The 72,089-nt window shown below is 25.7% G+C and overlaps 1 protein-coding gene across 1 annotated transcript; it reads left to right on the top strand.

The window, feature by feature from the left end:
• Nucleotides 1–27,611: 27,611 nt before the first annotated feature.
• Nucleotides 27,612–39,321, top strand: LOC145841185 (beta-2-glycoprotein 1-like). Its single transcript, XM_082948555.1, has 5 exons — nucleotides 27,612–27,627; nucleotides 36,682–36,816; nucleotides 37,030–37,203; nucleotides 38,810–39,002; nucleotides 39,243–39,321. Exons 1-5 carry the CDS (start codon nucleotides 27,612–27,614, stop codon nucleotides 39,319–39,321), a joined length of 597 nt encoding a protein of 198 aa, XP_082804681.1.
• Nucleotides 39,322–72,089: the final 32,768 nt, after the last annotated feature.

Consider the following 72,089-nt stretch of genomic DNA (forward strand, 5'->3'; position numbering starts at 1 on the left):
GTAGCCTAATACTTAATAAAATTTTGCTTTATTATAGGGTAAAATTCAATGCTATAAATTTACAATAGTGAATGAAAATATTTTAATAAGAATTAATGTGGAAAGTAAAAAAATTACACTATTTTTATATAAAGCTAACTGGTATAAGTTCTGTTCTAGTTTTGACTTAAAACGAGAGAAAAGTGAAGATGAGAGAACATTTTTGTCACTAGTAGGCGCTCTTATTTTCTTCTAGCCGAGGTTCGTAACTATAGAATATATTTTGACACATCTTCAAATTCTTATTCATAGACATTAGCAGCATCTAAGGGTAGCAAGAAAGTGGTAAAGGACGTCCCAGCTAAGGTAGCTAAATAAAGAGCAGGTTTCATTGTAAGGAAAGCTTCAGCATTAACGTGTACAAAGTGCTCATGCAAGTACACCCTGATACTGGATTTCCAGCAAAGCTTTGAGCATCATAGAGTATTTAGAAGTAGGAGCTGAAGGTTAAAAACATTTAGAGCAGCACTGTGTGTTAGATTAGCAAAGATCTATTTTATTTAGTGAGTTAATGAGTTTTTATTAAACATTTTTAAAACTGTTTTTCATCTATCTCAAATTTAGGTACTAAAATTTGTTGTCAAGATAGAAAAAAAATCATTTTCATCATTAGCTTTGTTTTATACAGTTTTTAATTTTAGAAAAAGTTGCCATTTTGTAATTAAACATATTACAATGAATATCAAAAAAAAGTTTAATTATAACTAAAGTAATTTAAGCCATTTTTTAACGAGATAACATATTTTATCACTTGTGGGCGCTCTTATTTTTATTAGCTGAGGTTCGTAAACATTGGATATAGTGAGACACATCTTGCAAAACTTATTCATTGACAATGGCAGCATCCAAAGGTATCAAGAAAGTAGTTAAGGACGTCCCAGCTTAAGGTAGCTAAAACAAAGTGTAGGTCTCATTGTAAGGAAAGCTTCAGTATCAACGTGTACAAGTTTTTCAAGCAAGTACACCTTAATTACTTGATTTTCAAGCGAGGCCTTGAACATCATGAAGTCTTTTGTCAACGATATGTTCGAGCGCATTGCCACCAAAGCTACACACTTGGCTCACTACAACAAGCGTTTAACCACCAGCAGTCGCAAAAATTAAATATGGTGTTCGTCTAAGAAAGCTGTGTGGTTTTTACCTAATTCAAAAATTCAAAACTTTAGGGTGTCAATTTTCCATTTAAAAATAGACTACTTTGATAAAATAGGATAAATGAATTTTAAGTTAAATAACCATTGATATTTGCTGTAGGCAGTTGGTAATATCAATTGTTTGTAGATGAGCTAGCAATAAGAACCTAGTTTTAATTAACTAGTAAGGGTAGATTTTTATTTATTTAAAGTCAAGCTAGACAGACTAAAATGTTTTAGCTCTTATGCATTTTCTTTTTTTTTATTCTTAAGTTATTGTCAAACGACTAAAATCCTATGTTTTAACTGCTATTTAATTAAATTTTCTTCTATATCTTGTTGTATTTAGTGTTTATTTGTATTGTAACTAGTTTAATATTTCAGATACTTAAACAAAACAAAATATGGAAAACGTTTTGAGACTAATCATTTGAAAGAATAACATTGATGAAGGTTTATTAAAGGCACTTCTAATAAGCATGTGGCCAAAAATCGAGAAAGTTCACATTACTCAAAAAGCCAGTTATGTGGTATTCTCAACTGTTGAAGAAGCAAAACAAATGCTGGATTCCAAATCAATGAATCTTGAAGGTTACTTGGTAAAAGTAGAGAAGCTAGATAGAAAGACAAGAAAAGATTTCAAAAGTTTAAGCAAGATTGCTTCAACTGAAAATAAATGTGACACGCTATCAAATGAAATTACCTGTTTACAAACGCAGATTGAAACAGAGACTGTTCCTGACAAAAGTCATCAACACAACAATAAGAAAAACGTGCCTACTCATCGGTAAGCATTTATATGATACATCAAAGTATAACAAAGTAAGATAAAACATCATAAAATTGTTTGTTTTCTTAATTATTTACAGTTTTTTAAGTCTATATAGTTTATGACTTTGGTTAAAATATTAGAAACAGACTAAAAATTTATAATATTATACTAGCATTTAGTAACGCTTAACACTGTCTTATATACAATAGAAATAGGAGTATAATTGATTTTTATTTGTCAAACTATTTATCTTTATAGATATTACGAAACAATACCAAAACAATGACAACACCCAAAGTTAAGAATAGACGTATTAGTAAAAACTATACTCAGTTGTTTTCAAAATTAAAAACAAGCAAGTATCTTGAAGAAATCGAAACATCAAAATGGTTGAAATTTTTAAACAACTCAATGAAACAACATACTTGGCACCAAAATGTTATGCAAAGTTTTGTTAAAAAAGACCAATTTGCTTCGATTCAAATGAGTTGCAGTGATCTTTGGTCAATAGCAAACGAACAACGCTACATAGAAGATCCAGTTTTAGACGCAGTCCTAAACGACAGTTTTAAGGATCACAAACAAATAGGGTTTATTGAAACAAGTGTTTTTAATGCAATTGAAAACCCTTACTTCAGTGAAAAGACTGTGAATCCTTTCAAAAATGATAAAGACGCGTACGTTGCCGTCAAGAACATAAACAACAATCACTGGATATTTGTTTTCCTCAACTTTTTAAACAAAACACTTTATGTTGTGGATCCAAGGCGGAGTGATGAGCAGATAGAAACAGCAAGAAAAGTTATGAAAGCTTTTAAACAAGTGCACCATAACGAAATCAATGCAAGTGAAACATCGAAATGGAACTTTATGAGCGATGAATGGAACTTTGATTGTATTCAGCACAATATTCAGAGAGATTGTGTCAACTGCGGTATTTATTGCATAGAATACGCTTTGAAAGTTAAAAATGATTTTCCTATTAAACCTTCGTACTTACTCGTTGAAAGTAACTTTAATGATAAAAGGCAGTTTTATACCGCAATGTTACTAAACGTTTCAAAACCAAAGCTTAAAGTCGATAATGAAACAATAAAAGAAGAAGAAAAAGAATTTATTGAACATCCTTATTATGTGAGTAAAATTTTAGATGAAGACGGATCAGGATTGGTTATAACATTAAGAAGAAAAAAACTTGAAAAACAAAAGTAGAATCTGAAAGAGATAATTTTTAACTGGTTTATTTTATTATGTTTTATGAAACTTAATTTTTACTCATTTTCGCTACAATAAACAAAACAATTTACTAAAATAAACAATACTTGTTTTTTTATACTTGTATAGTTTTTTACAGTAAGACAAAGAGTTGCACGACATAAAGTATTTTGTTTGGGTTTATTAAACGGGTAGTCAAATGTTTTAGAAAAAAATAAGATTAAACTTTATTCTAGAGCTATAGCTATACTTAAACTAGCTAACTTTTAAATGTACTAGATACCTGTAGCGACGCGGGGTAGTTTTGATAGGGTCGAGGAAATACTATCAAAGAAAAGTTATAACAAGAGCTAGAAGTTCAACAGCTTTTAAAATGATTGGCCCTCAGAATTGTCTAGTATACTTAAAACTTCCTTACCTTGGAAATATTTCTGAGAGGTTTTCTAAAAAAATTTCAGATGAAATAAGCCAAGTTTTCAGCTTTGTTCATTTAAGAACAGTTTTGTATACTCATCGACCTCTAAATGGAATTTACAAAGATGTTTCTCCTACCCATGAAAAAAGTAACATCATCTTTAAATTTAGTTGTCACTGTGGTAGTGACTAAGTGGGAAAAAAATCTCAAAGGTTTCATGTAAGAATCGATCAACATGTTCCGAAAGTCTTGAAAAAGTGGTTTGATGGCCGTCTGAGAAACCAACTAAAAACTACTTCTCGGCGATTGGGCAAAATTTGTTGGACAATCCTGAGTGTGTTAAAAATTATAAAAAGGACAATTTTTCAGTCTTAGTGAGAGCGGAGAACTCTTTGCAATTGCATTTTCTGGAAGCCTTATGTATTCAATCTTTAAGGCCCAGTTTATGTAAGCAGAAAAAGTTCGTTTACCAAACTAGACTTTTTAAATCCTTATATTAGTAATTTTAAAGTAATTAGTCTCTTGTTAAACTTTATATTTAAGCATAGTTTTAATCTAAAACTTTTATCGCTTCTTTATTTAGATTGTTTTAATTCTACTGAGTTTTATTAGTATACTAAATTTGTTTAGCATTATCACTTATTTAATTTTTAACATTTAATTATTACGTCATTCTATATCTTAAAACTTTAAACTGCATTATAATTTATTTCAATTTTTATTCATTCCAATTTAGTAGGAAACTATTTCTGACGAGTCCTACTTGAAAGTACTTAAATAAATTTAAAGAAAATGAAATGTATTTTGTTATATATTTTTAGTAAGTTACTGAACAAAAAATAATGTTTTAAACTTATGCAAAAAATTGTTTTCTAAAAATTCCTACGTATTGCTTGTAAGATACTGCTGGCTCCTGTTGTATTATTTTTTATTAATTTTTGAAACCTAATATTTAGTCCAAATAATTCGACGTATTTAAAAGTTTAGATTTTAAATTCATCAGCAGACAATATCTTAGAAAAGTTTATTTTATTATTTATTTGTTAGTAAAATTTGAAGTCAGAAAGCCATATCTAAAAAAATAAACAATAAAATAAACTTTAAAAAAGTATAGAAGTAATAGTTTTTTAAGAAAATAAAGTTAAGTAGTAGCTTTTAAAAAGCTTATAGTGTTTCAATATCTTTAGTGTATAAAAATTCGTCAAAATAAAAAACTCTAGTTGTATTTGATATTAAAATTAAATATAAAAGTCAAAGAAACAAAAGCACTCAATAGCTTTAAAATAACTAAGTAACTTACATAGTAATTAATGACTAACTAAAATATTTACAGTTTTGTTTTCAAGTTGACTCATATAATTTCTAAAAATTTCTAAAACAAAACAAAAACTAAATTATCACGGTATTGCGTTTTATAATGGTAAAGAAAAAAAAGTTTTGCAAAATGGTTTAAATTTCAGTTATTTTACAATAAACAACTCAAAGTCAAATAAGAAGAAGTTATTAGTTCAAATTTTAATTATAAAATTTAAGGAATCTTATTAAATAACATAATCTGTTATAAATTTTAAAAAAGTTTTGGTTTAAAAAAATTTAAGCTAGTAGAATATATTCAAGTATACATTTAGGCAACTGTCTGTCATTACTATTTAGTATTGCTTATTGAAGTGATTTTTCAAGGACAAAGTTAGTGAAGAAGTAAATACTACCTAGTCTATTTAGTGTAATCTAACAAAATTATAATTTTTTATAATAATATTTTAAACCTCCGGACCTATAATTTTGAGTGTTTTTTTTTTTGTCGTTTAGTAAATCAATATAATATTAATGCATTGTTTAATAGCTTGTATAAATTGTTTAAAGCTCATACATAGAGTTATTCTCTTATTGTTACTACCGGTTGCTTATTTTCAAACTCATTATTAGTGTTTATTTAATGGGATTTCAAAACTATATTAAATTTTTGGTAAGTTTTTAGTATAACCTTGTAAATATATAAGTTAAAGTAACTAAATATTCTAAACTAAGTAAGTGAACAAATAAGTTTTTCTTTAAAATAAGAATTACGATACTATCCAACTAAGTCTTTTTACATTAGCCAGTATAAAGGAAGCTTAATGTGATTAATACGAATATAAATATATTTGACGGAACTATCGACAATTAAATTATTTAATAGAAAATATTTGGTCAATGGGAGTTTTAAATTAAGTAGAGCCTACAAATAAAAAAGATAAAACTAACCTACAAACGTTATTTTTTCAACAGTTAAACAAATGTAAACACTATAATGTATTATTTTTAGATTTTTTGTCTAAAATATAATCTTAAGCGTACAATCAAGTTAGATTTCTATTTCAATTGAATGAATTTTCGGTTAAATACAAATATAAAGTTTTAATAAATCAATCTAAATAAAAATTTAGAAAAAGATGCTAAGTTCTATATATTCTTTGCTAATTTTATTCACGAACAAAAGTAAGTACAGTAGTACAAAGACCGATTTATAATAGATTTCAACAAATTCACATCTCAACAAAGCAGATTGAAACAGAACAAAAGAAAGCGCTTAAACAAAACTTCATACTAGTTACCAAAAACGCGTTCACAGACTTAACACCAGTTTAATTCAGATCAAAAGTTTCAAGCAGCATCTTCAGCACGACGTCCCAGCTCAGCTCCCCGTCATGCGCCTTGAACTTGCTGTGAAACAAATTCTGTTTGAAACAGAAGTGGGTGCAAACTTTTTTCGCGTACTCCGTCAGCAGTGAGTCCAGTTCTGCGGTCCGCTTTTCCGTGCCTGGCCATCCCAGCACGTCACCGTACTCTCCTGAGTAGCCGACCGCGTCAGCGAACCTTCCGAAGTCCGAATCGAAGAGCGCCAGAGCGTGTTGGCGGGCTTCGTCGAACTCTGACTTCACGTTGGCCCAGGTCGGTTGCTTTTGTTCGGAGGCCTTGGTCAAGCGGTTGAAGACACGCTTTTCAAACTCGTCGCAGGCCTCTTTGAGCTTACCAGCGAGATATGCATCCATTTTCATCAACTTGTTCATTGGAAGCGTTTAACAACAGTAAAATGCTTGTTAAAAATTGTTTGTTAAATATCATTTGAAATTTGTACCAAAATAAAAACTAACAATTATTGTAAGCATGAGACTAAAAATGAAATGATTCAGTATTTGTGTATTAATATATAGTATACTGTTTAAGTCAATATAAAGTTACTACATATTTTAACTCACATTTTAAAGATACAATTTAAACTAATATCAAACATTAATTAACCTAAAAATAATAATTTAATCACACTAAAAACACACAACAAAAACTAAGTTTAAAAAGTTGCCAGTCTACACAATTAGCTAGTTTTTATTTTGTTATTCGATGAAAAGACTACATTTAGTATTTTTTTTTTGTTTTATTAAACGTGCATATAACTTTCGCCCAACCAGTATTTTAAAAACTGATAAAAATTTCTTGCCATTATACTTTAAAGAAACTTTTTTTCACAAACTTGATATTTAAAAAATATAAATAAAACTGATGCGAATAATTTTTAATCAACAAGAATAAATTTTTAAAAACTAAATAATCTTTTAAAAGAGATAAGACTAATGCAAACTAAGAAACAGCATACAATGGTATTTAGACTGTTGTTTTAGAGACTAAGGTGATTCGGTACTAATAATATTTCAGAATACAACTACATTTAACCTTAAATTATTGAATATAATGTTGTAGTAACAAAAAATTTCCTGACAGTTAAAGTTTAGAAGCCGTCATTTTACTTCACTCTAGCTTTTGTTTTTAGCAGGGCTTTTCAAGTTCGTCTAATTAGTCGATGAAATCGCCCATTTAAAAAACTTCATTTTTAATCGAATGTATACTTAACTATATATTTCAAAATCTTTATATAAATATTTAGCATTATCTTTTTTTTTTATTACTTTAAAAACACACAATCAAAATTAAGTTTACTGAATTTCGTTCGTGATTTAAAAAAAGACAAAATCTGATGTTTTACTATATATATATAAATATATATATATATAAACACGGGTAATACCCGTTTACTTAGAAAAACCGTTGATCTAGTGACCAGGACTTCATAAATAAACTGCCAACAATACAGTTTAAAATATAAAGCATTCACCCATAATGATCGAACTTAAATTTAACTTATGTTTTAAATGTAACATGCTTCTTACACTTGTCTAGTTGAAATGTTATAAACGTTAGTAGTAACATTTAATTACAATGCTCAATTCTACGGCTAGTTGAAAGTTTTTGAAAATATAAGACTGAAAGCTTAATGAAATTTAGAATAAAAAATATAAGTAAACATCAATTATTTTCTTTGAAAAAATAAAAGTTTTCTATGCAGAATACTGAATTAGAGTAAGTAATTTTATTTACAAGAATGTGTGGATAGATAAAAGTACCTTATAAGGATTAAATTATTTAAAATAAGCTTGCAAACTTCTTTTACTAAAGTAAATTGTACGTCATTTATAGGTTAAGCTTAAAATGATAAAAATGTAAATATTTTATATAACGTCTATAAAAGTATACAAGTGTTTCTTTTAAGCTCCATACATTTTCAAACTAAATTATATAATTTAAGCGTTTATTTTTCTACAGTAATGCCTATTCATGGCTAAGTAAAAAACAGTTGTTTATTTTTAGTTTAAAAACAGCACTATCCGCTAAGTAGAGCATGCAAATAAAAAAATACTGTTTAAATTTCTTACTTTTCAAAGTGTAAAAGTTGTTATAATTCAAATATTTTGTTGTCCATTTTAAATGATAATGTATTTAATTTTTAAAACCCTTAACACCAGCAAAAAAATTCATAGCAAAATCATTAAACAAAAGCAATTTTACTTATTTAACTAAAACTTAACCATTTTATAGGAAACTTTAAATTGTTATTTCCTAATATCCTACTATTTGATATTCAGTTTTTTAAAACGTTACATACTTATATGATATATAATATCTTTTTTATATCTTACACAAACTATCAGCTGAACACTACATGATTAAGCCTAATTTAATTTAACTTTAATATAGTTATACAATGATGTTTTATAGATCAAGTAATAGTTTTATAATGGTTTATATCAGGTGTTGGCAGTGCTTCATAATTGGTAGGTCAATTTTTATAGAAAAAATTCTCGCAGGCTGCAGTACATAGAAAAAATTCTTTTTTGGGCAAAAGTAATTCAAAACAACTGTATTATTCAATACAAAAATAGAATTTAAAAGCATAATATGTTAAAACAAGCAATTATGATGCTAGTAATTATCGATTATTGGAAGTTTAGCCTAATTGTCAGTTTTTACTTTGTTTTTAATATTTAAAAAGTGTGTTTTAGTTTTACAGTAACATGCTGATACAGTCTGATGATTCTTGATTTATATTACAAAAAAAAAATGTTTTTAAAATTTCATTAAAAAACCGTAGTAATAGTTTTGACATGACGTATAGAGAAATAAATTTAATGATAATTAGAAACAAATATTTAAAAAATTGTTTTGTTATTTTTGACTTAATACAGTATAGTGAACTAATAATTATAACTGTACAGAGTATACACAAAACAAATACAATTTGTGCAAATTTGTAGTACTGACAAATGAAAGTAAAAACAAAATTGTAATACTGAAAAAATTGGTACAATTCAAAAAAATTAAAGTATTGACAATTAAAGTACTAAACAAAGATGTAATACTGAAAAAAAATACTAAAAAGTTGTAGTATGTAATGACAAACAAAGTACTGAAAATTTAGTTGCAATTTAAAAAGTATACTAATTACAAAAAGCTCAAAATTAAAGTTATGAATTTTTTATGTTTAACAACTTCAACGTTTTAGTGGTAATAAAATGCGCATTTTCGGTAAATATGGCTATAAATGTACACACAAAACAAGTATTAAGCAAGTTTGTAGTACTGACAGATGAAGTAGGCTGACTTCTTGTAATCGTACACTGTTCCGTACTGCCAACAGTTCTTCTTGCAGCTCATCTGCATCCACAGGTAGCTCTTAGGGTATCCCTTGTACCAATCATAAATGAAGTTCTTGGACATTGGCAGGTTGTCCGCCCTGGTCCACGCGGATTGTGGGTTGTCACGTGAGAACCCGATCCACACGTAAGAGTTGGATATTCCCACGAGTCCGCACAATATCCTGTTTTTATCAGTTTGCAGAAATTTTAGTTTATTTAGTACTTTATAGAACTTTACATCTACAAATGTACTGCGATTATTTTTTATATTTTTAGAATCAGTACTTAGTTATGCACAGTACAGTAGATTCAGAAGAAAGCAAAACATTTAAAAATATTTTAATGCTACTTCAAATTAATAGAAAATTGTAAATTAGTTGAAAAAGTTCTTCAAGTATTTTGACCTTACTAATTTCTTTTTTGCATAAGTATGTTTGAAATATCTTAAACCAATTATACAAATTGAAATTTAGATCAGTTTACGAAGTAATTTTTACAAACGTTTTTTATAGTTTTTATAAAAGCTTGGCTAAGACAGAGTTTCTAGAGACATTTATTTAAGAAGATACAAAATCTACATTAGTATAATGTCTACATTTTTAACAAAAGAAATCTAAAAACAAGAACAAACACGGCAAAACAAAACATAAGTTAACTTACAGAAGTTGTTTTAAAGGTTAGCTAACTAAAAATGTTTAAATTTATTCTTCACGTCATGGCGTATTTTTTGTGATTATTTAATGTTATTTTGCTGTTTGCTTTATGTTGTTCTGATGAAACACGTAATGCATAGAAACTATAGTAAACAATACGAATAGTTGTTGTTTTTTTGTATAATTATTACAATGTTTTTGTATTTTTTCCTTTAAAAGTTTTTTTATTTTTGAAAACCCGTTTTGCGTTGAAATCGATTGACTAACAATACATTTGTATATAGTATTTATAGTTTTAAATAATACGTATATTTAATTTTTTCTACTAACTTTCTATCAATCCTGGTACTTATTCCGTCCATGACCAGGTTTCCATTATACGTGGACACACAATAGGCCTGGGCTGCGTTCCAATTCGTCCATTTCTTAACAAACACGTAACTTAACTGTTCTGAAAATGATAGTTTGTACGTTTTATAATGCAGAAATAAACATAAAACTGAAAGTAAGCGTTGTAAAATGTTTTTTAAAATGTAACTAAAAAAAAATTGTTTTTTTTTTGTCCAATAATTTTTAAACGCATGATGTTTGTTAACTTACTGTAAAGTAAAGAAAACTTAAAATATTTGAGCGTCTAACATGAAGGTTTTAATTATACTAGTTTTATCATCAAACCGCAAGCTTTTAACAGACTGATTTCGTTCCTATTGAAACTCGTCAGTCGGCAGCAAGTTTCAATGAGAACGAAACCCGAGTCTACGTTTACCGAAAGTTTGTGGGCTGTTGATTGAATTGGAATGGTCAAACCTTTATGTAAGCCTAAGCTTGTCTCACGGAATACGAAAGTTCAGGCTTGGGCTGTTTAGACTTTCGCCAATGTTATCTTTGAAAAAGATGTAGTTAAAAACTTTAGTTTATTTAATTACTTGAATTATTTAAGTAAACAGTTTTATAGACAATTTCAATACTAAAACAAAAGCTTACAACAATTTTAAATAGTATTGTATGTTGTGTTTTAAAAAGTTTGAATTGCAAAACTAACTTGTTTGTTTAAATGAGATTTATGAGAAAACGAAACATTTTAAAGTAGAAATTATTAAATTTCTAAAGATTTTTATTTTTTCGGTGTAAAACTATATATCAACTAAATATTATAAATGTATAAGTGTAAGGTTTTGTTGTATACAATCAAAATGTATTTTAAATTCAAGTGTTTTTATCTAGTAAACTTTATATTATACCAATAAAGAAAAAACAGCCCCCGAAAAAACTAAACTTGTTTTGTTGCTCAATCACCAACAAACTATTCTTTTGTTAAATAAGTTTAATTATAAAACCAATTAAAACCAATTATAAAGCAAACTAACGGCTTCTACACACAAAAGGACTTGCAATCAAACTGGGTGTTAATTGTCCAAGTAAACATTGTCTTACAGCGACACCTTGTGGTTGAAGTAAATTGTCACAAGTAAACATTACAACCTCATTGTTACGTAATAATAAGCTGGTGTTTGTACTCACATTTTCGATCACTGGTATTCTACAACCTTGAATAAAAAAACATAACATTTTTGAACAAAAAGTAGTTAAAAAACCTTACAACTAAACACCTCTTAATTTTTAATACAATTATAACAGCTCTAGTTTTAGAACGATTTTATCAGTAATTAACTTAAATATCTTTAAAAATAGACAATTCAAATAATTAATATAAATAAAGATTTTGCATTAAAAAAACAAAGATAATTATTTGATAAAATACACAAAAAAAATTGTTGTGCTTATCTGCTTGTACAAGACGTTGCAAAATTTAAACTAGTTCTTTAAGTAAAGTAGCTTTACCGCAAATAAGCTTAAATTAAAATTTTGAAACGTTTCACTAATTTTTTACAGACATTAAAGTCTAAGCGACACATCCGTCTATCAAAGTAAATTATTTTGTTTAGCTTATTTTTTTTTTACTTTACACAAGTCAAGTAGTTGATTTTTAATGTTAAAATTACCGTAACAACTTTTGTGTCTACTTTAACTAAAACAATATATTCAAGAATTTATAACTTCTAAATTAATGAGAACTTTTCAAAATTTGTTGAAATTGTTCCTACCTGTTAGAAGCGCAATGATTCTTTCAAGTTGCTCGATTCTGGCTACCAGTTGAGCTGTAGTAACTGTCGATGTACCAGGTATGATGTTATTGCTTATAACTACATCCTGACCATTTATCTGTACCGGACGTGTCAGAACGCACATCAGTAGAATGAACAAAACTGCAAACTTTGTCATAATGACTTTCTATTTGTTAAATTTTAAACAAGGCTGTCAAAAAAAAATGTTTGATTAGCTTTATATTTTTGTCGGTATTTTAAATTTTGGGTCAAAGCTATAATATTGTAAAACACATGTAAATCCAAAAAAAAAAAGAAATGAACAATGTTTTAAAATATCTCGAAAAATAAAGCTTTTGTAAGAACTTTCTATGATAGTTAAGTATTTATAACAATAAGGTAAACCTAACAGCATAAAAAAATTAAAAAAGAAAGTAAAAAAATGCTTTTGATTAATCAAAATTGAAATACTTTACAAAAAACAAATTAAACCGTAAATTCTTTACGTTTATATAATATGTTTTACTTTTATTTGATAAATTAGCTAACTAATCTTTAAAAATATAACTTTTAGGTACTTTTTACAAAAATACACAATACTTTTTACTAAAATCTTTAGAAAAAAGTAATTAATGGAAAACTTATCGAATTTAATGAATCTATAAAAGTAAATTTTTACTTTAGAAACGCTTTATATTGAATTTGATTTAATGCATTGTAAACAACAGACAAAAAAAAGTTTGTATGTATAAGTTTTGCGATTCACGATAAAATTTATTAAGTTACATATTTTGATTACGAAATGAAAACTACTGATAATGTTTATTGTACTATTTTACTCTAAGCGTCGACAGCAGCAATCTTTTTGTTTTATATGTAAATGAGTACTTTTTTAAAACTAGTTGCACTCAACGATAGCCATTAATACCGAATGCCATTAATATTAAAAAAGACAAGAAAAATATATAGCTGTCAATTCAAAAAAAGGAAAACAATTAGTTACAATTTATAAGTTCACAACAAAGATTATAAACAAAAAAAAAACTTTAAAGTTTTATTTGTGAAAAGTGTCATAAACTATAAGCACTTAAATCTATTCAAATGTAGTGATAAATCAGTCAACATAAAGCATAAATGTGGTATTGACAGATTAAGTATTCAACTTTCTAATATTTATAAACAGTGCCGTTTTAAATTTACAAGTTAACAGTACAGCAAAGATTAAACCACACACTAGTACCTACCATACTATACAATACATACACATTATCTTACAATAAATCAACATTATTCATAGTCCTGATATTGGCAGATAAAATATTTAGCTTTCTCGTAATCGTAAACAGTCCCATACGAGTCCCACTTCTTGCAACTCAACTGCAGGTACTTGTAGTTTTTAGGGTAGTTTTCGTACCAGTCAAATTCGAAATTGCTCATGTCCCCATTGTCGATTCTCTTCCACTCGAATGATGGGTTGTCTCTTGATATTCCGATGTGAACGTACGACCTCGATATTCCAACTTGTTTGCATACTTTCCTGGTAGATAAAGTATTTTCATTGTAAAAAAATTAGATAAAGCTTGCTTTTTTTAACATTTTTACTTGCTGTGTTCTCGCAAAAACATACAATAGAAGTTATACATAAAACTGTGGATAAAATAAACTAATGAAATTATAAATCAGAATAATTTTTTGTACTCTAATGCTTATTTTCTCAAAATTGAAATCAAAACAACGTTTATAAGTTTTATTCCATGTCCTTCTATGTGACGAAGCGATTAAACTGCTACAGATTAAAATAAAAGTATTAACTTTTTTGTAGTCAATATCGTTTGTAATGCAACTAGAAAAGTATAAACTTAAGATAAAAAAAACTCTTCTTAAAGTATCTTTTAACTTGTCTGCATTGATGATAGTTTAAAATTAAGCTTTATGTGTTATAAAACAAGATCAAAACGTATGTTTGGCACATTTTTTGTGTTTTTAGTTAAGATACGAAAATATCAGATTTAAAAATAAATCTGTTAAGTCCTGGAAAATAACTGTATCCAAGTGATGTACGACTCGAAAACCGATACGTTATTCGTACACCAGATCCTTAGACCAAGTTTTTTGAGCGCTTTTTTGTTATTCAAAAACAAAAAAGTAGGTTTTAAATTTTAAAACTTAGTTTTTACATTGTAGTCAGCTGAGTTTATTTAGTAATTTTTTGTTTCCTGTTAAGGTGTCTACTGTTAACGTGTTGTTTTAAAAAGTGATTAATTATTTTTCTTTCAGTTTATATAAAAACAAGATATTCGTGACCATACTAATAAAAACGTATGAAACTAAACTACTAAAGACTAAGAATGTTTAGTGTCTATAAAGGCTTTAAGCTGCTTGTGGTTCAGACTAATGTCTGTAAAATTTGATTGTTAAAAAGTCTTTAACTTTAATTTATATACACAAAGTTGTATAAAGCTACTAAATATTTTTTTAAAGCAAAAAAAAAAGGAACTAACATTTTCAAAAAAAGTATTGTAAAGTCCGTCATAAAGTTTTTTTCAGTTTTTAAAAAACTCGTCTGGTTTAATACATACAATTTTAATGAAAAAGTATTATCTTAAAAAAAACTTTATTCTTGTTAATGAAAAACTAAAATTATAACATACCATTTTACATTAAATTTCGAGGCAAAAAAATTCAACTTTTTCATTTTTGATAAATTAAAAATATATTAATACAATGTCACTTACTTTCTGCCTTCTTTCGTGTCTATTCCGTCCATGAGTAAATTTCCATTATATTCAGAAACACAGTAGGCCTGAGCGTCATTCCAATTCAACCATTTTTTGACAAACACATAGTTCAGTTGTTCTGAAAAAAAATATTGTATAACAAGACTTCAATATAAAAATTTATACAAATAGAAAGTTAAAAAAATTGCTCGACTAATGTAATATAAAATACTAATTAATTTTAAACTAAAATTTTGATAAGCTCTATTAATTGTAATTCGTTATACGTATAGTAACAAAAATAATATAATATTTTCTAATAATTACAATAAGTCTTACATATGTTTAAAAGGAGTATCAAAATTAATTTTCCTTGATTCAAGTTATTAATGTTTACAAGTTTATTTTTGCTAGAAAAATTTGAATCGTTTAAAAATTTTTGTAAAAACACTTTGTGACCTACGAAAACACTACAAAAAACAAGAAAAAAATTAAGTAAAATGTTTTAATAACTATAAGTTTATATCTTAGCCTTGACCTTAAAACAATCTACAATTTTATTTTATTGGTTATAATTGTAAATAATTTTTGAGGTTTTTTAAGAATTTAATATTTTTTTTTTGTGTAATATCGCGATGCCTCCTTGAAAAACAAAGTAGAATATTTACTTTTAATCAACATGAAAACCACGAAGACTAAATTCATAATAACAAGTGCTAAATTATTCTATTTTTAAAAATAATTTCACAACAAAAAGTCGTAACATCAATTTTTCTTGAAGGGCCTTTTACATTTTTTAAGAAAAACTATACAAGTTGATATCAAAATTTTAAAACAATATTAATTAACAAACTAACGGCTTCTACACACAAAAGGACTTGCAATCAAACTGGCTGTCAATTGTCCAAGTAAACATTGTCTTACAGCGATGCCTTGTGGTTGAAGTAAACGGTCACAAGTGAACATCACGAACTCATTATTACGTAATAATAAGCTGGTGTTCGTACTCACACTTTCGATCACTGGTATTCTACAACCTTGAATTAAAAAAATATTTTTATGACTAATTCTGAATGAATAATGATAATGAATTTTATATAAAGATGAAATATTACAGTAGACTTAATCAAAAGTTGATTTATCACAATACTCGAATTTAACAAAACTAAAAAAAGTCCTGAGTGTAATTATAATTAACGTTTTTAAGTATTTCCGTATGGTATAGGTCAAAAACCTTAACTGAATAATTAAGTTTTGTTTGTTTTCTAACTAACCACAAAATATTTTACTTTAATATGTTAAAAACTCAAATAAAATTTAAAATATTGCTTGTTTTTTAACTTACTTGTAAGTAGCCCAACAATTCTTTCCATCTCTTCGACCCTAGCAACTAAAATGTTACTTACAAACTGACCATAACTCGGTACTATACTTATTTGAAAGCAAACAGTAAAAATAAACAGTATAGAATGCTTTGTCATTTAAATTCTTCTGGTTATTAAATATGGAAATGTTGACAAAATAATCTAGCTGTTGTTGTTAAACTAAAATTTTATTAAACTAAAAAGTTTAAACATTTTTTTTTAATTTAAAAACTCTACTTTATAACTAGTAGTCAGAAAAAAGAAGTTAATTTTTAAGTCTTATCATTTGTCTAATTGAAACAAAGCTGCAATAAACAAAATAAAACTTTAAGTGTACGGTAGCTTAAAAGTTAAAAGTACTTATAATATTAAGTTATTTATTTTAATTCCTAATTTAAAAGCTCTAATTCGTATTTTAAATCTTTACTGTATAGTTTTTACACAGTGACTCCATACAAAATCAAAAAATTATATTATAAAATTTGTTTTGGTTACTTAAGCAATGTTAAATAATTAAAAAAAAAACTATATTTTAGTCAATACTCTTCGAGACACTAGCTACAAATTACTGAACTAAGTGCTTATACTTTGCAGACCTACTAGACCGCCAAGGGCTATATCAAAGTGCTGTTGTGCTGATTGATTCGTAAACCTAAGTTATTTAAGTTGTTAAACATATTGCAGTTAAAACTTTAATCACTAGATTTAAACTATAAACTGTCAACGGGTTTTTGATATCTTTTCAAAATAAAAATACCAAATGAGCTCACTGTAAAAATTTTATTTAGGATAACCTTTTGTTTATTTAAAGTTATTTTTAATTAATCATACTAATTCATAAGAGTAATATTTTGTATTATAATCTTTTTAAATTAAACATAACTAACTTTATGCCAGAATTTGATAGTGTAAAGCTATGTCAACATTTATATAGCAAAACGGTTTGTGGCTATTCAAATTCCGTTTTCTTCGGAAATAAAAATAAATTTCTGAAAGGCATAAATTATATCACTTAATGTTTAAGCTACTTTCAAAACAGCTACCAGTTACCGTTTGAGTATACCATCTACATTTAAACGTTAATCCGTATTGATTAAACGCAAACCCAAATTAAAGCTTATTTATATTTGCAAGCCAGCGTACTAAGTGGCACAGCTACCTTAAACATCATTAGTGTATGTTATGCGGTATAAAAATATTATGTAAAATATTTTCTAATGTTGATTAACGAGAGGATTGTTTGCGTTTTATGTAAACTCGAAAACATTATCTTCATATACTATTTTTCACATAAGTTTATTATGAGTTTTTTGATTTCCATGTTAGTTTTTGATAAACGTTAGTTTAAATTATTTTAGAGTACTACTAGTTTATTACATTTTTGTACATAGTTAAGTTAAACTAGCAATGTTCTATTCAAAGGTATTATTTACCCAACATATTTTTTTCATTTCTGTTAAACTTTTTTTTGTATACATATTGGTACTTACACTTGTTTATAGATTTATAGTTTATTATCTTTAACAATTATATTAACTATACACTTTGTAACACTTCAACAGTGTTTTTCTTTCTTTCTTTTCTCTAAGTATTCAAACCACTTAAATTTAGTAACGTGCTTGTTTTGGTGAGTTAGTTTTTAGTATCTTAGTGATAAAGCCTTATTGCTTGCAAGTGTTGTGTTCGCATCGTACTGTTTTTTATATGAACTTTTGAATTAAAGTAGTTTATTTGTACAGTTTGTTTTATTGTGATTTCGCGTTTTCTATTCATCGTAATACAGCTTTTTGTTTCTAAGACTCGATTTCTTTATATACTATTAGTTTAAGCATTCTAACTACGTTATTACTTTATTAGGCTAAGCTTAAATGACAGTCTAAGTTTGAATTTGCGTTTTATTAATCGACTTAGCTAAGTCAACTCTAAACATTTAAATAACCGTCACCGATATTGTTATAACGCGTTAAGTCAGTTAATATCCAGTTTCGTGTAACTAAGTAACAACTAAGCATCGTGTGATCGGCAAATGGTGACCCGGACGTGATTCAAACTTCAAAGCTTTAATCGTAAAGCGGTATTTTGATAACAGATACAATGATGTAAAAATTTTTTTGCAAAATGCTAAACATAACAAAAATATTAATTGAGTTAAGCAAAATTTTGAAATATCTGTGAAAATAATAATTTTGAAATTGTTACTTCATAAGATAATGACAACAACTATTTATTATTTTTGAAATTAATTCCATATTTTTTTGTCTCATTCACAAAAGTTTACTCATAAAACTTAACGTGTAAACCTTGTATTTGTTCAAGATTTTTTTTGCGTTAAAAATGTCTTATATAACTTTTGAAAATTAAGTTTAGAAACTAAAATAATAATTTAAAAAAATTTAGTCAAAAATTTTTAATCCTTAACATAAGGAAACTTTAATAGTTGCTCTACGATTAGAACTTAATAAAGTAATACTAAAGTAAGTATATTATTGTATTATAACAAGATTACTGTATAAATGTATTAAAATTATTATAAAAATGTTATTTAACTCAAATTTCAAAACCCTTTTTACCTAATTTTACTACACTTTTTAAAACAAGAGATTCTATATAATATTCTACAGTCTATGAGTTTTTTATCTTTTTTATTCATTAACATTGTTATAAACTTAATTCTAACTAGTTAGGTGAAATAACTACTTTAACCTTCAATATTAACAACACATAAAGTTTATTTTAAAATGACATAAACAAAAAGAGACAAAAAGAACTAGTTAATGTATTATAATTCCTCAACACATTTTGGCATTGCAGACCACTTTCCATCAGATTGACATTTAATCACCTGAGGGCCGGCTCTGTTTGAAATAGATGTTATTGCTTTTTTGTAAAATAAAAAAATAAATCTTTGATTTCTAAAGAATTTACGTTTTAGTTGATACTTTGTAAAGTTTGAAAGTATTCGAAAACCCTTTAAACCAAACTTTCTTTTAACCAAACAAGATAGGTAGATGTAATTGCGCACAATAAACGCGTAACTAAAAGACAATTTAACTAACAATCATAAGTTTAACACTTAAAAAAAACCTTTCAAATCCCGACTTGCAGAACACACTGAGTTTCTCATTGTATCGGTAGGGTCTCGGCTCTTCGAGTATTGGCTGGTAGGGTCCCTCTAAAATCATGGTCTTCACGTTAAGGATGTCGTGGGGTTCTTGGCTGCATACTATCGGTTTGCATTCGGGTATTTCACCTACCCATTGACCATTTTCGCCGCAAACTGTTGTTTTGAGTTTTGCTTTGTTGATTTGTTATTTTTTGATAAATAAAACTATAGACTGTTTTATGATTATCTCCAAAATAGTCTTTTTAAAACTAAAACTTGTGCTTTACATATATAAACTAAAATAAATTAACTAATGAATGTTGTTGAATAATATAGGGATTGCAAGAACATTTGACGGTAAATTTTAAAACAATCTTTTTTTATACTTCAATTTCACAGGTTTAAAAAGAAGTAAACTTTAAGACTTAAGTTTTTAATAATAACTTAACTAAACTTAACATAACTTAACAACTTAATTAAACTATTTTGGTGTATTTGTAACAAAGTTATCAGATTTTAAAAATAATTTTTATGATTGCTTTTTTTAAACTTAACTTTTGAGTTGTATAGTATAATAACTGTTATTTAATTTCAATATTCAAAATAAACATATACTTTTTTTTTACTAACCAACAGTGTTTGTTTCGCTACTAATTTCGAACCCACTCTCACAAGAGTAAGTGGCAACGCTGCCTATCTTTTTTTCAACTGAACCTCCAACATTTACTTTTCCGTATTTTGGCAAAACTGGGGAATTTTTGCATTTTATCTCTTCGCATGTAGGTGTGGGATTTGACCATTTTCCTGCAATAAAATTATAATGAACATTAATTTTTTAACTTTATCTAAAAAATGATACCTATGTTTTTTCAGTTGAAAATGAAGACTTATTTGAAACTAATATATAAGTTTATCTATTGTCAAAGCATTTACATGTGCTTAAAATGAGTATCTTTACAAAATTCTTTGAGCATTCAGGCTCTATTTACAAAGATGAAAAACTAAGTAGTTTTTATTGTGGAAGAGACAGTGTTAACACAGAAAATTACTAATTAGTCATGCTTTTGTGAATTTTATGGAATTTAGTATATAAAAAGATAAAAAAAAAGCAACTTATTGCATAAAACGATTAATTTTATCAAGTTTTTTCGAATTATTGAAAACTAACCATATTTCAAACAAGTTGCTTCGCTTTCGCCATTCAACTTGAATCCTTTTTCGCAGGAATACTTCATAACACCTCCTTGTTTAAAGCTCTGACCTTCTATCGTTCCATCCACTATGTAACCAGGTGAAGGGCAATCTTTTAAAATAAAGTTTTAGTGAATAGCTGTAAGTTATGTTTGTTGTAAAGAGCAAACATTGTAACTAAGTTTATAACGTATTACTACGTATGGATATTTAATTAAAATCTTCTTTTGGTAGTCATTTCAACTTTTCAGTGTTGATAAATAGTTTCAACAACTGTTAATAAATAGTTATTGGTAGTAGGTATTCTCTGTTATTCATTAAAACTAGTAAATTGAAGACTATGCTTCATAAGATATAAATCAATAACTAAAAAAATACATTATTAAATTTTTTTTTTTTTATTTCACGTATATAACTCAAACCTTTATTCATTAAACGCTTATCTTCTTCTAACTTTCTACAGTTTTCTCTCCTTTGAATTTTTCTGCATCCTGTAGTAAAAAAACCAAGGGCCGCACAAGACTGCAGTTGTTTTTTGAATCTCGGCTTGTCGGTTCCTATTAAGTCTTTCGCAGTGCATTGCTTCTCACGTACAGCACTAGCCGAACTCAACAGAACGAAGAAAAGAATAATACTCAACAAACAAAAATTTACTCGCATTTTTTATTCCAAAATATTAATACTTTTTTAAATCTAAAAGAGTAGTTTTATATAAAAGAATTTTTATATTAGAAATATTTATTTTTATAGGTATTAAGTAGGTTAAACAGCAGTTTAAGAGCTTAAGTACTTATAACATAATTCAAGGTTTATCAAGTTTATTGAGACATAGCTTTATTACCATTATAAGTAATTAGCTTCTACAAAACTTAGTTATATTGACACTATATACTAATTTTAATACATATGCCTAGTACAACTATTCTTTTATTAAGTAATTAAGATCATCAAGCTCATTGTGAAGTAGAGTACTATGGATATGACATAATAAACTGTTTTTTAGTACACTAAAGACAGATAAGTTGTTTAAAAACAATACTAAATATTCATTGAATGTTTTCAAAATTATATAACTCCAATTAATACGTTTTACTGTCTTTGTTGATATTTTTAACTAAGCTTACTTAAAATTATGATCTTAACATATTAGTGAGAGTAGTTTGCTAAAAACGTACTTATAGTTTTAGAAGTCAATAGAGTAACAAACTTCACTATGAAAATAATTCAAATTTAAAATTAAACAATAAAAATTTTTCCAGGTGTGTAAGTCAAAAAAATATTGTTCAGGTATTGTAGTTTACTTATAATATTTACGTCCGATTCTCACTGTAAATATTTTTACATGCAAACGTTGTCAGCGATTACAAATATGATGTGCTCACTAACCTGGATTCTAATGGTAAATGTTAAGGTATATATAAAACTAGCATGACAATAAAAGGACATGTTGTATTAAAGTTGCAAACACTAACAAATAAATAAAGAACATAAAATTTAAAAATTACTCTAAATGAGGTCAAAAATTTTACACAAGAATTAAATCTAACAGTAATTATACTTTGAGAATGTTTCAATTATAATGATAACTAACTGTTTAAAACTAAAACTATAAAAAAAATATGAGAAGAAAACAATGTTAAATAAAAACTTTACACAAAACAATCAAACAATATAAATGTCTACCCTTGAACATGCATGGTTGCCACTGATCAAGCTGAGAAAAATTTCCTGACTTTTCCTGACTTTTTACCAACATTTTCTAAATCAGTTATACTTATATAAATTGTTCACTTAGTTTAATAAAGTACTACCCAAACTATTTAATATAAAATCCTTAAATTAAAAATCAATTAAAAAATAATATACTTAAGTAACTATGAAAAAAAGATTTGAAAAAGTAAGCTATATATCTGTTGTATAAAATATTTCCTCTTATCATTTAGTAAAAATTTGTAACAAATAATATACTCTTATTTACTTTAAAAATCTAGTTACTTTACAAAAAATACAAATAATAAGTAAACTTAATCTTAGCATATACCTCTCTTATAACTTAATTTATAAATTTAAACAGCTTTGAAAAAATTATAAAGATGTAAAGTATACACATTAACTTGTTACATAAAATACTAAACTAGCTGCTTAATTATAAAGAACTCAATTATTTAAACAAAAACATTTTGATTCTAAAATTATGCTAGATAAACTTTTGTGTATACATCACAGTTTCACTATGGAAAGGTTCTTGCTACAGATCATCAATACTAAAAAGCTTACAAAATCTAGTTGTTCAAGTAGTGTACTTGTTCAATATGTTAATAGAATTTTTTTGCAGTTATATAAAGGATATTTTACTAATTTATACTAGGTGAAAGCATTGTAAATAAAATTAAATATTTTTGTAAATTTCTAGGAAAGTTTTGGAATTTTTTTTCTTACTTTAAAGGACTTTTAATTAATTTTTACCATTTGAAGGCTTTGGAAAACAAAGAATTTTGTAAATTTAAACTAAAAAAATCAGACTTTTTTTTTTTAATTTTATCAAACTTCATGACTTTTCCTGACTTTTTTTCAAAACCCCCCATTTTTTTCTGACTTTTCCTGACTTTTTTCATTAAAAAAAGTTTTTCTGACTTTTCCTGATTTCCTGACTTTTTCTGACCGAGTAGCAACCCTAAACATGTTTACTGCAGCAGGCTGTGGCTAGAATGCCCCGACCACCTCTATGGCTGGTTTATATAACAATGTTCTTAACTCTATTCTATATAACATCAGAAATTTCTTATCTGCTCTTTATTTTCTCCTTATCTTAACTTGCATCAGTAAAACACTTGACCTTGCGAGCTTTCTCTTAAACGCTTGGATAAACAAGGATTTTAGCTAAAAACTTTCCATAAAATTTAAACATTTATTAAGTGCAATTTGATATCCCTTTACAAAGTAAATTTAATTTTCTATAAGTAAATTTTTCCTTATAAAAATTAAATAAAAAATAGTATTTTGATATGATTAATCTTATTTTCTAATGTAAAACTTTTTTTAGCCTATTAGCAAACACCAGACAAGTATTTTTCGCCTTGAACTCATACTGTTATACTTTCTCATCTTTCACTTTTTAAATAAAATATTCACTCTGCATCTCCTCTGCATTTTTTATGAAAACAAACACTAACCTTCCTTCATAAACTAGAAAAAAATGCATCATTTCAAAAAAGTTATTGGCTCAAAATTACTATTAAGATTTAAAAAAAAAGGCTAGAAAAAAAAAAATTAAACATTTTTTTTTACAAAAGGCTACTAGCTCTAAACAGTTTTCCATTACTAATAATCCAAAAAATCAGATGTGTTTACCAAGCTTTAACAATTCACTTTAACTTTTAAGTAATTTTAAACATGTGTCACAACCTACTTTATAAATTGGAGAAATTGAAAAACAGATACAAAATAAAAACACAAAAAAGTCACTTCAAATGTCATACCTATGCAAAATCCTATGATATAAATTCCTAAACATTATAGCAAGTTACTGGATTTTGCTGTCTTAGTTACTTATAGTTGTTGTCTTGTTCTATTAAGATTTAAGAGCCTCACATAAATTTAATATTATTCACTTTTTGGACTAAATTTTGTCAGATCTACTTTGAATTTATGGACTAAACTTTTTCAGTTCTACTGTGAGTTTTTGAACTAAATTTTTACAGTTCAATTTTGACTTTGTGGACTTTAAATTTTCCAGTCCCTCTTTGACTTTTTTGAGTAATTTTGTCAGATCTATTTTGACTTTGTGGTCTAAAACTCGGGCAAAACCCTTTGTAATTTATTTGACCTAAACTTTGTCACTTACTTTCTGTGGCTTAAGGACTTATATTGTGTCTTTGTACCTTTGTGGTTTAATTGTCACCTACTTGTGTGACTTGAATACTTAAACTGATTCAATACCCTTTGTGGTTTACCTTTTAATTTTACTGTGGCATGTTTACCAATATGACCAATTATTGCCTGATGTTATTTTCAAGCCCCTATGTTTTTATAGTTATGGTTAAACCTAAAGGGCTTCTAACAGAGCAGATAATAAATGTAAGTATAGTTTCTTAAAAATTAAATTCATGCTTTATTGTAATTTTCTCCTCTACTGTTAAATAAATTGCGCTGAACAGTAAAAAAAGACAGAATATAATAAACATGTGATGAATACTACCTTAAAATTAAAGCTTATACACTAGTAAAATTTAATTGGGTAAAATTTGTCTTGGTCTTATTTAACTCTTACTTTAAAAGTAATTATTTACCTGATGACACCAATTGTAACCCATAGGTGTAGATTATTTAAATATTAAACTTGTACTATTATGCTAGATGCTGATATTAAACAATACATAGGGCTACTTTATATAAACTATAAGTGACATGAAAGAGCATAATGTAGTAAAGAACAATTGCAAACACTAACAAATATATAAAGAACATCAAATTTAGAAAGTACTTTATATGTGGTTAAAACTATTTCACAAAAATTATATCTAACAGTAATTATACTTTGAGAGTGTTTCAATTAGAATGAGAACTAACTGTTTAAAACTAAAACTATATAAAAATATGAGAAGAAAATAATGTTAAAAAAATACTTTACACAAAACAATCAAACAATCTTAATGTCTACCCTTGAATAACATGTTTACTGCAGCATGCTGTGGCTAGAATGCCCCAACCACTCTCTATGGCTGGTTTATATAACAATGTACTTAACTTTATTCAATATTTCATCAGTAATTTCTTATCTGCTCTTATTTTTCTCCTTATCTTAAGTTGCATCAGTATAACACTTGACCTTGATCCGAGCTTTCTCATAAACGCTTGGATGGACAAGGATTTTAGCTAAAAGTTTTCCATAACATTTAAACAGTTATTAAGTACAATTTGATATCCTCTTACACTTTCTCATCTTTCACTTTTAAAATTAAATATTCACTCTGCATCTCCTCTGCATTTTTTTATGAAAACAAACACTAACCTTTCTTCATAAACAAGAAAAAATGTATCATATCGATAATGTTATTTGTCTTAAAATTAATATTAAGGTTAAAAAAAGAAATAAAACAAGACCAGAAAATAAAATAATTAAACATTTTTTTACTAAAGACTACTAGCTCTAAACAGTTTTCTGTTATTAATAAAAAACAAATGATGTGTTTACCAAGCTTTAACAATTCACTTAAACTTCTAAGTAATATTAAACATGTGTCACAACCTACTTTATAGATTGCAGAAATAGAAAAATAGATACAAAATTAAAACACAAAAAAGTCAGTCAAATGTCATAATTATGCAAATCCTATGATATAAATTCCTAAACATTTTAGCATGTTACTGGTCTTTGCTGTCTTAGTTACTTATAGTTGTTGTCTTGTTCTGTTAATATTTAAGAGCCTTACATAAATTTAATATTATTCACTTTTTGGGCTAAATTTTGTCAGATCTACTTGGAATTTATGGACTAAATTTTGTCAGTTCTACTTTGAGTTTTTGGACTTAATTTTAACAGTTTAATTTTGACTTTTTGGCCTTTAAATTTTCAGTTCCTCTTTGACTTTTTTGAATAATTTTGTCAGATCTATTGGAACTTTGTGGTCTAAAACTGGGGCATAACCCTTTCTAATTTATTTGACCTAAACTTTGTCAATTACTTTCAGTGACTTAAGGACTTAAATTGTGTCTTTGTACCGTTTTGGTTTAATTTGACTGAAACATTGTCACCTACTTGTGTTACTTGAAAACTTAAACTGAGTAAATACCCTTTGTGGTTTACTTTTTAATCTTACTGTGGCTTTATTATCAATACGACCCATTATTGCTTGATGTTATTTTGAAGCCCCTATGTTTTTATAGTTATGGTTAAACCTAAAGGGATTTTAACAGGGCAGATATTAAATGTAATAAAAGTTTCTTAAAAATTTAATTCATGCTTTACTGTAATTTTATCCTCTACTGTTAAATAAACTGCCCTGAATAATTAAATGAAAAAATATAATAAACATGTGATGAATAATAACCTATGAATAATAATAATAATCTATGAATAACTACCTTAAAATTAAAGCTTATACACTAGTAAAATTTAATTGGGTAAAAATTGTCTTGGTCTTATTTAACTCTTACCTTAAAAGTAATTATTACCTGATGACGTCAATTGTAACCCATAGATGTAGATTATTAAAATATTAAACTTGTACGGTTATGCTAGATGCTGATATTAAACAATACATAGTGCTACTTTATATAAACTATAAGTGACATGAAGGGCATAATGCATTTAAGAACATTTGCAAACACTAACAAATATATAAAGAACATCAAATTTAGAATGTACCTTAAATGTGGTTAAAACTTTTTCACAAGAATTAAATCTTATAGTAATTATACTTTGAAAATGTTTAAATTAAAAAATTAAAATGAGAACTAACTGCTTGAAACTAAAACTATAAAAAATTATGAGAAACAAAATTATGTTAAGTAAATACTTTACACCAGTGGTCGGCACGGTGTACACGAAATTTATTTTGGGGTGCACGAAACTTTTAGAGTACACGAAAGTCATTTAGGGGTGCACAAAATTTTGAGATTACACAAAACTTTTTTTTTTGTCTTAATTTTATTATATTTATTTAGTTTAAGCGACATACTTAAATATTTAAGTTAAATCTAGCCCTGGTGTTTAGTTTAGCTTTTAATTTATTGGCCATTTTACTCTCATGATCTATTTTGGTATTGAAAATCACATAACACTCTTTATATCAACATTGAGGAAGCAGTTTGCATCTGAAAGAATTGAGAGAAAGCTCGAAGATCTTGTGAAATCAGTTGGCTGATGTGGAGGAAGCTTTCATCCAGCTAAGATCATGAATATATTAAAAGGTTAGTATTTTTCTTTTTACTTACAGTATTAGTAGATTACAGTATTTTGCTTAGTGAAGAAAGTTTCTTTTATAAATTATTAATACTACCTACTTTTAAAACTAAACAATTATTTCTTTAAAAATATTCACATGATAATTATAATATTTTTATACTTAAAGGAAAATTAAAGAATTTATGTTCAATAAAAAATACTTAAATAAGATAAAAACAGTTAAAATATATTAAAAAAAAATTCTAAATAGATTCATAACAGTAGTAATGAACAAGTTTTAAGTAACAGCTTTAAGTTTTGAATAACATAAGTTAAGTAAATATTATACCTTTGAATTTATTTTATTATTTAATTAATTAACCAATCCATAATTGAATAGTACATATAAAATTTGAAGAAAATATAGGCTTAAATTGACATTGAGTTGCCACCTACTGAGGATAGTTTAAATTTTATAAAAGTTTTTGAAAATCTCAAGATGGCTAGAACTTTTCTGTTCTTTTTCTTAATCTCAGGCTAGCTAGGTATGCTTTTTATTAAACTACTTGTTACTAAAATTTATTGACTTTAAAAATTGAAAATTTTATTCTCTTAATTATTTTATTTACTAGCTATTTTGATCTGTTGGTTTAACCAAATATGTCGTATCTGTTGTATGATTCAAGGTTGCCACACACTCAGCCTAAATGTTTTTTTTTTATTAGAAATAAAGTCTTATTAAGCATGTTATTTTTCTTGCAAAAGTTAGTCTAGTTTTGGACTTGTGTAGAATATTTGAATGTATGTATGATTTTTTTTTTGAAATATAAAAAAATTATTTAGTCATTTATCAAAATATTAATTTAAGTATACTGCTACTTTTGAGCTTTGAATTTCTCTTTTCTTTATTAAACTCAAAATGACCAAGGCTAGTTTTATTGTAACTAATACAGAGTCCTACACTTAGTGCAACTCAGGACAGTATAAATATTTTACAATTCTCAGGATAATTTGTTTTTTGAATCTTTTTCCAATATTTTCTATTTCATTAAATAAAACTTCTTTGTTGTAGTTTCAAATTTTTTTTTTAAAATTCCAATTTTGATGAATAACCTGAGTTGTTTTTTAAACTTTAATTATATTGAATATTTATATATGATGTTTTATAAAAATTTTAAAGTTAAAGAGTCACTATAGTTTTTTAACTCAAAGAGTAACAACAGTGCTAATGCTTGATCTTTAATTTATGAATTAAACTAAGCAGTAATTTAATAGTTTTGTTAGAAGAGTTATAGTATGTGTTTCTAAGATGTAAATCTTTCTTTATGCCTACCAAACATTTAAAAAAAGACTAAACAATTTTGTTTAGAATTTTATAATAATTTATAATTTTATATTAAAAACCAAAAAATTATTATTTGTGTAATGTTAAGCTAGTTTTTTTCTGTTTTAGTTGTGCTTATTTGAAAATAGTTTTTTTTTAAATGTTTTAAAATGATGTACATATCCTCAGTTGTTTTACTTAATTTGAATATTTTGAAAGAAAACACACTGTTAATTGATATCAATTTCATTTTTTCTATTATGTAAATGCAACAATATAGACAATATGATAATATTTTAAAGGTATTATGATACTTTATCAAAACTTAGACTAGTAAGAATTTAAAAAACACCCATTTTAGGTTAGAATGTTTTTCCTGAGCTTGAGCCTGGTTTTGATTTTTGATTAACAACCCTTTTTACCTTAAAACTATAAAAGTAAAAGTAATTTTTAAAACTAGTTTAAAAATGTATGTTTGTTATAAATTTGATATTTCAGGTTATCAAAAAGTTTGCCACACAATCAGAATAATCCTGGATGCTTTAAAATTTTGAAAATCTCAGTATGACATAAGATAACTTAGAAAATTTTGAATTTGTTTTTTAAACCCAGGCTGACTCAAGATAGTTTTTTTTTAACTCAGTATAGTTTTAAGATTTCAGGCATTTTTTTCCTACATTTTGAATGAGATATAGTTAATATAGTCCCAATGATTTATTTTGTAACTTTTAGTATTTTTTGCTGAAGATGTATGTTTTTCTTGCCTTTGAAAATAAAAAAATTAAAAAAACTTAGATGACTACAGTTCAGTTTAAAGTCATTCAGGACAGTCTTGATCTGTCAAATCAGTTTTAACCAAAAGGATTAAAATGCTGTCAAGCTTATTCAACAGTACCTACTTTAAATGTTTGACATAAGAAAAAATGTTTTTTGTTTCAAAGAGGAGCAACTCTGGTCTTAATATAATTAAATTCTTTACTTTGCGAATTATTGATTGTCTTTTTGACTTTTTTCTTGCATTTTACAACTTTTACATACTAGAACTCTGACTTTAAATATAACTTTTATTTAACTAAGCTAAAAAAAATATAACACAAAAATAATTTTAAATATTTACAGTAAGATATCAAATTAACTGTATAATACTTATCTTAAACCAAATGTTTTACTTGAGATGGTTATTTATATTTTTTATAGATATAAAAAGTTTTGTAAGTTAAATCAGCACAATTTTTTTAAAGCTATAAAGTTTTTTTTTAATATTGATTAAACTATATTAGAAATCAGTAATGACATTAGTTTTTTGATAAAATTTTTACACACTCAAACTACTTTGGATAACTCTTATGCTATTTTAAAGGTTGGAAAACTTTGGCAAAGTAACTTTTTAAAAGATACTTATGCTGAGACATTATACTTCAATTGAAGAACTTACTTGACAAGTTAAACCACAACCCAGTAGCAGTTCCAATAAACAGCTCATTATGGTAAGTTAGTTTTAGAATAATAGGTCTCTTGGTATTTTAGTCTCTTATATTACACTTAAAAAAATTAAAAGTCAATGTCTCTTTTACTAATATTGATTAAAGTGTAAAATTTTTCGAAAATGATTTATTCATTTTTATAGGTGCTTAATAACTCTTGAGAAAAATCTAATTATTAATATGTAAATTTAATTAATTTTCATTAATTTAATTGTTTTTTTTTTTGTAATCATAAACATTTTATTTAGTTTAAAAAATTACTTGTTTTTATTAGTAACAGCTTTGTTTTGCTTTTTTTTTTTGAACATTGTAGTTTTATTTTTTTTATGTTATAGCTCATTTTTATTCTTACTTATTTTAATAAGTTGAATAGTATAGTCCAAATCTTAAACATACTTTTTAAAACTTAAATATTTATAAATTTTTTTTTAAGACATGTAAAAGATTAAATTATTGATAAATTTTAAACTTAAAAACATTTCATGTTAAAACTTTACCTTTTAACGTAAAGTTCAATATAGATTTTATGTGTGTATGATGTTAGATACTATTATTTAATTTTTTTTTATTGATATTTTGTTCATAAAAAATAGTTGATGTTTTAAATTTTAATAGTCTCATTTTAAAAAGTTTTTGTTTTAGAGTTTGATTTTAACTGTTAAGTATTTTTATAATTTTTTAGCTCATTATAAATTTGATTAAAGTTGGGTATGCAACTCGATGACCGAGAGGTCTTTTTGTGTATCCAGGTCCTTCAACAAAAAATAATTTTTGAGCAATTTTTTCAATAAACCTCATTAAGACCTGAATTATTACTAAGCATTAACTTTAAAATCTTAATTTTAGGTTTGATCAGATTCGTGCAAGCAACAAGACCAACACATACAGTTCCAGATCAAAAAAACGGATTTAGCTAGGATAATATTTTCATGTCTTTTTTGTCGTTACTTTTTGGTGTAATTTTTGTTTCCTTAATTTTTTCGTGGCAATACATTTGTTAAACACATATAGTAATCGATTAATAAAAAATCATTAAGTTAAGTTAACTAAATAATTAAATTTACCATGCAATAAAAAGTACCAAGACTGCTGATTGTTAATTGGGATTGTGGCAATGTATTAAATTAATCTAGTTAGTATTTTAGACCTGGGTGATACAAGTAAAATATTGTTGTAATAATTATATCACCGGTAGAATTTTTTTAAAATGGATAGGGTTAAGTGAACAATTTTAAGTTATCTTCTAAAAATTAATTGGGTATTCCCGAATTATTAGTAAAAAAATCGATTTAAAGTATTTACATATTCTTCAACACTAGCGGCGCTAAAGAATGGAAATTGGGGTGCACCAAATTTTAATTTTGTGATTTAGGGTTCACGGATTCAAATTAGCGTGCCGACCACTGCTTTACACAAAACAATCAAACAATATAAATTTCTATTCTTGATTAACATGTTTACTGCCGCAGGCTATGGCTAGAATGCCCCGACCACTCTATGTGGATGGTTTATATGTTCTTAACTTTTATCAATATTTCATCAGGAATTTCTTATCTGCTCTTTACTTTCTCCTTATCTTTACTTGCATCAGTATAACACATGACCTAGCGAGCTTTCTCTTAAACGCTTGGATAAACAAGGACTTTAGCTAAAAACTTTCCATTACATTTAAACAGTTATAAAGTGCAATTTGATATCCTCTTACAAAGTAAATTTAAACTTATATAAGTATATTTTTCCTTATAAAAATTAAATAAAAAATAGTATTTTGATATGATTAATCTTATTTTGTAATGTAGAACTTTTTTTTAGCCTATTAGCAAACACCAGACAAGTACTTTTTGCTTTGAACTCATACTTTTAAGCGCCTAAAGTTCGTACTAAATACCACTGTATTGCGATTACTATATTGAGTTCAGTTATAAACATTTTATTTAGTAGAATCTAAATTATTACTAAGTTTTTAAACTTAAATATGTTGATTGGGCGTAGGTAAAGCTGCATGCAAAAGTCAAACTCCGTGTTAAAGCGTCGCTGTACAATTCTAAAACGCACCTGAAATTTTACTGTAAGTTTAGGATCTTACTAGACGTTTGTACAACTCTAAGAATCAAAAACTGTGTATGAATTTTCATATTTGTCAATCAACATACCCTTTTTTCAAGTTTCATGGGGCCCAGTAAACCCAAAATAAATAATAATTGTATGACATTCTAGTACGATTAAAAAGTTTGTGTATATTTCGTAACTATATATGTTGTAGCTTTACTAAAAACAAATTTATAGGTATAAGACATACGTAGGCATAAAGGAACAGGGATTACATTATTTTCAAACAAAATTATTATTTACATTTGCTAAATAGTTTAAAGCAAGATACCACTTGTAAATTAAACAGTTTTACAACTATTAAAAAAAATCGGCCGGACATTTAAGATAAATCAAAAAACATTTTATAGTACTCAGTAGTCAGCTACACAGCAACACTGGCATTCTGACGACTCTGGTTTGAAGAACATGATATAAGAAACCTTTTATAAGATAAAAAATTCGAGTTTAATTTATAGTTAAATTCAATTTTCTAGAAAAATATATTTAAGTACAAATATATTGATCTACTTTTTTTCTTTATCAAATCTATTAGTAAGTAAAAAAATCATTAAACTTTAGTATAAGTATTTTTTTAGCGAGAGACCTTTAGTTTTTTAAAAATATTCTTATCAGTATTTTTAATTAAAACAAAATTACTTTAAACTTAAAAAAATTCTAAAGGTGTTGAGCGTATCTAAGAGAATTTTTTTGTTTGATTAAAGGAAGGTATCGCTTTTTTAAATACCTAAAAAGGGTTTTATAAACATTTTCAAGAAACCCTGATACAGTGTAACCCAGTTTCATTTTTAAAAAGTTACATAAGCGACAGATTTAAAAGTAGTTTTTTTACTTATATTTAATTGATATTCTATAATTCAAATTAATTTGCTAAAATAAGAAATTTTACTTCGTTTAAAAGCTCTTTTTTTCATTGATAAAAAAGTTGAAAAACTTAATTGTAAAATTTTGCATCAATTATAAATATTTATTATATAATTCTTTAATTCAAAAGCTGTAAATATAGACTTACATAAGTAAAAAAATGTCAGTTCAGTTTTTGTTTATAAAAAGTAAAACTAGGCAACTAAACTTAGTCTTAGATTAAGCTTAACTTACATATTTTATTATTAATTAGACAATATTATGGGATTTAAAATTTATTAAATTTCAAACAAATATTACTTAAAACAAATTCAAGTACTCGTTTATTTGCGAATAACTTCATTCGTTCAATAAAATGTCACATAAATTGCTTTAAAGTATCTTCCTTTAGATCCCAAACATTTTTGTGCTGTTTACCTAACGTTGATGCGTACATTATCTGTAACTACCAGTTAAGTTTACAAAATTATAACTTTATACTAACTTTAACAAAATAACTGTTAAAAGTTTACCAACAAAGTTAATTTATTCAGCTATTTTTTGCTGAAAAAATTTAAATTATTAATTTTTTTATTTCCAAAACAAAACAAGTTCTAACATTAAAACACTTTTGTACACTTTTTTACTTTAATATATACAAAAAAATAACTATTTTATGTTTTTACTTAAATTTCCTTATCAAAGTAGTTCAAATTCACTTTACAATTATGCTTTAAAAGTTTAAAGATGTTTAAGTTTTGTGAACATAGACTCATTTAATCTATCTTTTATATGTTTTTTGTAACAAAATTTATTACATTATATAAAGAGTAAAACTTACAAACTACTTTAAGTATTTAAATCAGATAACTTAAACTACTCCATTAACTTTTAAATTTCTAAATAGTTTATTATTATGATTTTCGATCGCTTCTTAGGTTTTGCAAATTGAGTATTTTACAACTGGGCTGCTTTTTATGGAGCAAGCCACAACTTTGAGTTGATTTTTCTTTTATCTGATTGTTTTATAAAAGTTGATAAAAAAAACTGTAATGAAAAAGTACAGTTTATTACAAAAAAAAATTATTGATAAAATCATTTATAAGATTAGTTTAAGCAATAAGTCATTTTTATTATTATATCAATGAGTTTTTGTTAGAATTGTGCAAAAACTAGGAAGTATATTAAAGGGTGAAATATTTCATAATAAATATTACAACTTTTTTTTCCTAACGTTTTTTGTCCAACAATATTATAAGTTGTTATAATTTTTGTTAGTTTTTTTTCAACCAAATAAATTTAGTTTTTGAAGAGTTTTCTAAGAAAAATATTTTTAAAAATGTTCAAAACTATTAAAGAAACTGTTTGAACCTTAGATAAATTGTTGTGCTGTTCCTTATAGTACTGTGAGTTTAATTAAGTTAATACAATTTAAAACTTAAAGTTCAATACTTTCAAAAAGTTGATAGTATTATAGAAACGTTCTTATGAAATTAAAACTAAAAAAAAATTTGCAATAAAAAGTTGTTTTTTTACTAAGCAACCACTTTGTTTTGATAAGTCAAAATTAAAATATATATGTTAAGTTTTATTTTGTTTTCATCAATAATTAAAAAAATAAATGACTAGTATGATTAGGTCAAAAGCCCTCTGAGAGAAATTCTAGTTGTGAAGTAATTTGTTGTTTTAATTTGTTTAAAAATTTTCTAAAGCCTGTATTTCAAAAGTTTTATAACTTTTATAAAAAGTCTTAAAAATTAAAAACATTTAGGCATCATGTAATTTTAAGGTTGAAAGGCCTTGATAAAAATGAAAGCTTGTTTTGCAATGTTTTTTAATTATTTACAAACTTTTGAACAATACACTTCCTTTAATCTAAAAAGATTATAGTTTAAACAAAGCGTACTTTTAAGTAAAAATCATACAGTAGTACTAATTAAATAAAGTTTATTTAATTAATTAACTGCTATTACAACATTAAAAACTCGAAACAGTTAACCATTTATTTCTTATTATCATTATCCAGCTTATCTAATTTTTAGTGCTATGTACAATGTTTTACTAAACTTTCACGTGCTTTTAATGTACTCAATCAGTTGAACCGATTTATAAAGTTGTGCTGTGCTATATATCATTTGTATAAAACTGTATTTATTATAATTACTATTAGTATAATAAATTTACTAACCAGGTTACTATTTCTACTAAGCCAGAAAGAAATCAGCGTTTTACACGACTGTTATTTGATTAAAAAAAGCTCAGTTTTGATATAACTATACAGATTTTTAAGTAAGTTTCGAATTAATTTCATAAGTCCATAAGTTTATAAACTGCTTATAAGCTTGCACAAAGCAAAGTAAGATAATAATTTCGTAACAAACTTTGGTTATACACTAAAAGTTAGTTTTTTTTTACTACAGACATAATTTTATTATTATACAAAAATGCGAGTGAAATTTTATTTATTGAATATTATTCTTGTGTTGGTTCTTCTGAATTTAGTTAGTGCTAGACGAAAGAAACAATGCACTGCAAAAGATTTAAAAGGAACCAACAAAAAGAGATTCAAAAGTAGACTGCAGGCCTGTTTTGTTGTTGACTTTATATCTAAAAAATGCAGGAGAATTCAAAGGAAAGAAAACTGTAGAAAACTATTAAAAGGTGAACGTTTAATGAACTTTGATTTGTGTATTTATATATAAGATATAACGTTAAAAGACGTTAAATCCTGAAGATCCTGATAAGTTAAGCTTATCGGAATACATACCTAGGATGTTTTTGTGTCAAAACTTTATTCCGACTAACGGCGTTTCAATGCTCTCAAATAAATTTAAGAACAGATCTACGGAGTCTATAAAGTATTAACACACATTAGAAAAAAAACATGTATAATTATGTATAATTTTTATGTGAGTAGTAACTATAAACGAACTTTATGGTTAAAAACACAGTTTGGAATAAAAACATAGAAAAAAAAAAGTTGTCTACGAAAATTACAAATTTAATAAAACCTCAAAAAAGTTCTGAGAATAGGCAAGTTTATAAAAGTGAAAATAAAATTATTCTGTTTTAAATAACTTGTTTAATTTGTTTTTATTTATAAAAAATAATTCTACAGAGGCCGCGTGCCAAGGTTCAGCTTTTAAATCAAACGATCCGGGTTTAATTCCCGGTAAAAAAGAAAGTGGTGTAAAACTCGATAACCGAAAGGTTTTTTGTTCACCAGGCCCTTATGCCAAACATTTTAAGCATTTTTTTATGGTTCATTAAACAATATATATGTTACAAGCAATTCCTAATCAAAATTTAATTTTTAAAAGATTGCCCTTCACCTGGCTACATAGTGGATGGAACGATAGAAGGTCAGAGCTTTAAACAGGGAAGTGTTATGAAGTATTCCTGCGAAAAAGGATTCAAGTTGAATGGGGAAAGCGGAGCAACTTGTTTGAAATATGGTTGGTTTTTGAATTTTTTGAACAATCATATACTCAGAGTGCTTATTAAATATGGTTTAGGATAAAATGTACATAAATATGTACGTCATTAAGTTTAAAGGATTCAAAAAACAAAACAGTTTTAAGAAATTTTTGTACTTTAATTAAAATAATCAAAATTTTTGATTTATCGCTCGAATTGATATCTGAGATAAAATTCTTCACTTTATTAAGGTAAATGGTCGAATCCCACGCCAACATGTGAAGAGATAAAGTGCAAGGGTATGCCAGTTATACCAGAACATGCAACTGCGAATCTTCGGAATTTAGTTGAGAACAAAGTTGGTAGTGTTGCTACTTACTCTTGTCTTAGTGGGTATGAAATTAGAGGTGGAACAAACACTGTTGGTTAGTTAGAAAAATTAGATGTTCTATTGCTAAGATTAATGTTGAGAAAAGCATTTTAAGGTTACAAGTGTCAAAGATAAATAAAATGCTCTTAAGTTTTAACATGTATAGAGGTGAGAAAACAAGAAAAATAGTTTCAACTTTGTTTAATCCAGGGACGTAGCTAGCTCAAAAAAGTTACGAATGTGCAAAAACTAAAACATCTGAAATAACACGTCCTAGCGGGAACACAGCAATTTAAACTACCTCTAATATTATTGAATTTAATCTGAAAAAATGCAGTTATGTCAATACATCAAAAATTGAATGTTGAAGTACGAGTGATAACTGTATACAAGTCAATTTATTTTGCTCCACACCCCATATGACTTTTTATGTCATGCCACTTGTGTAAACCCAGAAAACATTCATTAAAAAAAATTACAATTTAACTCAAAAACATTAATATTGTTTTTATTCAAAAATTTAAACGTATAAAGTCAAACATTTAACGTAGTCAATAGTAACAACAAGTTATGCAAATTTTTGTAACATAAAATTGTATGATTTTGATTTTTGAAGCTACAGCTTTCAATAGGTTTAATTTTGCATTGTAGCTTTTTGACAAAACAAAGCTTTAACGCGCTAAATGTTACAATTTGGATGTACTTAATTCGTTCAATTTTTTTACGACACTAAAAGTCCTAAAGAGTACATATATGTCAAAATTATCTCTCAGGAGTGCATAACTAAGCACAAATGAATACTAAAAGCTAAGAAAGCCGAGTATTTTCAAGCTGAAATAAAAGCAAGCTTTTTTGCACATAAGTATACGTTTCTGTAGATTTGCAGAAACGTACCAAGCCACGTCCCTGGTTTAATCCTTTATTAGTTTTTCAATTATTCTTGTATATAGTTTTTTTTAAACATTTTGTATAGACTTTGTTTGTTACTTTAAATATTATAAAAGTTTATAAAACTAACTTAATTGCTACATGCCTTTTACTAAGTAAAACGTATTTTTTATATAAAAGCTGTCAAACTAGAATTTTATAGTTTGTAGCAAAGCAATAGTTTTAAAGTTTCAGACTAGTTTAAAAACAAAGAAAGACTTTCCCATAAATATTTTTTTCTTTTGCTAGGGCTGTGTATGACAATTTATAATAAACGAACTTACTTAATTTAAAAAAGATTCATTTAGAAAACATTTTCTATAAAAAGTCGTTGTTTTTAATCTTGTTATAAAATATTTAGACGAAAATTAACAACAAAACAATTAAACGTGTAACCTTAACAATCTCTTATACTTTGATAATATTATCATTAGACAAAAGAAGAACTTGTTTACTATATGTTATCTATCTTTTTACAGTTTATTAAACTAATACCTTACACTTTAGAAATGAAGCTTGGAATGTTAACGTTCATAACAAAAGTCTTGATAGTCTCTTTACTAGTACATGAAAATATGGTTTTTCTATAATCTGCGAAACAAAACAAATTGTAACCAACAACTTTATATCTTTAACATAGAAATTAGTTTAACTCTTTTTTATTGCACATCATTCTTGCAACCCTTGTATTAACAAAATAAACTAAACAAAATAATTGAAAAATCTGTAAACAGTTTGCGGTGATAGCGGAGAGTGGGTAGGTGAAGTCCCTGAATGCAAACCAATAAGATGCAGCGGTGAACCCAGCGACATCAAAAACCTGGGGTTCATAAGTCTTGAGACCCCGTACGAGCCAATAATTCACGGGCTGATTCCCTTCCGCTACAAGGACAAACTTAACTTGTTCTGTGAAAGAGGGTTTAAAAGGTTGCAGTTATTATTTGACTGTTTAGTTTTAAGCTGAGTAATATAACAGTTTTGTTTGCATTGCATGGAGTATTTAAATTTGTCTTGTGCCACTGTTTTAACTAACTTTTTAAACAGATAAAAAGTTTGTTTCAAAGTATTTTAACAGGCGTTCAAGTTTCTCAAACATTTAAATAGTAAATAATGAACAATATGCTAACTATTAAACTTTTAATAATTGTAAAAATTTTGTTTTAACAGAGTCGGACCTCAAGTAATTAAATGTCAATCTGATGGCAAATGGTCTGCAATGCCGAAATGTGTTCCAAAATTATTTTAGATACTTTTCTGCGTTTTTCTTTTTAATAAACTATCAATTTCGAGATAAAGTATTTAGAATTTGTGCTAAAATTAAAAAAAAAGTTTCTTAAAATAATTGATGATAAAATTGATGTGTTAAAGCACAAGTGACAAAAAAAAAAATAGAAAATAAAACGATATTAAAACAATAGTACCCACATAAATTCATTCGACATCTTTATATCGTTTCTTGAACAAAAAAAAAAGCACTCAAAAATTGTTTATAGCTGGCTTACAATATTTAAGGGTTTAGATAAGTATAACGTTGTTTTATTTTTGTTATAATTAAATATAGTAATATTTTTCCAAGTATTACAAAACTACTTTAAAGCAACTATCTCAGATTTACTTACAGTATTTTTAAGCGTTTTCTAAATATTTTGCTGTTTCAGAATTAAATTATTTTACATTTCTGTAAATGTATAATATAACTATTAAAAATAGCTTTAGAAAACACCATTTATTATACGCTTTAGTCTAAACCTAAATACATACAAGTTCTTATAATCTAATTTCTTAAGGAGTACAGTTTTATAAAATGGTTTAAAATTTGAAAATTTTATTGTATAACGTTTGTGTGAAAAAGTAAGTTTTGTAATGTCTTGTGAAAGTTTAGTATTATAAAATTTTTATAAACTATAAGTTTCTCAAATATTTAGTTTATTTTTTATTTTATTTTACTTTAAATTTTCTCTAAAAATTTTATCTTAGTTTTCTTTTAGCCACATTTTGAGAGTTGTGATTTTTTTCTTGAAATGAGCTAGAACTATACAAAAAATTATTTGTAAAAAACTTAATATAAAATGCTACAAAATTGTAAACACTTATCTAAGTTAAGTCAAAAACTCTGCAGAATTATTAGCTTTAGCGGAAAAATTTCTTATGACAAATGTATATTTTTTCTTATAGGGAATTACAAGTTACTCCATAACATTAGTGACTTATGGAAATCTAAGTAAGATTTTTTCGAAGATAACTAGACTAGGACTTCCTGACCTATCAATAGATGTTAAAGTTGGCTGAAAGTTAGTGCAAAGGGGAAGACTTCTTTACTTTAATCTTACTTTAGATATTTGTAATTAAAGTACACACTTTCTAAGCACAACTTATACTGAATGTTAAATTCTTTTCTGCTGAAAAATTTTAACGATAGTTGATCTTAAATATTTTATTTTCTACTAGATAATACACTTATTTGTTTTCGTGTTTCAAACCGTTCAATTATTAAAAAATTACAATAAACATTAATAAGAAAATAAAAAGAAGAGTTTATTACTACTGTTTTTTTTCCTAATATTGTATAGCTAAACTTTGTAAACAGGGGTTTCTTTAAGTATGTGTTATCGCCCCTTTGGAGTTATTACTAGTATTAGCGATAAACTAAATAGGTATTTAACTAAAAAGAATTTTAATTTCAAATATCCGTCAGTGGGCGGTATTAAGAAGGAGCTTGGAATTCTTGCTATAAGCAAACGTGGGCATTTAGTAAGATTATTAATTTTAAAAAAATGCAGTAACCTTTTGGTCTTATAAATTATTAAAACAATTAAAACCTTCATTTTAAAAGTTTACAGAACAAAACCTAAAATGTTTTTGTTTTATCTTACAACGAATAAAGAAGTTACTTAGTTGTTACGTATGTAAATAAAAACATACAAGATCTTTTTTAGTAGCGTAAAACCATATTGAGCCAACTTTCACCTTACAAGGTAAAAATAACGACAAAATAAATGTTAGTTAAGTTTTCCACAATATTCATTAACTTTAATAATTAAAAAACGTGAACCAGTTTTATATTTAAAAATGTTTTTAATAAAGATTTTCAAAAGTATTTTGTTTAAAAATTCGGTGATTAGAAACATATTTAAATTGATGCTCTAATTCCAGCTTACACTTATTACTTTTTTGATAGCTTAGAAGTATTTTTGAGGTTAACGACTAATCAAGCTCTGTTCAAACAAGGTATGTTAGTTCAGTATTATTCTAGCGTTTCTGACTGTTTATTCTTTCGCAGATGTTAGGTCTTTTAAAACTTTTAAAAGATTGAAACTGTTTACTATAAAATGTAAGATTTAAACTTCATTTAAATTAAGTAAATTAAAAAGTAACACTTTAAGCCTTTTGTTTTTTTGCTAAACTTACTGCTTTAAGTATACCATATTAAAGTTGGCTTTGATTTTATATACTAGTCAGACTTGTAATAATAATCATAATGTTATATTTGCACATAAAGCTTGATTAGGTTTTATCAGTTGTAGCTTAGTAGACAAAGTATTTACTAAAAGCTAAACAGGCATCAGTTATTTATGACAAATTTTTATAATAATGCAAAAAATAAAATAAAACAAAAATTGTTTCTTTTAGATTCTATCTTTTGACTTGTTAGCGTTTTTAAAGCTTGTTTTGAATTAGATAAGTATATCCTGCAAAAATACTTAAATAAATGTTTTATTTTCAGTTTTATTTTGATTCGACTTTATATTCATACAATGGAAGTTTGTTTCGGAGTCACTCCAATGGAGACTTTTCCTATTTTCACTCCCAACGAAGAAGATTTTGAAGAGATGCTGGAAATCTTTCGCCAGATGAGGATAACTGAAGACAAACAAATGGAAGTCAGCGAAGCTTCTAATGAGATGAAATCAATTTTGCTGAAGAGGAAAGTTTGTATCAAAGTAACGGCATCAGCTAGAAAAAGGTTAAGTGAGTTTTCACGTCTCACCACGTGCAAAAAATACAAAAAGGATCCTGCAGAAAAAGTGCTTTAAGATTCACGAAACAAAATGATTAGTTTTGCGCCGAGGAAAAAGGTCGTGCGAAAATTGAAGATGTAAGACAAATGACATTTAATAATATTTCTTTAAGTTATTTGTAAATTTGTTTCGTTTATATGTTCGTACTTTGTTTTCTCATTTTCAGGTTTTGTGTTCTATTAACAACTTTGTTTATTACTTAACTATTAGCTATTCAAAACGTCTTTAGCGAAATTCCGTATTTAATGTTTTACCTTTAAAAATCTTATTACTTATGTTTCAATAAATGATAAAACGTAAGCGCGTTATTTTGTACTTGTTGTGGTTTATAACTTTAAACGAATAAAAAAACAGTTTTAAAATAGAAGACCATAGTTAAGATTACAATTTTCAGCCATGAAATTTTAAATCTACTCTTCAGATTATACTTTTTAAAACTTTAAACTTAATTACATTTAAACCTCAAAGTCTCCAACTTCTGCTTGAGTTTTTATTCAGATCTAACATAAAACAAAAATCGAGTTTAGACTAAATTTTGAAAGTATTTATGAAAGGCTCATAAGCATCACGCAAGAAATTCTAAATTTATCAAAAAATCTGCTGTTAAACTCGTATTGTTAACAGCTATATTTTGTTTATTGTAGCGATATGTAGTGTTCTATAGGTAACAAGTTTCTGAAATTATAAACAAGTTTACGTGATAAATTTTGAAATATTGTACTATGCATCATGTATTATTATATAATAACATTGTCTTCTGTTCTGTATTTAATCATTTTACTACTTCATTTGCAGAATAAAATTATTTTCAATTTTTTAGAAACTTTACGTTATAGAACGAAGTCTATAGGTAGTTAAGTATGTTACAATGGGTTTTTAACAACTTTCAAAACTACTTCAGCTGTATGAAAACAGTTTTTTGTAACAAAAAAAACTTAATAAAACGTACAGGATTTAATGAGAAAAAATTGATTTTGATATTTCATTATACTTGTTAATTTTAGAAGTCCTTTGAATTTGCCCACGCGGTTTTGTTTTTGTTTTGTTTTTTACAACGTTAATGTTGTTGTGAATCGTATATTTTTAAATAACTGTTTAAAAAACTATTTATGGTTTAAGAAACATAGTACTTATGAAATGTATGTGTATTGTGTACTTATTTTAAAGATGGTTACATCAATAGGTTCCTTATGGGAGGCGAAAACTAAAACGGCGAATAAGTAGAAATTATTAAAATCTATCTCCTTCTACGTTTTTTGAGATGACTACCTTAAATTTTGGGGAAATGTTCCTTGAAATATTTAGAAAACTCTTTTGGAACAACATTTGAAAATATTAAAAAGTGAAAGTTTTATAAAAAAAAAACAAAAAAAATTTTTTTTTTGTTCATTTGTATAGAAAATTTAATTTTTTTTTAATTTTTTGCAACAGAATTTATAAATATTGCAAGGAACATTTCCTGAGAGTTTGAGGTAGTTATTTTAAAAAACGTAGGAGAAGATAGATTTTAGTGCAATAGTCTATTTCTGCTGTTTTAGTTTGCGCCTACCATAAGGAACTTATTGTTGCCTCAGACTTTGACCAACTACGACTTAAAAATATTTTGAATTTTTAAAATATGTGAAAAGCAACTAGTAGCCTAGTAAAAACTATATATAATAAGATGAAATTGTGAAAAAAAAAAGTTTTACTTTAACCTATGCCCTTAAGTTAATAATTGTACATTTTTGCACTACTTTGAACTTAAATACTAAATTTTATTATTTCTATTAACTGCAAGATTATATATAAAGCGTTTAATTTCAAAAGTAGAAACATTACTTACAATCAAAAGGTTGCTTGTGGTTAAATTTTTTTATAACAGTCCGAGCTTAATAGTAAAACTAAACAAAAGTGTAAGCAATTACTGTTTTACAAATGCAAAGTTTTTTAATAAAACGAGCTATACATACACTTGTTTTTTATAAATATTAGCTAACAGATAAGGTTTTTATCATGTTATGGCTGACTTCATTTTTTTATACAAACTATTTAATTTAAAACAGTTAATCAAACTCAATAAAGTTAGTTTTAACAAAGGGGTAATTGTAAATAGTTTAATTAAATTATTTTAAAACTTTTTATAAATATTGTAGTATATAAAATATTTTTGAACTTATCACACTAATGTAGATTTTATTTTCATTGTTATTCTTAAGTTAAGTAACATGTACAAATGAATGAGATACTGTTACTTAAAACAAGTTATCAAAAAGTGCTAAATAAAAATAAATATTTATAAGATATATACAATTATTTAAAAAATTAAGTTTTTAAAGTTTAAAAAGTATTGTTTTTATACGAAAGTTACACACAAACACCAGAAGACTGTAAAAATCTTTAATTAATGCTTCAGATATAACAAAAATTGTTTTTAGTTTTTGTTTAATCTTATCACCATTTGTTGTAACAATTTATCTTTACATCTTACAATCACTGTTGTTTGGCTTGTTCATTGAAAAAAATTTTTGTAGAATAATGCGATTTTTTTATTGTTTACGTAGATATTTGTTTTTAAAACGTTGTAATAACTAAATTGTTTTAAACATTGATATAAAACACGCTTTTGTTCCAAAATATAAGGTAACAGAAAATAGTATACTATGTGTTTATACTATAGCATTTAAAAAACTTGTTATTAATCGAAATGTAAAACTATATACTGTATTTCAAGTCAGTTTAAATAACAATAAATGAAAACAAAATTAAAGTAACAACATTATTTCAGTTGTAAGACTTAATACAAATAATAAACTAAAATTCAAAAATATTTGTTTTTAAGTGTAAGTAAATACTTCTGCATGACACCTAGTTCCAATGTTATCGCGAAATTTTGACATTTGTTCCTTTCTTAAAAAAAAAATTACTAAAGTATTTTCAAGTGAAAACCAGTAATCTATTTAAAATTCGTTCTGTTTTATAACAAAAATACTATGTTTAAAATGAATAACATAGTGATTAGTTTTAAAAGTTTTTAAAACATTATATATAGATTATTATTTTTTTAATTTATTGATTAGAAAATTGAACTCATGAACTCAAAAGTGTATATTATATGATTTTGTTTAATTTTTTTGTTTTATTTTGTAATAGAACAAAAAATTATTGTTTTGTTTATCTTAACAGGAAATAAGTAAAGTTGTGGTTGAAAGACAAAAAGTAATCTCCTTGTAATTTTCCTTGTTTAAATGTTAGTAAAGTTTAATTTAACATTTATTAGTAATAAGGAAATATAAAATTCTAAATCCTTTCTAAGTATTGTTGTGTTTTGTTCAAAATTTTTTGTCAATGTTTTCTTGTTAAAACAGTATAAAACCAACATGAAAATGTAATTAATGTTCATTAATGTAAAAATAGTAGATAGTTTGTTTTCAATTATAAAATAGTACGTTTACTTTTTCTAGTAATTATTCTACTAATCAATGATATTACGTTTGATATTTTTGGCAAAGTATAATAAAATTACCAACTTGTAGTAACAAAAATTACTAGTATGTACTATAGAACATACTTTACTAAACCATTTTTTTTATAAGTTTAAAATATTTATATTGTTTATTTCAGGGGCGTGTTTTGACTAGTTTCCTGTTTCTTATGAACCCCCTGATAAAAGAAAAAAAAATTCTTAGAACATCACTAAAAACGTTGTTTATTGACTTTGTTTTGGTTATTTGATAAACTTTGAATAATGAATGTTGAATTTATAACACTGAAATATTAAAAAGTTGCAGTAAAAAAAATGCTCGTTTTTACCCAGCTGAAATAGATTTTAAATCGAATTTTAACTGTGACGTCATAATAGGTAAAAGTTTTTTTAGTAGCATTTTTTCTAGGAAACTTTTTACTAAGATGCTCTTTTCCGTTATAAATTGTTACTTAGTGAAATATCTTTTGAGTACTGTTTTTCAATTTATAACTACAATTTTACTTTTGAAATGTCCAATATAATCACTAAAGTTTTATTTTACTTAGTTTATTGTATATAATAATGTTATGTTGTTATACAATAATGTTGTGTTTGTACTTAAACGTTAATATTTTTGTTTATGTGTCAACCAGCTGGGCTTAAAACAATAAAATTTCAATTCAGAGAGTTTTCAAAATCATCTTTAAACAACTACACCACCTGGAAATTTATTCTTTTATCATTTAATGGTAATTTAATATTTTTATTAAAGTTGTTTTATTTTTTTATATCTGTTGGCAACCAAGTTGAATCTTGATTTTTTTAAATTTTTAATTCAAAGAGATTTTAAAACCATCATTAGAATCCCTGCACTATCAGGCATACATTTAAATAAAACTTAAAAATATTTTAATTTAATTGTAGAAGTCTAAACTTTTTTTTAGTGGAGTATAAGTTTTTATAGACTAAATTATTTGAATTTTTTTTTTATTGTAAGTAGATATATAAATGTAAAAAGTTTAAATTTTAAAAGAAAAAAATTGTAAAAACTCCTTCTATACTAACATTTAAAACAAAATTGAAATTCTTTTTATAAAAGTTTATTCTAGTTTCAATTATTTCATAATATTGTTTCCTGATTAAAAGGTTAAATTTTATAGAGTTAGTTAGTTATGTCGGTATAATTTTGTTTTAATAACAGATTTGAATTTTGATATACAATTTGTAAGTTCTTAACTTTTTTCTGGTTCTTTTTGCTTTGATTTATTTAAATTTAATACAGTATAATAAAAAAAAATAGTATTTTTCTACTACTACTTATATGTTTTTTTTTGTATTTCTGAGCAGAAAAAAAAATTTAAACACAGAGTTTTTCGGCTAAATATTGCGTACTTAACTGGCAGTGCATACCTAATTAATGGGTACTTAAGCGGCAAATTAAGAACAAAAAAAACTGTGAACCCCCTTTGAAAAAAGTTTAGACACGCCCCTGGTTTAGTTAAACTAAAAAAATTGATGCAACATTTCACTTTACAATCATTTTTAAAATAATAAAAAAAGGCAGTTTAAAAGTCTTAAAAAATTAAAAAAACAATAATTTTATATGTAAAAAAATTAATATTAATATAAAAAACAGTTGCAGTTTTGACATATTAAACATTTAAAATAAGATATTACTATGATGTTTAAAACCGGGAAATCTTCTACTTTGTTTTTTATTGGCTCAATTCTGGTTTTTCTTTTGGTTGTACAGAATTACGAAGTTGAAGCTAGAAGGTTTGTTTAATTACTAACATGTACATCACAATACTTAAGCAAAAAACTAAAAAACCATGTTTCTAAAATTTATATAAATCGTACAAGATCTGAAGTTTTTATAGTCTATCCACCGATAAACCTTTAAAAAAATATTTTACTATGTTATAGTATTTTTTTAAATTGAAAATTTTAAACCTATGTCAAAAATTATCTCTATAAATTTAAAAAATAAAGTAAAAACAGTATCAAAATAGTTAATAGAGCTATATGTTATTAGTTTTGTTTAGTTGTTTAACAACCACGAAACAATTTATATGATTCGTAGACTAACATTAAGAATGTTGAGAAACATGAGTGTTGAACAACTACGCAATGTGAAATGTGAGGGTAGAATGTTAAACTATTGCAATTACATTGGATCATGGTGCACTGCAGAAATATTAACCGTTCGCAGAAAAAGAGATACTGGTAACTTTTGTTTGTTATATGTAAAATGATAGAAGCATTAGGTTTACTTTAAGGTACCTTGACTAAGATAATGTATAAATTTTTATTGAACGATAAAGAAGCGCTTAAAAATTTTGCTCCAACGACATGGTGTACAGAAAAAAATTTTGGTTATCGAGTCGTACACCACACTTTTTTACATTTTCAGATGAGCTAGAATAGAATGAACTTAAAAATAAAAATTTTTAATCCTTGAGAAATAAAACAATGAATAAAATTAAATAGAAGAAAAGAAAAGTATTTTTTATTTAACAAAATGTTTTAAACCTTGAAAGTAAAAATAAAAACAATAACATTTTTTGTGAAAAAAAAAAAAAATGAAACATATTTATTTAAAATCTTAAGAACATGTTTTAATAACTAGTTTAAAGTTAAAAAAACACTACATTATTTAACAACAATGTAATGTTTCAGTTGGCAAAAAGAAAAACAGAATTTGCAAAATATGCAGAGAAGTTTGTTACAACAAAGATTATTGGTTCTGAGCAAGTTGAAAACAACTTCTGTTATGACTGAAGCATCAACTATTAAAATGTTGTTTATAAATTTTTATATTTTTGTATAAAAAATACTTTGATCAGTAGCTATACTGTTTTATTTACATATAAATATAAGTGACTTTGTTTTTTCGGAAAATAAACCGTAAATGTTGACCATTTGTTACCAAATGAACTTTTTTTTTATGTTCATACTTTGCTTATAAGTGAAATAGATTCCACATTCAGATAACAACTTTATCAAAATACTTATCTATTTCAAATTTATTATTCAGCTGTAAAACTAATATTTTTTAAAAGTTTCAGTAATTTAAACTAGCTCTAAAAGTTGTTGTAATGTTATTTAATAAACTATTTAGTTTTCACTGAAAAAAACTCTGTTTTAAACTAAAACGTTTCTTTTTGCCTATTCGTAGTAAGACATAAACATTTACATTCCATAACAAAAAGCGTACTTACTAGATACTGTTACGAAACTACAAAAAAAAAACATTAAACAACTTTAAAGTAAATGATTTTCATTCGTTATATAAAGTAGTACTCTATCGTTTAGTTTTACTACCTAAATCAGACAAAATATATCTTTTTGTATAAAAGAATTTAACTACGATGTAATATAAGATAGCTTAGCAACAGAAACTTATTATGCGTAGTTTACTTTTGTTTCTATACTTGAGCTAATTCGTTTGTTGTTTAGTTTTTGTCTGTAACAAAGTACTATTTGTGCTAGATTAAAACAATTTAAGCCAATTTGGTACCCCTGTTTAAGTTTAAATAACATTTGTAACTAACGTAAATAAATTCATATGCTTTCCAATAGTAAAAATAAGAATATTAAGGATTAAGATTCATAGTTACTAAATGTAAATAAAAAAAAAATAATATATTCATATATATAAGAGTTTTTAAACTTTACTTATAATGTAACTAACATATAATCAAATTTTAATTATCTGTCTTAAATTGTTGTACTTAAGATTAAAGAAAAATAATAAATTAAGTTACTTATAAAAAACCATTAATGTTTTACTAACTTTTACAAATGTAAGGTAACAGATAAAGGTGGTTGTAACTACAACTATTTTTTGATTGTATACATATTTAAATGCTTTAATTTAACACTTGCTAATAAATCTACTAAACTAAATGTTGTAGATATTCTTAATAAAAGTCTTATTTTTTTTTATAATATTTGGTATAGCTATGCAACATTATTTAATAACTATATTATTATTTTAATATAATTATAGTAGGTACATGATGAACTCTAAATAAATTCAAAACAGAAAACTATCTTACGTTTGTGTAAAACTAACTTGATAAACACTGTTATAAGCATTATACTAGTGTAGACCCAATTAAAAATAAATATGTTCATACTCATTTGTAAAAAAATGTTTATTAACGTGTTCTTCTAAAAAACATATTTTCAGTTATTTAAGTTTTTTATTTAAAAAACACTTTAAACTGGTGTTAAAAAAAACTAATATTTTGGAAAGTACTCGTTTATTTATAAACCAAAAACACATTAGTACTTGTATCCTATTGCTTTTTATACAATTCTTACAAATATTTTATTCACGCTACATGCGAAGTTTTCAACTTAGTGGTGAACCAAATATCTTACTGTAACATTTCAACATTTAAGATTTTAATGATTTTTGCTGTTATTAAGTACTTATGAAAAAATTAAAATGCAAAGTTTTACAGATCATTCTCTAAACAAAACTTCAAAGTTAACATGACATAGTTTTAGAATGTATTTTACTTAAATTATATTATTATTCTTAAAGTTATCATTTCTACAGTTTTATAGGTTTACTATCATTCCTAACTCGCTATCATTTCTAACACGATCTTTTCCAAACAAATAACTTCTAACCCGATCACTTCTAACCCGATCATTTCTAACCCGATCACTTCTAACCCGATCACTTCTAACTCGATATCTTCTAACCCAATCATTTCTAACTCGATTACTTCTAACCCGATCACTTATAACTCGGTCATTTCTAACCCGATCACTTCTAACCAGATAACTTCTAACCAGATAACTTCTAACTCGATCATTTCTAACCCGATCACTTCTAAAACAATCATTTCTAACCCAATAACTTCCAACCCGATTATTTCTAACCGTATCATATCTAACCTGATCTAACCTGACAATTATTAACCTGATCTGTATAAATATATTTGTTTATTATTTTTTTAAATAAGAGTTTATTTTAAAAACAAATTGATATCAACAAAGTTATATTTTTTAACGGAATTTAGTTTCTTTTGTTAAAATAAAAAACTTAATGTTCAGAAAGCTGTTGTTAAAATTTAATTTTTGTTATTTATTGCTTTTGGAAGTTTTTTATCATACGCTAGACCCATATATCAAAATCTGGGCCACTTAAACTGAATGACACTTAAGAAAGAGACGAAAATTTATATATCTAAAATCAAAAAATGTAGTTTTATCTATTATTTATAGATTAAAAGCAAAAGAAATCAACACTATAGTATAATACTAATTGACTTATTTAAGATTTGAAGGATAAGGTTTTTAACAAATTTGGTTTAAACAAGATAATAAGAAAGCTTAACATCAATTCTTTCATCGATCAGTGAATTCCAATAAAACCAAACACTGCTGCATAATCTTTCAATTTAGAATTAACTTCCAATTTCTTTTCAACAAAAAACCTTCTCTTAAAAATTCACCGACACATATTGAGACGATTTAGTAAATTATTTTAATGATTTTAGTGCAGCAATCAGCAAAATAGTCTGAAACACGCACTTCTTCATTAAAGTACGGTTCATGGTTACTTTTATAAAAATAATTTTGAACATACTAGAATGTCAGAATTCAAACAAACTCGGACGCTCATGAATAAAATTTATTCTTGTTCAAACATCAACCGGATATACACATCCTAACATTTAGAGTTAGGTACTGTACATTTTTGCAACCGTTTAGTATTTCATTGTTTTTTTATCAATTATTTTTGTCGTTTTGCTAAAGAATAATCGGTACAATTGAAATAAACATTATAGGAATTAAGGTAAAGACAAATTGAAAAATAAATCAAAAATTTAAGTGCGTTGACTAACCACTAAATTTTAAATTTAAAGTACAAAGCTCATTAAGAATACAGGTCAAGTAAATACCTATCGAAAGTATTGAAAAACGGTTTATTACTTACAGAGGAAAGGCGCTGCTATTAATATCAAACTATAGAATGAACCAAATTCTACATATTAAATCAATGGTTTATAAGCTTAAAAAGTTTTTAAATTACTGATAGTTTCTAATATAAAGTATCTTATCTTAATGAAGTAAACTTAAATCATAGTTGTTCAATTTTTTCTAAAATTAGTTTTGTTTTAAAGCTAATTCCACATTTAAACTAAAAGATAATTATGACTTCATGAATTTTTCGATTTATTTTCGTGTTAACTAATTATTTTTATAAGGTATGGATTATAAACTAATTTTAATTAATTATTTTTAAAAAGCATTAGGAAAAGTATAATCTTATGAAATTTAAAGATTAAGTATTAAGTTTTGATAATCGTCAATGTTAGAAATATGATGAGTATTGCAGCCATTGAAGACTACTCCGGACTTTTTCTTTTAAGAGATTATATATGGTTAATAAATATTTTTAAAGTATGGAGACCAGATTGGCAAGTTGCATTCAAGTTTAGGGCGATTTTATATGTAATAAAAATTTTAAAGAATACTAATATCAGTATATATAAAACTTGAAATAACACAGTTAATAAAACTTAGTAATCCTAATTAGTATGGTGATTTAATTTCAAACTATCATCATTAAATTTTAAGTTCTTAAAACGAAAGTGTTCACTGTTTAATAAGTTAATTTAAAACCTGTCAATTACTAGAACTTAAATTTAATTTTTTTTTTTTTTAGCCAGTGGTAAACTATAATTAGAGATTAAATAAAATATATTATATAACAAACTTAACTATAAAAGTTAAGTGTCAAAAACTTATTATTTTGCTTATTTTCTTTCAAATTATGATGTATATAGAGAAAAATATACATTTATCTTTAAAAGTTTTCAACATTTGAAATTTCAAAAACAGCTTCTCACGGTCAATAGTAAAAAATTTCTTAATATCTTTTAAAAGTTATATGTTTCACAGGTTTCCAAAAAAAAAAACAAACACTTAAGATTATTTATTGATATTTAAATATGAAAAAAACTATAAGTAGTTTAATTGATTATATAATTTCAAAACTTATAATAAAATTTGTTTGTATTGTGAAACTCTAATATAGGTTTAAGTTTCCAATGGATAAAAAAATCATGACATTTGTAGAAATTTAGAGGTACAAAAAAACACCGAGAATAAAGTCAATATACTTCAATCTGGCTTTACTGTAATGTTTAAAAAGTAAATATGTTGCGTGTAATTGTCGTTAGAAAAAATAGTTGATTAAAGGAAACAACGAATTTAATGGCGTATTTAGAAACTTTTGCTTTTAGCTATACTTAATTTGACTATAATTAATTTATTACTCTATTTCGAAATTTCTTTACAGTACTTATTTTGTTTTAACCTACGTTTTTTCAATTGTTCATCATAAAGTAGATTTTAAATAATTTACTTTCGACTAAAATACTAATTTAAGTCGTAATTGAAACATTTTGTATATTATATAAATTTAAGTAAAGGTTTTAAATTACCTTGGCGAGATTTGATTAACCTCTGACTTGTTGTACAAATAGACATTGCTGTTTAATTCAGGTGTCTGCAAACTGCGGCCCGCGGGCCAATTGCGGCCCTCGAAGGGTAAACCTGCGGCCCGCGAGCACGTTATTTTTTTGAATGGAATGGGGCCCGCGTAGGAAAATTTTGTGGCCTGCGAGCATGTAAATGTGACCCGCTGAGCAAAAATATATAATCAAGTTAATTTTTTTTCGGTAAGATGATTTAATTTGACTAGTTTGGTTTTAAGTCTCTGTATAACATTTTAAATAATTAGAATAAATTACTGCTTTAGTTTGAAAATATTAAAAAAGAGAGATAAGCATTCTAACAGGATATTTTTCTCAGTTTCATAATAACCTCTTTCTTACAATAGCAAGTAATTATCTGAAAAAAGAGTGTAAAGAGTGCTTGAATACAATAAGTTAGCTATATAATACCTATTTGTTAAATAAACGAAATGCAAATGTTTTGTATTTTGTACAAAAGTAATGCACAGTAATTAACTAAAGTGTCGTTTCTTTATAGCTTAGATGTTCTTTTTCAATTTTTTATACCTAAGTTTTTTTTATAGATGTTTTATTTGTAAATGTTACATTTTAGTGTAAAAAAATTTCAAATAACATAGTAATAAGAAATAGGTTTATTTGATTTTTGTTTTGACACATTTTAAATTTTAAGAAATTTTCTCTACACTTTAAATTAATTTTGATGCACACCAACTTAAAAAGATGCTCATATTTTAAACCACTTTTTTTTTAGTACTTTAGTTAGTTTAAGTTTAGTTTATGTATAATTTTTTAACATTGTTGTTTCTACATGTAGTATCTAAATTTGTACAGACACATTTAAATCAATATATACGATATAAATTAATATAGTTTTTGTTAGGTATACATTTTCATTTTTCAAACATTTTTTTGTCAAACTAAATTAATTTTTATGCCTTGTACATCATTACACACAATTGCTGTTTTTTGGAGCTACCTATTTAATATAAACTAGATTTAAGGATAGTAAATTTATTAAGTTTGTACATTGTTAACCAAAATAGTTTTACTTAAGCAAATAAACAACTAAACATTGACACACACTTAATTTATCACTATTTGAAGACTTAAAATCTCAGGCCAACTAAGTCATTTTAAAAGATTTTGTATAGAATTACTTTTTGTATACAAAAACATCAGGAATGTTTTTGTTGACTCAGACTGTCTTTTTTGGTTATAAGAGTGGCAAATTAAACTTATGATGTATGTTTTGCTCAATCCACGGTGTTAGTTTTAGTTATAATATATGTTAAATTTTAAGTCTTGCAGCTGATAAAATTCTAAAATTTTTTAATGTTATTGTTAACATTTTAATGTGAACAATCAGTGTTGCCAAAAAACTTGAATCCCGGAAAAGCTTTGAATTTGAAAATTTAAGCTTAAAAATTCTGGAAAAAAAATTTAAATTTGAGAATTTTTGAAAAAACCTAGAATTTCAGACAATTTTTACATGCAAAGTAATGAAATTTCGAATTGACACAAAAAATTTAGCAAATAAACATTTCTTTATTATAAAATATATTTAAGTAGCTTAACAGTATTTTTTAATATTGATATATTTTTTAAGACATTTTTTAAACTTTAAATAACTTTATACTATAAATAAAAGAAAGAACTGTACTTCCAAAAACTTTGTATTGGTTCATTGCACCTTTACTTGTAAAATTTTACCGATTGTGTGCTTCGCGTTGGAACTAAACCAAAAATTCTACTAAAATACCAAAGTTAGTGAAAACATGTCTAATAAAAATTATCAGATGAGCAAAAGTTATTCTATCAGTGTTCTCATGTTAACAGATTGATTAAAGTCCTAGTTTGATTTATGCGACTTTATAACCTTAATGCATTTCCTAAACACGACTTCTTGTTGTCGTTGAAGAAATAAACAAAAGTTTTTCATTACTGCTAACATAAATTCTTTAAAAAGTTGTCAATTACAAACGGTATCTCATTTTAAGTAATAAATTTTGCTACTTTATAACTTGCCTTAACAATTTTTTCTGATCATTCTGTAGTTACTGAAGACAATCATGTGCTTTGTTGGAACTGACTTTGGTGATTTGTTTTTGATCGTTTCTCGCAATAACTCCTAACTAATGTTTTTTTTTTGTAGCTCGTCTTATATTTTCCAATTACTATTTTTAAATCAAATATTCTTATTGCAGATAAATAGTTGCTATAATGCTTAATAAAAAATAAGTTTTTCTACTTTCCTAATGACTCAATAAAGTGTTATACTTTTCTTAAATTTATTTAAGAAACTTAATTGTCTATTCCAGCTGACTTATATTTTTGGCATGTAATTTATTTACTCTTAACAACCTTCGTCATTTCTTTATGTTAAGAACTTTATTTTAACTGGGTTGCTACACAAAAAGGCAATTTCAAAAGCTTGAAAACTCAGGTGTGAGTGAAACTTTTATTTCAAACACTTTAATGAAATCTTTTAATTCTCAGAATACTTTTTATGACTGTAGTGTAGTTTACTTATTGTAATTTTTTCTTGTTTTCTTACACTTTTTGATAATGATGATATTTTAACTAGGTATTTAAGCTTTATTAACAATTATTTATCAGTTTTTTAATTTTTTATATTTTTAATTGTTTTAATTTTTTATATTTTTAATAAACTTAGGCTGGATTGATACAACTTAGACATTTTTTCTTTAAAAGTGGCAACCATGTAAAGGACTAATCACTAATAAGATATTTTATAAAGTGTTCCAGAATTAATTATGTTAAAGAATTTGTTCTAGCTTTCTGGAATACAGGTATTAATATTATTAAGTTAAATAATTACTAATTTTTTTAATTAATATAAACTGTTTAACACGCAAAAACTTTTTTTGAAGTATATGTTCTGAGAAATATAAAAAAAGGGTTGATTTTATAACAATGTATAAGAGTAACCCAAAAATTATCTTTCAAGTTTGGTTTTTATAGAGAGTTAAGATGTAAGTAATATTACATAAGTATTAAGTTTAACTTATTAAGTGCTTATGAAAGTACATAGTGTCTTAACACTTAAGTATATTAGCCAATGTAAATTCTATTCTAACGAATACTAATTTAAATAAGCATTCTATATATACATAAAAGTCATTTAAAATAATAAGGTGAATAAAAGTAAAATTGTTTTTCTAGTGTAATTAAAACTAAAATAAAAATATTATTCAAATGTCAAATAAACTGCGGCCCGCGAAGACTTTGGAATTTTAAAATTTTGCCCGCGACCACCAACTGCCTGCCGACCCCTTGTTTAATTATTAGTGATATTTTTTGCTCTAGGACTAAGTAGGAATTTATTAATGATTTGAAATCAAGACGGTCAATCGACTTAACATACTTTTGCGGTTTGTTATATAGAATAACTGTTTTAATATCTAGGTTATACATAAAAATCATTCTTTTTCACTTAATATAACAAAAGTATTTGATTTTTCTTAGTGTTTGTTTGAATTCCATTATCTTATTAGGTCTTTGAAAGTTAATAAAATAATAATTTGTAAAAGTTACTAAAATAAAACTTAAAACAAACCTACTGTAAAACGTTAATACATTAGTCAGCAAACATTAGTGGTGTACCGGAACCGGATCCGGACTTTTTTTTTAAATTAGGATCCGTCCGGAACGGAATCCGGATTTCTTTTCAAATTAGGATCCAGCCGGAACCGGACCCGGATATTTTTTTCATATCAAGATCCAGCCGGATCCAGATATCAGACAAACATGGCAATATCCGGCTGGATCCAGACCCGGATAGTGAATCATATTATGAAAATTATGTTATATTATATATTTATATCATAATAATTGGTCCAGCACTAAAAAAAGTAAAATCTAGAGAAATCTAGGGAAATTCATGATTTTTTCAATTTTATTTAGGGAAATTTAGGGCTTTTTATTTGGATATTTGCAAAAATCTTTGTAGAAATTAGAGCAAACATATTTTATTTGTTTAATTCTAGATACTAAGTTTGTATTATGTCTGTTTATTTCAGTAATGTGTTTAACAACTTTAATATTTTAAATTTTGTAGTAAATAAATAACTTCAGCAGGGTTCGGCAAACGAAATTAAATAAGTATTGTTCGATATGTATTGATTTAAAATTTTGTTTTAATATTGCTAAGAACACGTGCTGGATAAAATTTAAATCAAATAAATTATTTTTAGGTTAAAAATATATTTAAATATTAATAACCTTTCAATTCTAATATAATGTTAAAACTAAATCTGAATGAAACAGAAAGTAAAGTTTTGCAACTTAAAGTAATGACCTCAAACATATTTTAGAAAACTTCACTACTGGATATTAACACGTTTTTACAGTAATAAAAAAAAATTATCAACATATTAACAATTTACGTAATCAAATCTTATTTACTTTTTTTTGAACAAGCTGTGTTAGTACTGTTATATTAATGGCTAAAGTTTTACAAAAGTAAATATTCATTTTTTTAAAATTCGCTTACAAGTTTTTAATTACGTCAATAAACCTTGCTAAAGATATAAATAAAGTTAAATACAACATTGAAACAAAATATTCAACTTTATATTGCTTCCAAAACATCTATTTCGGTCAAGTATTCTAATGGTAGAAATTTTTTTAATAAACCTAACTAAATATAACATTAAGTTAGTGATTTGCAAAAGGCATAACTTTTAATTTTGATCTTAACAGTTGGGTCATGTAAAAATCTTAACTTTTTGTTTTTCCAATTAAATTAAAAGCTTAAGTTTAATAGTTACTTTTAGACTTACTTAAGATGTTCTTGTTGAAAAACTTATATAAAAAGTTTCTTTTTTTTTTATAATAAGTTTGCAGCACTTATCTTTTGTTTATTAGTAAAATATTTAACCTTTTTAATCATAGTAAATTAAAAAGTAAGACAAAGTGAAAAATCATATTGATCATCAAAATATTTATCTAAAGTTTCTTCAAAAACACTGTTTTAAGCGTTAAGTAGTTTAAAATCTACCGAAAACATAAATGTAAAAACATATGATAAATAAAAAATAATATATTAATTATATTTTTTATGTAAGGACTTTTTATATAAATAGTTCAATTTCAAATAGTAAAATCTAACTCAAAAATTAATGTTAAAACAAACTAATATTTATCTCGAGTATTTCCGATAAAGCGTGAAATATATCGTTTTTGTGACGTCATTAATAGTTCAAAACTTTTCTTAAGGTTTTAGTTCATATATAAACAAACTACAAAATACTACTCATAGTTTAATGCAAAATATAATAATATTTACTAATATTTTTACCACGTTTAATGCGTGGTTAAAAAACAAAGCTTAAAGGCTGATTAGTTTCGTTTACTTAGAACAAAGAATTAATGCTTTATAAAAAGTAAAAATAAAAAGTAAACGATACCATAAAGATAATGAAATTTGAAGCTATGTCAATTAACACACCTAATTTCATTGTTTAATACATTTTAATATTTTTTTTATTAGTCGCTGTGAAACAAAGGTTTATTCGTTCTTAAATGGCAATCGATTAAAATTCTAAAACCTATCGAGGTTAAAAGTTTTACTTATAGTCACTTTTTTTTTAGTTTTAATGACACTTTTACTTTTATTCAGTTTTAGTTTTAGTTAAGCCTATAAGTTTTTTAAATTTTAGTTTTAGTTACACTAATATTTTATTCTGTTTTAGTTACAACGCCCTAGATAAAAATAATTAACATTTTAGTACAAAATTAACCTTGAATAAAATATTTATGTCTAATTTAACGTACTCTCCATCATTCTCTTACTTTTTTTATAATCCATCACTTAAAGGTTTTCATTATCACTTATCATTTTAAAATAGAACCATAGAAAACAAAAGTAGGTCTATTTTTGGGCCTTTTTTGAAATCAGCCCACATATTTTGTTAGTTTACAAAAATGTAATTATTTTCTTTATAAAACTTGAGTAGGTTATAATAGTTCTTTACTATTAGTTTTTTTAAATTTACAAACTTTTACTAAATACTTTTTGAAACCTGTTAAAACTTGGGAAACATTTGTAAAACTAGGCAGTACAGTTATCTTAAAAACTTTGAAACGTTTTTACAAGTACTCTTGGTGACTTAAAAATACTATTCTGAAAAGAGTTAATTAAAGAGCAGTAATACAATTGTATATCATAAATATGATATTAAAATAAACTACAACAGAAAAATATATAGAGCATACTATTTATGAAGTACGCACTTGCGTAAGTTAAGCACTAAATTTCTAAAATTGTTTAATTTATACTAGTTTAACTAGAAGAGCAGTTATATAATTCTAATTAAATAATGATTATTGTAACTATAACATAATTATTTTTGAACATATCAAGAACTTCTAAAATAGAGTGAAATAGACTGTAATTCAGTTTGTTATGACAGCGCCCTTAAAGTATTAGGCTGTATTAGCAATAGAAGAAGCCAAAAAATATATAGTGAAATTGACATGTCTGACGAAATATTATTTTTTAAGCAAATGTAGTTTAAATTTATTTTTTATTAAAATTTTTCGATACAACCTGAAATAATATGAGCCGTAAGTATGTTAAATGAGTTAAGTTCCAAGAAGTATTGTTTTAAATATTTATTAATTATTAGTTTAAACATTTAAATTATTTAAAATTTAAGATTTAATGTTTACTTTTGAATTATTATCATAATAAAATAAGTTTTGCTGAATGATAAGTTTTACAAAATGTTAGCATTTTTCCTTGTAAAAAATTAATCATAACTGTTATACCACTGCGGTGCACTACAACAGCTGCGTTATTTATGAGTCTAAATTCTTATGAAGTTCATGAATTACAAAAAAAAATTCTTATTGAGTTTTTCATCAAAGCCAGTACAAAATGATCTCTATGTACAGGAACCTGGCTATGTGTATTTGGTACTCAAAAACTTGTTTAAATTTTCGAATACTACATAAGCATAGTTTAAAAACAAACAAATTAAGCAAGGAAACTAAGTATTTAAAGTATAAAGATAATACATTCTTTGTTTCTTCTTCTTTTCTTTTTATTTCAGGTGGTACACATGCACCAGTGTCCCTCCTCAGCCTACACCCCTGGTTTTAACGATTGTATTTTGAGCACTTTATGAAAATGAAAGAACGAAAATACTAAAAATAATCTATATTTAAAATATTATTTTTTATTTTAACTGATATTTTGCAGTATAACAACTTTTTTAAATTTCTCCACTAATATTGATTTAAAGTATTAAAGTCACTAGCTTAGGTATAAAAAAAAGTTATCATTAGCTGTATTTTATTATATAAGTTTTGATTTAAAATAACTTTGTTTATTTAAGCTAAGAACATGTGCTCGATAAATTCTAAATCAGAGAGCTTACTTATAGGTTAAAACTGTTTTTGAGTTTTAAAAAATTATTCCATTGATTGTTAAACGTCCATTAATAAACATGAAAACTCATTGAGTTTCTATGTCTCCTTATTTCATTAAATTTAAAAAATCAAGTCTTATTTTAATTAAATTTATAAAATTATTTTACCTATTGCAGACTAAAGTACTGTAGTCAGTTGCAAAAATTTTAAAATCTATTTTTCATAATATGTATCTTATATAATTATTAATGATCATAACTTGATTATTAATAAATTTTATTTATAGGATTATTAATGTTTGTTCCTTCACAATAGCAGAAATAATAAATACTGAAAGATTTTCTGTAACATAATTTCTGAATAAAAGTTAAAATACAGTGATTTACATACGTCAAGAATTGAGTTGTAATTTTCCGCATTAAAAACATTAATGTAGATAAATAAATAACTTTATTGTAAATTAACTAAAATAGTTAAGCATTTTAAATTACTTATATTTGTAACTACTTGGTTATTTGAATAAGAAATAAATCAAAATATACTATTTTTTATCTGAAGGCTCTTAATAAAGTCAGTTGTATCTAGAAGAGCTATTAGTAAGAGATTAAAATTAGTTAGCATTTAGGGTAGAGTGTTGTTTTTACTTCAAATAAAGTTTAAGTTTTAAATAAAATTTATGATCTTAATTTTTAGTAATTTTGTATTAAGTTTGTTAAGTGTATTAAGGTTACTAAAGGGGAACTTATTTAATATTACTGTTCAGTATTTTTTTTTTCTAAAACTTTGTACAAAATTGTTTTTATGTTTAAGATTTGACACTAAAGAAATTTGTCAAAAGTTATTATAAAGTATATGGTAAAATTTTTGCTCTCTTATAGCTCAGAATCTAAATAGTATAGCCTTTTTATAGTAATTATGTGCTTATTAAAGGTTGAACGTCAATATACTTAATAAAATAAAAAAGGATAAAGGTAGACTGCCTCTTTTGATTACAAAAACCAGACATGATTGAAAATTTTACTAAACCGAAATTGTAAAAACGGTTTAAACTACCAAAAAAATCAGTCTCAGACTCTCACTATAGTCTTTATTTTATTGAATAAGAATTTAGAATGTTTGTTTTTTAATAAACAAAAGATCTTTTTGAATGTTTGTAAAATACTGAGACTGATTTTTTTGATGGTTCTTATTTTTTTTTATATTTGTTTATTCAATATACTTTATATTTTGAATTTTACTTTAATGCAGGCTAACAAAAATATCGTTTAGCATTAAATAGTGGAAATTTTGTTCAGATGTAATAAAGTTTTTACTAATACAGTCAAGCAAATTTAAGATTTTAGTAGTTAGAACTCGTTAAGAAACAAAAATAATCTGAAAATGAACATTAGCTGTATACTATTAGCAATATCAGTTTTATCTAAATTAGGTTGAGGAACAATCTGTTGGTTAATATAATTTAGGGTTGCTCTATCCGATGGTTTTTAAATCTTTTTCATAATTTCAAATGTTAATGTTTGTATTTTAAGTATGTTAGGAAAATATAAATGTAAAGTAGATTTGTGTTCAGTTGACAATTTTTTTTTGAAATTCAATGTATTAAAACAATTTTATTATATATTTTTTTTTGATATTTTATTTCTACCTATACCAAATTCAAGTACTAAAATCTGTTGTAAAGACTAAAAAAGTTCATTTAAATTATCAGCTTTATTTTCATGGTCTAATGCTTGTTAAAATTTTGCCTTATTATAAGTAAAATTCAATGCTTTAAAAATACAATAATGAATAAAACTTTTTTTTTATAAAAACTAATGAGGAAAAAAAAAACTTACACTATTTTTATTTTAAGATAGTTTGAGTCAGTTCTTTTCTTGTTCTGAATTAAAAAGAGAGACAAAAGAAGATGAGAGAACATTTTTATCACTAGTGGGTGCTCTTATTTTCTTCTAGCCGAGGTTCGTAACTTTAGAATATAATAAGACACATCTTCAAAGTGTTATTCATAGATAGTGACAGCATCCAAAGATAGCAAGAAAGTAGTAAAGGACGTCCCAGCTAAGGTAGCTAAAGAAAAGTGCAGGTTTCATTGTAAGGAAAGCTTTATCATCAACTTGTACAAAGTACTCAAGCAAGTACACCATGATACTGGAATCCTCAGCAAAGCTATAAACATCATAGATTATTTAGAGGTAGGAGCTGATATTAATCTAAATCAGAATTGTGTTTATTTAGCAAAGATTTTCTTTATTTAGTAAGTTTATGAAATTTTATTGAATACTTTTATAATAGTTTTACACCTGTATTAAATTTAGGTACTAAAATCTTTTGTAAAGATAGAAAAAGTTCATTTTCATCATTAGTTCTATTTTATTTATTTTGCGGAGTTGGCATTTTTTTTTAAATCGATGTATTAGAAACAATTTTATTACATTTATTTGAATAAGTTTATTCCCACCTATATAAAATTTTTGTACTAAAGTCTTTTCTAATAAATAAAAAAGTTCATTTTAACCATTAGCTTAAATTTAGTAGTCTAATACTTAATAAAATTTTGCTTTAATATAGGGTAAAATTCAATGCTATAACTATACAATAGTGAATGAAATTTTTTTTAATAAGAATTAATGTGGAAAATAAAAAAATTATACTATTTTATATAAAGATAACTGGTATAAGTTCTATTCTAGTTTTGACTTAAAACGAGAGAAAAGTGAAGATGAGAGAACATTTTTGTCACTAGTAGGCGCTCTTATTTTCTTCTAGCAGAGGTTTGTAACTATAGAATATATTGAGACACATCTTCAAATTCTTATTCATAGACATTAGCAGCATCTAAGGGTAGCAAGAAAGTGGTAAAGGACGTCCCAGCTAAGGTAGCTAAAAAAAGTGCAGGTTTCATTGTAAGGAAAGCTTCAGCATTAACGTGTACAAAGTGTTCATGCAAGTACACCCTGATACTGGATTTCCAGCAAAGATTTGAGCATCATAGAGTATTTAGAAGTAGGAGCTGAAGGTTAAAAAAATTTAGAGCAGCACTGTGTGTTAGATTAGCAAAGATCTATTTTATTAAATGAGTTAATGAATTTTTATTAAACAATTTTATAAATGTTTTTCATCTATATCAAAATTAGGTACTAAAATTTGTTGTAAAGATAGAAAAAAATCATTTTCATCATTAGCTTTGTTTTATACAGTTTTTAATTTTAGAAAAAATTGCCATTTTGTAATTAAAAATATTACAATGAATATCAAAAAAAAAATGTTTAATTATAACTAAAGTAATTTTAGCCATTTTTTAAGGAGACAACATATTTTATCACTTGTGGGCGCTCTTATTTTTATTAGCTGAGGTTCGTAAATATTGGATAAAGTTAGACACATTTTGCAAAACTTGTTCATTGACAATAGCGGCATCCAAAGGTAGCAAGAAAGTAGTTAAGGACGTTCCAGCTTAAGGTAGCTAAAACAAAGTGTAGGTCTCATTGTAAGGAAAGCTTTAGTATCAACGTGTACAAATTTTTCAAGCAAGTACACCTTAATTACTTGATTTTCAAGCGAGGCCTTGAACATCATGAAGTCTTTTGTCAACGATATGTTCGAGCGCATTGCCACCAAAGCTACACATTTGGCTCACTACAACAAGCTTATAACCATAAGCAGTCGCAAAAATTAAATATGGTGTTCGTCTAAGAAAGCTGTGTGGTCTATCTTATTCAAAAATTCAAAACTTTAGGGTGTCAATTTTCTATTCAAAAATAGATTACTTTGATAAAATAGGATAAATGAATTTTAAGTTAAATAACCATTGATATTTGCTGTAGGCAGTTGGTAATATCAATTGTTTGTAGATGAGCTAGCAATAAGAACCTAGTTTTAATTAACTATTAAGGGTAGATTTTTATTTATTTAAAGTCAAGCTAGACAGACTAAAATGTTTTAGCTATTATGCATTTTCTTTTTTTTTTATTCTTAAGTTATTGTCAAACGACTAAAATCCTATCTTTTAACTGCTATTTAATTAAATTTTCTTCCATATCTTATTGCATTTAGTGTTTGTTTGTATTGTAACTAGTTTAATAATTCAGATACTTAAATAAAACAAAATATGGAAAACGTTTTGAGACTAACCATTGGAAAGAATAACATTGATGAAGGTTTATTAAAGGCACTTCTAATAAGCATGTGGCCAAAAATCGAGAAAGTTAACATTACTCAAAAGGCCAGTTATGTGGTATTTTCAACTGTTGAAGAAGCAAAACTAATGCTGGAGTCAAAATCAATGATTCTTGAGGGTTACTGTGTAAAAGTGGAGAAGCTGGATAGAAAGACAAAAAAAACATTTCAAAATTTTAAGTAATGTTGCCCCTTCTAACAATAAATGTGACACGCTATCAAAAGAACTTACCTGTTTACAAACGCAGAATGAAACAGAGACTGCTCCTGACAAAAGTAACCAAAACAATAATAAAAAGAAACGTACCTACTCATCGGTAAGCATTTATATGATACATTAAAGTATAACAAAGTAAAATAAAACATCATAAAACTGTTTGTAATCTTAATTCTTTACAGTTTTTTAAGTCTATATAGTCTATGACTTAGGTTAAAATATTAGAAACAGACTAAAAATTTATAATATTATATTTAGCATTTAGTAACGCTTAACACTGTCTTATATACAATAGAAATAGTAGTATAATTAACTTTAATTTATTAAACTATTTATCTTTACAGATATTACAAAACTATACTAAAATAATGACAACACCCAAAATAAAGAATAGACGTATAAGTAAAAACTATACTCAGTTGTTTTCAAAATTAAAAACAAACAAGTATCTTGAAGAAATCGAAACATCAAAATGGTTGAAATGTTTAAACAACTCAATGAAACAACATACTTGGCACCAAAATGTTATGCAAAGTTTTGTTAAAAAAGACCAATTTGCTTCGATTCAAATGAGTTGCAGTGATCTTTGGTCAATAGCAAACGAACAAAGCTACATAGAAGATCCTGTTTTAGACGCAGTCCTAAACGACAGTTTTAAGGATCACAAACTAATAGGGTTTATTGAAACAAGTGTTTTCAATGCAATTGAAAACCCTTACTTCAGTGAAACGACTGTGACTCCTTTCAAAAATGATAAAGACGCGTACGTTGCCGTCAAGAACATAAACAACAATCACTGGATATTTGTTTTCCTCAACTTTTTAAACAAAACGCTTTATGTTGTGGATCCAAGGCGGAATGATGAGCAGATAGAAATAGCAAGAAAAGTTATGAAAGCTTTTAAACAAGTGCACCATAACGAAATCAATGCAAGTGAAACATCGAAATGGAACTTTATGAGCGATGAATGGAACTTTGATTGTATTCAGCACAATATTCAAAGAGATTTTGTCAACTGCGGTATTTATTGTATGGAATACGCTTTGAAAGTTAAAAATGATTTTCCTAATAAACCTTCGTACTTACTCGTTGAAAGTAACTTTAATGATAAAAGGCAGTTTTATACCGCAATGTTACTAAACGTTTCAAAACCAAAGCTTAAAGTCGATAATGAAACAATAAAAGAAGAAGAAGAAGAATTTATTGAACATCCTTATTATGTGAGTAAAAGTTTAGATGAAGACGGATCAGGATTGGTTATAAGATTAAGAAGAAAAAAAACTTGTAAAAAGAAAGTAGAATCTGAAAGAGATATTTTTTAACTGGTTTATTTTATTATGTTTTATGAAACTTAATTTTTACTCATTTTCGCTACAATAAACAAAACAATTTACCAAAATAAACAATACTTGTTTTTTTATACACGTGTTGTTTTTTACAGTTATACAAAGAATTGCACGACATAAAGTATTTTGTTTGGGTTTATTAAACGGGTAGTCAAATGTTTTAGAAAAAAAATAAGATTAAACTTAAAACTAGAGCTATAGCTATACTTAATCTAGCTAACTTTTCAATCTACTAGATACCAGTAGCGACGCGGGGTAGTTTTGATAGGGTTGCGAAAATAATTTCAAAGAAAATTTATAACAAGAGCTAGAAGTTCAACTGCTTTAAAAATGATTGGCGCTCAGAAGTGTCCAGTATACTTAAAACTTCCTTACTTTGGAAATATTTCTGAGAGGTTTTCTAAGAAAATTTCAGAGGAAATAAGCCAAGTTTTCAGCTCTGTTCATTTAAGAACAGTTTTTATACTGATAGACCTCTAAATGGAATTTACAAAGATGTTTCTCCCACCCATAAAAAAAGTAACATTATTTAGTAAGTTACTGGACGAAAAATAATGTTTAAAACTTATGCAAAAAATTGTTTTCTAAAAATTCCTACGTATTGCATGTAAGATACTGCTGGCTCCTGTTGTATTATTTTTTATTAATTTTTAAAATTTAATATTTAATCTTTAATGATTCAACGTATTTAAAAGTTTAGATTTTAAATTCATCAACAGACAAAATCTTAGAAAAGTTTATTTTATTATTTATTTGTTAGTAAAATTTGAAGTCAGAAAGCCGTATCTAAAAATATAAACAATAAAATAAACTTGAAAAAAGTATAGAAATGATAGTTTCTAAGAAAATAAAGTTAAGTAGTAGCATTTAAGAAGCTTATAGTGTTTCAACATCTTGATATTAAAATTAAATATAAAAGTCAAAGAAACAAAAGCACTCAATAGCTTTAAAATAACTAAGTAACTTACATAGTAGTTAATGACTAACTAAAATATTTACAGTTTTGTTTTCAAATTGACTCATATACTTTCTAAAAATTTCTAAAACAAAACAAAAACTAAATTATCACGGTATTGCGTTTTATAATGGTAAAGAAAAAAAAAGTTTTGCAAAATGGTTTAAATTTCAGTTATTTTACAATAAACAACTCAAAGTCAAGTAAGAAGAAGTTTTTAGTTCAAATTTTAATTAGAAATTTAAGGGATCTAGTTAAATAACATAATCTGTTATAAATTTAAAAAAATTGTTGGTTAAAAACAATTTAAGCTAGCAGAATATATTAAAGTATACATTTAGGCAACTGTCTGCCATTATTATTTAGTGTTGCTTATTTGAGTGATTTTTTAAGGACAAAGTTAGTAAAGAAGTAAATACTAACTAGTCTAGTTAGTGTAATCTAACAAAATTATATTTATATTTATATATATATTTATAATAATATTTTAAACCTCCGGACCTATATTTTTGAACGTTTTTTTTTGTCGTTTAGTAAATCAATATAATAATAATGCATTGTTTAATTGCTTGTATAAATTTATATAAATTGCTCGTGCATAGATTTATACTCTTATTGTTACTACCGGTTGCTTATTTTCAAACTCATTATTAGCGTTTATTTAATGGGATTTAAAAACTATATTAAATTTTTTGCAAGTTTTTAGTATAACCTTGTAGATATATAAGTTACTAAACTAAGAAAGTTAACAAATAAGTTTTTCCTTAAAGTAAGAATTACGATACTATCTAACTGAGTCAATTTACATTAGCCAATATAAAGGAAGCTTAATGTGATTTATACGAATATAAAATATATTTGACGGAACTATCGACAATTTAATTTTTTAATAGAGAATATTTGGTCAATGCGAGTTTTATAATAAGTAGAGCCTACAAATAAAAAAGTTAAATCTAACCTACAAACGTTATTTATTAAACAGTTAAACAAATGTAAACACTTTAATGTATTATCTTTAGACTTTTTGTCTGAAAATTAATCTTAAGCGTACAATCAAGTCAGATTTCTAAACAATTGTATGAACTTTCGGTTAAATATGAATAGGAAGTTTTAATAAACCAATCTAAGTAAACATTTACAGAAAGATGACAAGTTTTCTACAATTTTTTCTGCAAATTTTATTCACGAACAAAAGTAGTGCAGTAACACAGACACCAATTTATAATAGAACTCAACAAATTCACATCTCAACAAAGCAGATTGAAACAGAACAAAATAAAGTGCGTTCACAGACTTGATACCAGTTTAATTCAGATCAAAAGTTTCAAGCAGCATCTTCAGCGCGACGTCCCAGCTTAGCTCCCCATCATGCGCCTTGAACTTGCTGTGAAACAAATTTTGTTTGAAACAACAGCGGGTGCAAACTTTTTTCGCGTACTCCGTCAGCAGCGAGTCCAGTTCTGCGGTCCGCTTTTCCGTGCCTGGCCATCCCAGCACGTCGCCGTACTCTCCCGAGTAGCCGACCGCGTCAGCGAATCTTCCAAAGTCCGAATCGAAGAACGCTAGAGCGTTTTGGCGGGCTTCGTCGAATTCTGATTTCACGTTGGTCCAGGTCGGTAGCTTTTGTGCGGAGGCTTCGGTCAAGCGGTTGAAGACACGCTTTTCAAACTCTTCACACGCCTCTTTGAGCTTACCAGCGAGATATGCATCCATTTTCATTAATTTGTTTATTGGAAGCGTTTAACAACAGTAAAATGCTTGTTAAAAATTATTGGTTAAATATCATTTGAAAGTTGTACCAAAATAAAAACTAATAATTATTGTAAGCATGAGACTAAAAATAAAATGATTTAATGCTTCAGTAGTCGTTGATTAATTAATAGTTTAATGTTTAAGTTGATATAAAGTTATTATATATTTTAACTCACATTTTAAAGATACCATTTAAACTAATATCAAACATTAGTTAACCTAAAAATAGTAATTTAATCACACTAAAAACACACAATAAAAATTAAGTTTGAAAAGTTGCCAGTTTACACAACTAGCTAGTTTTTATTTAGTTTTTTAATAAGAAGATTACATATAGTTATACGTAAAGATTACGTGCATTTTTTTCAACTTTTGCCCAACCAGTATTTTAAAAACTCATAAAAATTTCTTGCCATTATACTTTGGAGTAACTTTTTTTTTCACAAACTTGAAATTTAAAACATATAAATAAAACTGATGCGAATAATTTTTAATCAACAAGAATAAAAGTTTAAAAACTAAATAATCTTTTAAAAGAGATAAGACTAATGCTAACTAAGAAATAGCATACAATGGTAATTAGACTGTTGTTTTAGAGACTAAGGTGATTCGGTACTAATATTATTTTAGAATACAACTACATTCAACTTTAATTTATTGAATATAATGTTGCAATAACAAAAAATTTCCTGATAGTTAAAGTTTAGAAGGCATCATTTTACTTCACTCTAGCTTTTGTTTTTAGCAGGGCTTTCCAAGTTCGTCAAATTACAAGATGAAATCGCCCATTTAAAAAACTTCATTTTTAATCGAATGTATACTTAACTATATATTTCAAAAACTTTATATAAATATTTAAAATTATATTATTTTTTATCACTTTAAAAACACACAATCAAAATTAAGTATACTGAATTTCGTTGGTGACTTAAAGAAAACAAAATTTGATGTTTTACTATATATATATATATATATTAGTATATAAACACGGGTAATACCCGTTTACTTAGAAAAACTGTTGATCTAGTGACCAGGACTTCATAAATGAACTGCCAACAATACAGTTTGAAGTATAAAGCATTTACCCATAATGATCGAACTTAAATTTAACTTATGTTTTAGATGTAACAGCTTCTTACACTTGTCTAGTTAAAATGTTATAAACGTTAGTAGTAACATTAAATTACAATGCTCAGTTCTACAGCTAGTTGAAAGTTATTGAAAATATAAGGCTGAAAGCTTAATGAAGTTTAGAATAAAAAACATAAGTAAACTTCAATTATTTCCTTTAAAAAAATAAAACTTTTCTATGCAGAATACTGAATTAGAGTAAATAATCTTAATAACAAGAATATATGGATAGATAAAAGTACCTTATAAGGATTAAACTAATTAAAAGATGTTATCCAAAAAGTAAATATCAACATTTTTTTATATAAAACTTGTCACAGATGTATTGAATTTCATTTTTAAATCAATATTTTTTAAAGTATTTGCAAACTAATTTATTTTATGAATGTTAGTAGTGAATCATCTTTTCTAAATGTTCTTTTTATGGTACCCTGTTACAAACCCTACTTTATACCTGCTTGCAAACTTTTTTTACTAAAGTAATTGTACGTCTTGATTATTGATTAAGCTTAAAATAATAAAAATGTAAATTTTTTAGATAACGTCTATAAAAGTATACAAGTGTTTCTTATAAGCTCTATACATTTTCAAACTAAATTATATAATTTAAGCGTTTATTTTTCTACAGTAATGCCTATTCATGGCTAAGCAAAAAATAGTTGTTTATTTTTAGTTTAAAAATAACACTACCCGCTAAGTAGAGCATGCAAATAAAAAAATACTGTTTAAGTTTCTCACTTTTTTAAAGTGTTAAAGTTGTTATAATTCAAATATTTTGTTGTCCATTTTAAATGATAATGTATTTAGTTTGTAAAAATCTTAACACCAGCAAAAACATTTATAGCAAAATCATTAAACAAAAGCAATTTTACTTATTTAACTAAAATTTAACCATTTTATAGGAAACTTTAAATTGTTATTTCCTAATATCCTACGATTTGATATTCAGTTTTTTAAAACGTTTCATACTTATATGATATATAATATCTTTTTTATATCTTACACAAACTATTATTTAAACACTACAGGATTAAGCCTAATTTCTTTTAACTTTAATATAGCTATACAATGATGCTTTATAGATCAAACAATAGTTTTATAATGATTCATATCAGGTGTTGGCTGTGCTTTATAATTGGTAGGTCAATTTTTATAGAAAAATTCTCGCGGGCTGCTGTACATAGAAAAAATTCTTTTTTGGGCAAAAGTAGTTTAAAACAATTGTATTATTCAATATAAAATTAGAATTTAAAAACATAAATGTGTTAAAACAAGAAATAATGATGCTAGTAATTATTGATTATTGGAAATTTAGCTTAATTGTCAGTTTTTACTTTATTTTTAATATTTAAAAAGTATGTTTTTAGTTTTACAGTAACATGCTGACACAGTCTGATGATTCTTGATTTATATTACAAAAAAAAAATTGTTTTTGAAATTTCATTAAATTTTTGTAGTAATAGTTTTGACATGACGTATAAAGAAATAAATTTAATGATGATTAGAAACAAATATTCAAAAAATTGTTTTGTTATTTTTGACTTTACACAATACAGTGAACGAATAATTATAACTGTACAGAGTATACACAAAACAAATACAATTTGTGCAAATTTGTAGTACTGACAAATGAAAGTAAAAACAAAATTGTAATACTGAAAAAATTGGTACAATTCAAACAAAATTAAAGTATTGACAATTAAAGTACTGAACAAAGATGTAATACTGAAACAAAATACTAAAAAGTTGTAGTATGCAATGACAAAGAAAGTACTGAAAAAAAGTTGCAATTTAAAAAGTATACTAATTACAAAAAGCTCAAAATAAAAATTATGAATTTTTTATGTTTAACAACTTTAACGTTTTAGTGGTAATAAATAGCACATTTCCAATAAATATGGCTATAAATGTACACAAAAAACAAGTACTTATACACAAGTTCGTAGAACTCATACAAAACTATAGTACTGACAGATGAAGTAAGCTGACTTCTTGTAATCGTACACTGTTCCGTACTGCGAGCAGTTCTTTTTGCAGCTCATCTGCATCGACAGGTAGCTCTTAGGGTATCCC

This window comes from Thalia democratica, chromosome 7, assembly GCF_965202585.1.
Source record: "Thalia democratica chromosome 7, ktThaDemo2.hap1.1, whole genome shotgun sequence".
Classification (NCBI taxonomy): domain Eukaryota; kingdom Metazoa; phylum Chordata; class Thaliacea; order Salpida; family Salpidae; genus Thalia; species Thalia democratica.

What these genes read in the sequence shown, in the direction of transcription:
- LOC145841185 (XM_082948555.1), top strand. An exon ending in AGCAACTTGTTTGAAATATG is followed by an intron (nt 36,817 to 37,029) that starts GTTGGTTTTTGA and finishes CACTTTATTAAG; the next exon opens with GTAAATGGTCGAATCCCACG. An exon ending in TGTGAAAGAGGGTTTAAAAG is followed by an intron (nt 39,003 to 39,242) that starts GTTGCAGTTATT and finishes TTGTTTTAACAG; the next exon opens with AGTCGGACCTCAAGTAATTA.